Below are 62,982 nucleotides of genomic sequence, written 5' to 3' on the forward strand. Positions count from 1 at the left end.
GCGACAGAGCTCAAAACCAAAATGCTGCCCGAGTAGCATCTCTGGTCGATTAAGGGTACGCTGGTCCCCCACAGGACTGTTAGAGTAATATGGTCGTGTTTTTCAGAAACATGGACTTTTTTTCACAGTGTGAGTACTGTGGAAAGTGTAGTGTGAACACCATGTCTTTAAAAGTACAGGCAGATCAGAAGTAGGTTCTACAGCAGCACCATCAAGAGCATTCTGACGGGTTGCATCACTGCCTGGTATGGCAACTGCTCAGTCTCAGACCGCAAGGCACTACAGAGGGTAGTGTGTACAGTCATAGAGTGTCCTCTCTGCTACCGCACGGCAAGCGGTACTAAAGTGCCGAGTTGAGGTCCAAAAGGCTTCTTAACAGCTTCTACCCCCAAGCCATAAGACTGAACAGCTAATCAAAAGGCTACCCAGACCCCACTTTTACACTGCTGCTACTCTCTGTTTATAATCTATGCATTGTCACTTTAACTCGACCTACAGTTGAAGCTGGAAGTTTACATACACTTAGGTTGGAGTCATCAAAACTCATTTAACAAACCACTCCACAAACTTCTTGTTAACAAACTATAGTTTTGGCAAGTCGGTTAGGACATCTACTTTGTGCATGACACAAGTCATTTTTCCAACAATTGTTTACAGATTATTTCACATATAATTCACTGTATCACAATTCCAGTGGGTCAGAAGTATTTATTTATTTATTTATTTATTTTTATTTCACCTTTATTTAACCAGGCAGGCAAGTTGAGAACAAGTTCTCATTTACAATTGCGACCTGGCCAAGATAAAGCAAAGCAGTTCGACACATACAACAACACAGAGTTACACATGGAGTAAAACAAACATACAGTCAATAATACAGTAGAAAAATAAGTCTATATACAATGTGAGCAAATGAGGTGAGATAAGGGAGGTAAAGACAAAAAGGCCATGGTGGCAAAGTAAATACAATATAGCAAGTAACACACAGGAATGGTAGATTTGTAGTGGAAGAAAGTGCAAAGTAGAAATATAAATAATGGGGTGCAAAGGAGCAAAATAAATAAATACAGTAGGGGAAGAGGTAGTTGTTTGGGCTAGTTTATAGATGGGCTATGTACAGGTGCAGTGATCTGTGAGCTGCTCTGACAGCTGGTGCTTAAAGCTAGTGAGGGAGGTAAGTGTTTCCAGTTTCAGAGATTTTTGTAGTTCGTTCCAGTCATTGGCAGCAGAGAACTGGAAGGAGATATGGCCAAAGGAGGAATTGGCTTCGGGGGTGACCAGAGAGATATACCTGCTGGAGCGTGTGCTACAGGTGGGTGCTGCTATGGTGACCAGTGAGCTGAGATAAGGTGGGGACTTTACCTAGCAGGGTCTTGTAGATGACCTGGAGCCAGTAGGTTTGGCGACGAGTATGAAGCGAGGGCCAACCAACGAGAGCGTACAGGTCGCAGTGGTGGATAGTATATGGGGCTTTGGTGACAAAACGGATGGCACTGTGATAGACTGCATCCAGTTTATTGAGTAGGGTATTGGAGGCTATTATACAATCACTAAGTTGACTGTGCCTTTAAACAGGTTGGAAAATTCCAGAAAATTATGTCATGGCTTTAGAAGCTTCTGATAGGCAAATTGACATTATTTGAGTCAATTGGAGGTGTACCTGTGGGTGTATTTCAAGGCCTACCTTCAAACTCAGTGGCTCGTTGCTTGACATCATGGGAAAATCAAAATTAATCAGCCAAGGTGTATGTAAACTTCTGACTTCAACTGTACATGTACATATTACCTCAATTTCATGGACTAACAGGTGCCCCCGCACATTGACTCTATACCGGTATTATTTTACTGCTGCTGTTGAATTATTTGTTACTTTTATTTTCTATTTTCTACTTATCTATTTTTTACTGAACACTTATTTTTGTTTTTTTCTTAACTTCTTAAAGCATTGCTGGTTAAGGGCTTGTAAGCATTTCACTGTAAGGTCTACACCTGTTGTATTCAGCGCATGTGACAGATACTTATTACTTCAAATCAAATTGTAACAGCATAACCTGATGTCAACGTCATTTCCCCCTTGTGTGTGTGTGTGTGTGTGTGTGTGTGTGTGTGTGTGCGTGCATGCAAGTAGAAAAAACATGTTGACTCACCATGTTTGTAGAGAAATGTTAATGGCATTCTCCTCTTTCATGTTGTCTAAATGGTCTATGACTCTGGTATACAGTCCACGCTTGTAGTTTTTGTTGTCCTTGGCTACCTGGCTAAAATGCTTGCTAGGTAGCCAAACTTCCTTTCATGGGTAACGATGAGCCAGGCCAGCTAGTTAACATTAACATGCTACATCTAGCTACATGTTGAATTTCCATCCTCTCAGGCGAGGGGCACAATGTAGGAACTTATGGCTGGATCAGAATTGCTGTTATAATCATTGGCCAGTATGGAGAATTTTTTAAAACCACAAGTCCAAATCCCTCTCAATCCATGGCTAATTGAGGAAAGGGGTGATTTCAGCTAGCTAGCCACTAGAGGACAACAACATAACGAGATGCAACAATTTTCTGTCAATGACATTTAGATTCTGATGTGAAGTCATTGGTCTAAAGCCAAATCCAAACTGGCTTCCCTTGACAGTTTTTTGTTTTGGTGCCCCAGGACCATTCACAGCTGAGCTCACTCAGCTTAGCTCAATGCTGATTAGCTATTATTATTATTAAAAAAATATCAAGGGAGGCCAAATGCTCACTGGCTTCCCTTGCATTCAATGCTATACTATGGGCTGCAACAATGTCATACTATTTTTGACCAGACAGCATCAGAAAATATTTTTGCGAAGAGTATTATATTGTTGATTGATTGACTATGTATTTCCAAATCTCCCAATAGTGCTATTTGTAGGGTTAATTTTAAATTAATGTTGTGATTTTTCAACCATTCTCGTAACCAAAAACAAGCTACCTAGGGGGCAATACAGACCCGGTGCCAGGATAAAGTGACTAAGGAGGCAGTTGAAAATCGGCGAGGAGACAACATTTTGGGAAGGTTATTGCATTGGAATTATATTGAATTCTGCTTATACAGTGCATTCGGAAAGTATTCAGACCCCTTCCCTTTTACCACATTGCGTTACATTACAGCCATATTCTAAAATTGATTAAATAAATACAATTCTCAAATCTACACACATTACCCCATAATTCCAAAGCAAAAACAGTTGTTTTGATATTTTTGCAAATGTATAATTTTTTTTTTAAACATAAATATTTTATTTACATAAGTCAAGGGGACTGAATACTTTCCATCCCTACTGCCTCTGATCTGGCGGACTCACTAAACACAAATTATTTGTTTGTAAATTATGTTCAAGTGTTGGAGTGTGCCCCTGACTATCACTAAATTAAAAAAACAAGAAAATAGTGCCATCTGGTTTGCTTTATATAAGGAATGTGAAATTATTTATAGTTTTACTTTTCATAGTTATGATATTTTAGCAATTACATATTTAAAACCAAATACTTTTAGACTTTTACTCAAATAGTATTTTACTGGGTAACTTTTCTATTTATGTATCTTTACTTTTACTCAAGTATGACAATTGGGTACTTTTTCCACCACTGCACACATGCAGCTAACAAAACTATATGTAAATGTCTAAAACTGATTGCAGCATTACCGCAAAAACTGGAGGAGAAAAGTAGAAGTGGGAGAAGCTAAAAGGAACATGTCTGTCGGCCCTGCATTAAAGACTAAAATGTGTGTTTGTTTTTTTTAAATAGATAAATTAAAAAAAGTATACCAGTGCCATTTTATGACCAGCAAATTGACAGCTGAGCCTTACAGGTTGCAAAGTAATTGGGAGATTTTCGATGTGCCGATTCCATTGCACAACTGATATACAAAACAACGCCGGATTCAAAACGTTGACATTTTCTATTTAAATGAGTATACAAAATCCTTGCAACCAATAGAATGTTATGTATATGAGGGATACAACCATCCTATCTCTGCAGATTTTGCTGCGAAGAAACAGAATCATTAGATCACTTGTTTTGGTACTGCCCATACGTAGCTTGTTTTTGGTCGCAGGTTCAGGAATAGTTGAAAAATCACAACATTTACCTAACGCAAACTCTGCAAATAGCACTGCTGGGTGACTTGAAAAGCCAAAGTAATTTGATCAATAATATAATAATACTCTTAATCTACCATTTGTAGGAATTATGGGAATAGAAAAGTTCAGAACTTTTGTGAAACATCACAGCACAGTTAAAAAATATATGGAATTAGAAGTCAAAACGGGATGGTTTTCAGAGCTAGATGGGAGGGGTTGAGGGGAGCTGAAGGCTGGGACTGGATGGTTTTCAGAGCTAGATGGGAGGGGTTGAGGGGAGCTGAAGGCTGGGACTGGATGGTTTTCAGAGCTAGATGGGAGGGGTTGAGGGGAGCTGAAGGCTGGGACTGGATGGTTTTCAGAGCTAGATGGGAGGGGTTGAGGGGAGCTGAAGGCTGGGACTGGATGGTTTTCAGAGCTAGATGGGAGGGGTTGAGGGGAGCTGAAGATTGGGACAAAAAATATAAGATCATTTTCAGTAATGTAAAAGGTACCTTGTCCTTAAAATGTATTTAGTATGTATAATCTGTATTGTTGTCCATTAGTTTACTGCAATTAGGGGAGGGATGTTAGGGTTATGGGAAAATAATAAAGAAGGAAAATAAAATATATATTTACCAAAAAATATATGGGGGATTTGGCATGATAGGGACAATTACATTAATAGAAGCCACAATCTGTCTGCAAAATTACAGCTGATCTACCCCTAAAAAAGACAAAAAGAAACAGAATAAAGCTAAGCAGTCAAAATCCTAGAAGAAAACCTTCCAACAGAGCTGAATTCACCTTTCAGCAGGACAATAACCTAAAACACAAGGCCAAATATACACTGGAGTTGCTTACCAATATGACATTGAATGTTCCTGAGTGGCGTAGTTACAGTTTTGACTTAAATCTGCATGAAAATCTATGGCAGCACTTGAAAATGGCTGTCTGGCAATGATAAACAACCAACTCGATAGAGCTTGAAAAAATTTTTTTAAAGAATAATGTACAAACATTTTACAATCCAGGTGTGCAAAGCTCTTAGAGACTTACCCAGAAAGAGACTCACAGCTGTAATCTCAGCCTTTGAGGTGAATCTAACATGTATTGACTCAGGGGTGTGAGTACTTATCTAAATTAGCCATTTATGTATTTCATTTTCAATACATTTGCAAAAATACGATTATGGTCCATTGTGTGTAGATGGGTGAGAAAAAAAATATTTTTAATACATTTTGTATTCAGGCTGTAAGACAAAATGTTGAATAAGGGGTATGAATACTTTCTGAAGGTACTGTAGCTGACGTTAGCTAGCCCAAGTGGTTTTTGTTTATCTAGCAGCTGACCAGTAGGCTAAGTATTGTCAGGAAGAAGAGCAATGTTTTAAAGAGTTTGAGCTGCTCTTAAATCAACCTCTTGACAGACTAGAAACCGTACACATCTGCCACCTACTGGCATTAACAGAGAATGCAGCCTGTTTCCAAATGACGCTATTTATTTCCACGGATCCTCTTAACAAAACCTGTCAACATGACAGATGGTCTGTCTATATGTGAAGTATTTTAAGGGTCGAACCAACAAATAACATAACAGCGAGAACCTTTATAGGGTTTATGTATCGTAGAACAGGATGTGGTAATCACGGCTGATTTTCTATCAGCAAACAGTATTGCACAGCACGATCCGCACCCCACCAGATAAACATGAGTGTCTGGTAAATACACTATAACGGAGTTAAAGCACATGCCTTATACATGAAAGTCAACATATACGAGCCTTATTTGTATTGGGAATGTACTCTATTCATTGTTACGGGATTATTTCACGCAATATTATGCATATTAGGCAGGTACAATGACTGTGTAACATCTACATGCAGAGACATTAGATTCTACTTTTTTTTAATATCTTGACATTATGCATGACTCAATTACCACTCTCCAATGTTTAACCTCCCAGAGTTACTGTTGAAAGAGAGAAAAGTATGAAGATTCTATTTCTTATGTCCAATTCATTTCTACCTGCACATCTATAACTCCAGTGTTAAATTGCTAAATTGTAATTACTTCGCCAATACGGCCTATTTATTGCCTTACCTCCCTAATCTTACCTAATTTGCACACACTATATATATTTTTTTTCTATTGTGTTATTGACTGTATGTTTGTTTATCCCATGTGTAACTCTGTGTTGTTGTTTTTGTCGCACCGCTTTGCTTTATCTTGACCAGGTCGCAGTTGTAAATGAGAACTTGTTCTCAACTGGCCTACCTGGTTAAATAAAGGTGAAATTAAAAAACTAAAAATAATAAAATATCAGTAATGTCAAGGAGAAAATAAAGATATATTTTTCAGTCCAAAAGAAGAAAAACCACCAATCAATCAATCCAAAATGATAAAAAACGATTGATTCAACATGGAGAACAAATAAATGATAGTGTGTAAGCATAAAGCTTGATGGTTTAAAAACACTACAAAAATCTGGTCGAGTATCAGCCCAGTTACTAATCAGTGAAAATATGAATAAAGTCATGTTACTTCTGTTGGAATTTATTCTCCAGTTTGATTGTTAATTTGTCATTGTATGACGCAAATAAACAACACTGAAAGTCTCCCCTCCCCCCCAATTGTAACCTAATAGATCTTACTGTACATTGTTGATAGTGTATGTCATGTTATTATGTGGACACCCCTTCAAATTAGTGGATTCGGCCATTTTAGCCACACCCATTGCCGACAGGTGTTTCAAATCGAGCACACAGCCATGTAATTGGCAGTAGAATGGCCAGTACTGAAGAGCTCAGTGACTTTCATAGGACTCCACCTTTCCAACAAGTAAGTTTGTCAAATTTCCACCCTGCTAGAACTGTAAGTGCTGTTATTGTGAAGTGGAAACGTCTAGGGGCAACAACGGCTCAGCCGCGAAGTGGTAGGTCACACAAACTTACAGAAGGGGACCGCTGATTGCTGAAGTGCCTAGCGTGTAAAAATTGTCTGTCAATAACTGTCCTTCCAACGATTCTGTGCTTCCAACTTTGTGGCAACAGTTTGGGAAAGGCCCTTTCCTGTTTCAGCATGACAATACCCTGTGCAAAAAGCGAGATGCATACAGAAATGGTTTGTCGAGATCGGTGTGGAAGAACTTGACTGGCCTGCACAGAGCCCTGACCTCAACCCCATCAAACACCTTTGGGATGAATTGGAACGACGACTGTGAGCCAGACCTAATCGCCCAACACCAGCGCCCAACCTCACTAACGCTCTTGTGGCTGAATGGAAGCAAGTCCCCGCAGCAATGTTCCAACATCTAGTGGAAAGCCTTCCCAAAAGAGTGGAGGCTGTTACAGCAGCAAAGGGGGGACCAACTCCATATTAATGCCAAGGATTTTGGAATGAGGTGTTCGACGAGCAGGCGTCCACATACTTTGACAAACCAATAAAGCATTACAGTAAATGATGTGTACCATTAAAGTTGAAAGCATTACAGTAAATTGTGTGGACCATCAAAGTTTAGTTTAGATTCAAAGGAATGATCTTGAAGGCTACATATCCATTTTCAGAATGGGCACCACTATAAAGCCAAAACAGTATTTTATCATGGCATGACAGGAAAAAACATCCTGCAACATCACAAGAGAAACTACTAGGCAACAGTCCAGCCTTGCCTGATCTTCAATATTTATATTACGTGTTACACACATTAAGTCACAACACCTAAAAACGCAGTTATCATTGTTCATCCTCCTGTTCATTCGTTTGCTCTAAGGAACCATGCTTTCTGCCTATGTGATCATCCAGGTACTTGCGACGGGTGAAGCAGCTGCCGCACGCCTTGCACTCGTGTGGCTTCTCTCCAGTGTGTGTGCGTCGGTGCGCGTTGAGAATACTGATCTGGGTGAAGCTCTTGGCACAGTCCTCACACTTGTATGGCCTCTCCCCAGTGTGTATTCTCATGTGGACTTTGAGATAATTTGGGTTGACAAAGCTCTTCTTACACGCCGTGCACTTCGTCTTCTCTTGCTCCGCCGGATTTGGCCCCTCACTACCCGACACGTGTAGCTTCAGATGCATCCGCAGGGAGTCCGGCCGATTGAAGGCCATGGCGCAGTGTTCGCAGCTGAACGGTTTCTCTCCGGTGTGAATCATCTTGTGACGGTCCAAGTGAGACTTCTGGATGAAATGCTTCCCACACACATTGCACAGGTGTGGCCTCTTTTCCTTGTCCGTGTGGGAGTACAGGTGGCGTTTGAGGTAGGTGAAGTGGGTAAACTGTTGACCACAATCATTGCATATGAAGTCCTTTGTCCCCTTGTGGTGAACCTGCATGTTGTGAATCTTCAGGGTGTTCTTGCTGCCGTAGTCTTTGCCACACTCTTCACAGTGGTAAGGCTTCTCCCCTGTGTGACGCTGAAGGTGCCTACTCAGAGCATCCCTGTTTGGCAGGACCTTTTCACAGAAACTGCAAATATGAAGTATTTTTACCCTTTTCTTTTTCTCTATAGGTGGTCTAAATCTTAGTCTTGGTGCATTCAAACCCGTGGCACATTGCTTTTTGCCTTTGTTTTTAACAGTGACATTTTCAGAGTCAGAGTTGGAATCTGACTTCACGGTCTTCGTGCTCTTGGGTCCTCTTTCTCTCTTTGCAGGTAACACCTCCTGTTCTGTCTCGTCCTCTGCATGGTCAGAGCGGTGCCACTCCTCTTCACCTAAGCCTTTAGGCTCCGTCTGGAAGTCTCGGTCACTCTCCTCACTGACGTTCTTAGACTGAGTCTCAGCATCTTGGTCACTCTCTTCTTCATGTAAGTCCTTAGGCAGAGTCTTGGAAACATGTTTGCCTGATTCACCATCACTCTCTGCATCTCTGGCCTTCTTCGAAGGACTCTTGGATCTCTTCTTTCTAGATTTCATCGACCTCCTCTGGGTTTTTCTGAGGGTAGTGTCTTCAGCTGCAGCATGTCCTTCCGTCTCAAAGTGGTCGCTTTCATCTTCCCCCACGTCTTCAGAGGGAGTCCTCGTTCTTACCTTTTTAGACTTGCTTTGTTTTTTTCTAATGGGAGTCTCTTCAGCCTGTTCTACCAACTCATAATGTTCACTCTCAGCTTTGTCCTCGGCATGAGGCTTAGTTATTTTGGGGGGGTTGTACTGTTTCCACCTCTTCGAAGCAGACGCCACTTCAGTCTCCCCCTCCACAACTACCTCCACCTCAGGCTCAGACACAGTATTATATGGTTCGGCCTCTGCTTCAAATACATTGAAGTCACTACATTGCCTGCTCCTTTTTCTGGGGGAAGCCACCACAGTTGGTCTGTCTGACAAGTTGTCATTATCCTCCTCCTTACAGTGAGTATTAGTCTTATTCTTTTTTGAGTTGCTGTGCCCTTTTTTTCTTTGTGTGCTCTTCTCTGGCTGCTCGCCAGATTCTGTCCCAGAACAGTCATCATAATCATTTGTGTGAGACTTGGTTCTTGTCTTTTTGGAGCTGCTTATTGTGGTCCTCCTTTTTGGTGGGGAGGCCTCCTTGTCGCTCTCCTCCCCAGACCCAGACACAGGAGAAAAGCCCCTCTCTTCTTCTGTCAGGTGTTTAGAATGTGTCCTGGGACTTTGCCAGCTGGAGTTTCTTTGGGGAGTTCTCAGCTGCCTCTCAGACCTTTGAGTGGGTGTCACCCCTATCTGTTGTTCTTCATGATAGGCAGCCGGTTCTGCGGGAAAAAGAGGAGCGGGGTTTTATTACTTTTTGAAAGAGCACTTATTTTTTTTATAATTCCCATAAGGCCCAATTCATTTTTGTCACCTTTATTTAAGACAGTGACGCCTCTTGCACTGAGATGCAGTGTCTTAGACCGCTGCGACACTCGGGAGCCCAAATTTGTTAAAACATTATATGACTATTTCTGGAACATCTCCATCAAGAGGTTTTGTAATGTATTTGTTGTTTTACATTCTTATTGAAGATATTATTTAATGAGTTTCAGCTCCATGGTAGAGAGACAGCATAGTGTGTAGAGTAGAATAAAATACCAAAATATAGTTTCTACGGACTAAATATGTTTTATTATTTCTAAAAGTTTATTAGGTTTTCCAAGGACGATTGTCTGGAAACAGTCCGTAACAAGAATCCCTAATGAAGTGATGTATTAATTTAAGCTTTAGACCCACTAGGGCTGACCAGCGGCGTGTTCATTGCGCACTTTCTGCTGTGAAACATTTCTTAAACGGAAGCAAACGAAACGGGGATGGATCTACCTGAATTTGTCCAACATTGTAAAAATGTTTCTCAACAGAATCGGCGTAATGAATACGCCCCAGATGTGTGCGCTGGGAATCAAAATGATTATTTTTGAGAACCCTCCTGCTGCAGATTATGCGCAATTGCGCCGCGTGGTCTGTGTGGTCTACAAACCTCAAAGCGCATGCGTCTCAGATGGCATTTTTCCATCTGGAATGGTATGTGTGCTCGCAACCTGTTGACATTTGTTGGTTTCTTGTATCGCGTGAGTCTATAGCTTTGTTTCAGAGCGTCAGTGTGCTACGCACATACCAGTCGGCGCACTCGCTCTGGTCCAGGACGTTATGTTAACCACTGTTGCTTGTGCACCTAGCTAGTGCACTCTAGCTAGTACAAACGACCTACCTAGCAGACACTCTAGCTAGTACAATCTACCTACCTAGCACACACACTAGCTAGTACACACTACCTACCTAGCACACACTCTAGCTAGTACAAACTACCTACCTAGCAGACACTCTAGCTAGTACAAACTACCTACTTAGCAGACACTCTAGCTAGTACAAACTACCTACCTAGCAGACACTCTAGCTAGTACAAACTACCTACCTAGCAGACACTCTAGCTAGTACAAACTACCTACCTAGCAGACACTCTAGCTAGTACAAACTACCTACCTAGCTAGTTCAAATTACCTACCACAAACTACCTACCTAGCTAGTTCAAACTACCTACCTAGCACACACTCTAGCTAGTACAAACTACCTACCTAGCACACACTCTAGCTAGTACAAACTAGCACCATTCAACATCCTGTCTCATCCCATATGTCTCACTGCGTCTGTGGCGTGAGAAGGTATCTGCTGGAACCAGACCCTATAGAGCTCCCCAGCTTGTAGTCTTAAAAAACAGAAATGAGTTACCTCTGGTTCGTTCAGCCATTCCTATGGGGTAAATTAATGATAAAAAAAATAGGGTTTTGGGATAAATGCCAAAAATAAGGTCTGAAGTTAACACATGCTTGGAGATCTTATACGCTTTGTTCAATGAGATAATATTAATCAGTTAACATTACCTTCATGAATTATGAAGCCTTTGTGTGCTTTTTATTACATAAATGCGTCAAAATTCATTTAAAGTGACATTAGCTGATGAACATCATCTCATTGAACAAGACATATACGATCTCCTAAGCCTGTGTTTACTGCAGACAATGTTTTATTTATTTTTTTATTTAAAAGAAGGGCTGCGTTCCATGTAGGCTTACACTGGCGTGACGTTTTGATAACCGTATAAATCTTTCTAGGACAAGGTGACTTTTCAATATAGTTGCCTGTATTTACCCCCCAAAAAATAAATGCTAATTTGCTGCTAATGTGGCTATCATAAAGAACAACAAATGCCTTGATCTGGACGAGACTACCGAATCAGGCAAAATTAAGAATCTCAGATGAACTATCTAATGTTAGCTAAATGAAGTAATTAATCAATTTGCTACTTTTCTTTAACTTAAATTCTGTGACTGTTTTGTGCAGGTTTTAAATTGACACAATACCTGTTAGCAAAGGTGTAAGTTAGAGATGATGTGGAGGAGCTTGCAGGGATTTGTAGTCTTTGATGCTAAATAGCATTTTCGAATCTGAGAATAAATAGAGACAAATATAGTGATAAAAGTCACCTTGTCGAGAGAGATTTACAAGGTTATCAAAACGTCACGCTAGGGTAAGCCTACACTAAACACAGACCTTATTTTAGGAGTTTCTAAAATCCCCTATGTGAAAAATGATTGGGACCATTTTCGTGTTTGACCGCTAGGTTTTATGAGTATTATGACACATCCACTGTGGGGCTCTATTGTTATCTCTCATATGGAGCCTTTGCTGCTTCAGTGCTGTTCTGTCCCACTGGGTTGTCACTAGTTACTACAGCCACAAAGTCATATACCCCGACTATTTCTACGATTTTTATTCTTAGAAATGTGATTTTGAACCTAACTTTAACCACACTGACAACCATATGCCTAATCCTATCCTTAAATTAAGACCAAAAAGCTAATGTTTGTTTTTATGTATTTTTACGATACTCAATTTGGACTTTGTGGCTGTGGTAACTAGTGGAAACAATCCCACTGGGCACAGACGTCAATTAAACATATATTCCAAGTTGGTTCAACGTAATTTCATTGAAATGACGTGGAAACAACGTTGATTCAACCAGTGTGTGCCCAATGGCATCATGCATAGCTAATTAGGTCGCGATGCTTCAACCCTAGACGATGTACGTTTAAAACTCTACTTGCAGAACTCGTGAATGACTATACTAGTTATAGATAGATGCTAGCTACCGCTACCGCCTTGGCTGAAACATAAAGCAGCAAATAGCTAGCTGGTGACGTTAACATTTTGCTGTGTGTTGATACATTAGCATGCCACCTACTTCTTTTCGACATCCGTGTTCCAGATTTATCTGAAAGAGTGTTTCCAATATCGTTAAGGTATAATTTCATAAACGTCCACTCTACCTGCTCACTATCGCCCATTGTTGTCAACTAGCTAGCAGGCTAGCTACAAGAAAAAAAGAAAGCAGGAAAATACAGTACATAATACCGCGACGTCAATGAATAGCGACTGGGGACCACTTGGGCTTTCCACTAGCTACCACAGCTACAAAGTCAGAATTGGCTATATTGTACAAATTAATGAAAACAAAATTGATATTTTTGGTCTTAATTTAAAGTTGGGGCTAGGCTTAAGGTTAGGTTTAAAATAAATGTTTAAGAAGATAAACTGTGGAAATGGGCGGGGCTTGTGACTTCGTGGGTGGGGTAACAAGTAACGACCCTCCACTTGTGAACAGTTTACCGCCGCCTTGTGTTGAGGTGGGACGTGAACGGTCTCCAGGCTGGCAGTGGTGGGAAAAGTACTGTCGACATACTTGAGTAAAAGTAAAGATAGCTTAATAGAAAATGACTCAAGTAAAAGTGAAAGTCACCCAGTAAAATACTACTTCACTAAAAGTATTTGGTTTTAAATACACTAAAGTATCAAAAGGAAATGGAATTGGTCAAATGTACTTAAGTATCAAAAGTAAAAGTACAAATAATTTAAAAGGCATCATTTTCTCGTTTTTTTTAATTGACGGATAGCAGGGTCACACTCCAACACTCAGACATAATTTATAAACAACGCATTTGTGTTTAGTGAGTCCGCCAGATCAAAAACAGTAGGGATGACCAAGGATGTTCTCTTGATAATTGAGTGAATTGGACCGTTTTCCTGTCAAAATGTAACGAGTACTTTTGGGTGTCAGGGAAAATGTAGAGCAAAAAGTACATTATTTTCTTTAGGAATGTAGTGAAGTAAAAGTAAAATTTGGCAAAAATATAGTAAAGTACAGAAACCCCCCAAAACTACTTAAGTACTTTACACCACTGCAGCCTAGTTAGGTTGACGTAAATAACTTGAAGATAAACTTTAATTTATTTAATTGTAGTTTTGAAACTGTTGAAATAACAAATATTTTCAAGTCTCTCTCTGTTATTTTGAGTCACACTCAGACAGCTCCTACCCAGCTGTTTGTTCAGTCTAGTTCGGTGACTGTCGTCTATCTGCGTCATCAATGGTCCCCATCCCACGTCACAATGTAAAAATAAAGGAATGAACAAATAAGAAACAGCAATAGAGAAATGTAGGGAGGAGAATGAGATATAAATAATTGAGTCAGTGCTAATGAGCCTGACGTGATATTTTTCTGTCTTTTTTAATCAAGTCTCGGAGGCAGAAAGAGAAGGAGAGGGAAAGTTTTTTCATGACACACACATGCACACACACACAGACTCTGGCAGAGATTTATACAGCTCCCTCTGATTTATCACAGTTATGTAATTGTAAGTGGGATTCTCCTTTGTTTTCTTTCACACTATCAGTCAACACTCTTACTAGAATACCGGCTGCACGTCATTCAACACATCCACTAATGCACTCTCATGTTTTCTGTATTCTAAAAGGACAGGAAACCGAAAAGAGAAATAGTCATTCCTCCCTTTCATATCCCACCCAAGTAGTCCTATTTCTCTTCAACCACTCCATGTCTGTTTTAATCCTCGTCCCCTTGGTTTTCTTTCTTTCTCCCTCCTATTATCTCTCTGCCCTGCCCATCTCTCTTCATTTCATGTGTGTATAGTATGTTTGCATTTATAGTAGAAACGTGGGTTTGGCTCTGTACTGTATGTGTCCATGACTGATTTTGTGTAAGTGGTGGCTATGGGGGTCGGTGCATGTGTGTAGGGGTGCGTGAGTGTTTTCGAGGAGGGATGGGTCAGCATGTGACAGGAGGACAAATCTTTTCAATATGTTGTGTTTACACCAGATCACATGTTAGTGTACCAGAGCAGAGAGAGGGATTTGAGAGAGAGGAGGGATTTGAGAGAGAGGAGGGAGAGCAAAGAAAGAAAGAAAGAAAGAAAGAAAGAAAGAAAGAAAGAAAGAAAGAAAGAAAGAAAGAAAGAAAGAAAGAAAGAAAGAAAGAAAGAAAGAAAGAAAGAAAGAGGGAAAGAAAGAAAGAAAGAAAGTTGTAGTGAAGGCTTGTGATCTCTGACTACTTCAATAGATCATCGACAGAATACTAACACACACACATACACACACACATACTGCCTCATGACCAATGTATGGGTGCGTGATGAAGGGAGGGGGGCACACAGAGCCACCCTCAGTCAGCTGTGCAATCGGCTTCTCACTCACCCCATCCCTCCCCTCTCCACCCCTCTACAACCCCTCTCCACCCCTTACCAACTCTCCACGGCCACCCATGGTGACCACTGATGCCAGCTCACAGAGCTGACTACCACCCCCAAAGCCTAGAGGCTCAAGGAACATTGTGCACTAACACACACATAGCAGATTGCTAGCTGGTTATTTGATCACCAGATATTTTAAGTTGTGACCAAGGTTTTGGTAGAGTGATTGTTATGCAAAAGACCCTAGGTGCACACACACACACACACACACACACACACACACACACACACACACACACACACACACACAGACACAAAGATGTTCTCTGCGAATAAATGATGTCATATGCTATTACACAGCTTGTGGAGCTGACCTTCTCCTGAGTAGCAATTGTTATTGTTCTGTGCCATTACCTCTGTGTTGCCATCAGGAACAGACTGTGTGCATCATGCTGCTGGAAATGGAACAGCGTTGACCCAAGTCATGGCGGGAGAGGACTCAGTTCTGACTCACCCCACCCCCAAAACATGTCTTAACCATGCACACACATGCTGCATAAAATCCCTACCAAACCACCCCCCTCCTCCACCCACTGAAATGTACCTTAGAAAGCACACAGACTGCGCACACATGCACAAACAGACACACACACAGACACACACACACAAACACACACACATTGAGTAGTGTACTGTCCATTCACCAAGGAGATCCGGACTCAGGTTAGGCCCTACTTTTGGACACTTTCTTCTTTGGTTGTAATTTCACAAATCAATAACCTAATCCAAAACTAATATCAAGCAAATACCTGACTGATTCACCTGATTCTTCACTCAAAAAAAGGCTGGGTTAAAAACAACCCAATTTGAGTTCATTGGTTACACAGGCTGGGTAAATATTGGATAGAATACACGCTGGGTTATTTTGACCCAGCCTGTTGGGTTGCGTGAATAACCCAAACTGGTTGGTTGATGAGATTACCCAAATATGGGGTAATTTAACCATCAGTTGGTTATTTTTTACTTTCGTGCTGGGTTGACCTAGCAGCTGGGTCATTTTATTATTTGTAGGAGGTGTGGCTTATTAGGGGTGTGGCTTTCAGATATATCTTATTGGCCACCCGTGAGAGTAAATGTCATTCTTGTTGATCATGTTGAGTTTATATGCTGCAAATTATTTTTATTCTCTGGATTTTTTGGCATTTGACACATATTGCTAGAATATTATGATTTTTTTATTACATATTATAATAAGGTGGTATCTATCCCAACAATGTGATTAGCATAAGCTTTTAGGGAGGCTACAAAAAAACAACCCAACTAAGTGACCCAACGCCTGCAACCCAGCAGTTGGGGCAACCAAACAACCCAACATTTTTTAGAGTGTAGTCTGAGACAGAATGTCCTGCTAACGGTAGAAATATAAACCAGTCAGTCTTGCGTGTAACGACACGTGAATGAATGATTTGACAACATTGTCTTCAGAACATCCACACACTGAAAGGTCTAGCAACTTCAGTCTTTTGAAGTATGAATCCATCTAGCCCAGGGATGGGTAACTGGCGCCCGCTGCCCCCCTTTTGTAGGCCCAAGGATTAAACAAAATAAATACAGATCCAGTCAAAAGTTTGGACACAGCTAGTACTTCAAGGGTTTTTCTTTATTTGTAATATTTTCTGCATTGTAGAATAATAGTGAACACATCAAAACTAACCAAAAAAGTGTTAAACAAATCAAAATAGATTTTATATTTGAGATTCTTCAACGTAGCCACCCTTTGCCTTGATGACAGCTTTTCACACTCTTGGCATTCTCTCAACCAGCTTCATGAGGTAGTCACCTGGAATGCATTTCAATTAACAGGTGTGCCTTGTTTAAAGTTAATTTGGAATTTCTATCCTTCTTATTAATGCGTTTGAGCCAATCAGCTGTGTTGTGACAAGGTAGGGGTGGTATACAGAAGATAGCCCTATTTGGTAAAAGGCCAAGTCCATAAAATGGCAAGAACAGCTCAAATAAGCAAAGAGAAATGACAGTCCATCATTACTTAAGACATGAAGGTCAGGAAATATGAAACATTTCAAGAACTTTGAAAGTTTCTTCAAATGCAGTCTCAAAAACAATCAAGCGCTATGATGAAACTGGCTCTCATGACGACTGCCACAGGAAAGGAAGACCCAGTTACCTCTGCTGCAGAAGATACGTTCATTAAAGTTAACTGCACCTCAGATTGCAGCCCAAATAAATGTTTCGCAGAGTTCAAGTAACAGACACATCTCAACATCAACTGTTCAGAGGAGACCGTGTGAATCAGGCCTTCATGGTCGAATTGCATCAAATAAACCACTACTAAAGGACACCAATAATAAGAAGAGACTTGCTTGGGCCAAGAAACACGAGCAATGGACAATAGATCGTGGAAATCTGTCCTTTGGTCTGATGAGTCCAAATTTGAGGTTTTTGTTTCCAACCGCCGTGTCTTTGTGAGACGCAAAGTAGATGCACAGATGATCTCTGCATGTGTGGTTCCCACCATAAAGCATGGAGGAGGAGGTGTGATGGTGCCCTGTTGGTGATTTCTTATTTAGAATTCAAGGCACACTTAACCAGCATGGCTACCACAGCATTCTGCAACGATACTCCATCCCATCTGGTTTTTACGCTTAGTGGAACTATCATTTGTTTTTCAACAGGACAGTGACCCAAAACACACCTCCAGGCTGTGTAAGGGCTATTTCACCAAGAGGGCGAGTGATGGTGCTGCATCAGATGACCTGGCCTCCACAATGACCCGACCTCAACCCAGTTGAGATGGTTTTGGATGAGTTGGACCGCAGAGTGTTGAAAAAGCAGCCAACAAGTGTACAGCGTATGTGGGAACTCCTTCAAGACGGTTGGAAAAGCATTCCAAGTGAAGCTGGTTGAGAGAATGCCAAGAGTGTGCAAAGCTGTCATCAAAGCAAAGGGTGGCTACTTTGAAGAATCTAAAATCTAAAATATATTTTGATTTGTTTAACACTTTTTTGGTTAATACATGATTCCATGTGTGTTATTTAATAGTTTTGATGTCTTCACTACTGTTCTACAATGTACAAAATAGTACAAATAAAGACAAACCCTTGAATGAGTAGGTGTGTCCAAACTTATGAATGGTACTCTGTATATTTGTTTACAAAGTCAGTGGGGTCTCAATTGTTGAGAGTTAGAATAACAGAATACACAAGATGCAATTTGGAAATGTGGTTGAGCATCAGCAGTTAATTGTTATGTCAGTCATTGATTGTCACTCAATTAGCCCATGTCAGCTAACATTTTTAAGATTGGTAAGTTAGTCTAGCCAGCTATCTAAACTTGTAGTAATCAAACATTCTCTAAATCCTATAGAACAATGTGTAAAATTGCAGCAAACTTTCTTTAAAACAGTAATATTTTCTTTTTGCCCCATGGTATAATGTGTAGGCCTACAGTCGCAGGAAATTAACTCTGAAACAGACATTTTGTCTCTCCGCTGTCAAGAAAATGTTTTGCTTGCAAGGTGGGAGCCAAAGGCAAGGCCAGCTCTGACTGCGTGCGTGTGTATGAATATGAGTACGCAGACCCGCGAGCCACTGCAGCCCCTCATGATGAGTTCAGATTTGTTGTGGCCCCTACTCCCATCAAAGTTGCCCATCCCTGATCTAGTCTTTTACACAATAGCATACTTATTAAGGTCGATGAAAATGTGTGGTCAAATCCCAAGGAAAAACGGCCTGTGGGCTGCGGTGCCTTTAGGGCGCCTCACGGTAGAATACTTGAAACGGTATAGGCTATTGTGCCAAGGTTATGAATGTTTGATGTAGGCCTATAAACACACGCATGATCAAGACATACTATTATTGGCTGTAGAGCGACTATCTATACTGTACATTTGAGATGATGAGGTAGGCCTAACTAACTGCATCATTCATGCATAGTAGTTGACGTTCATTTGTTTATATTTGCTTTATTTACAAACGGTGGAGAAATAAAACAAGCTTATATTTTGGGTTCTGATGGATACAACAGTTGAACTAAGCTCATGAGACATTTATTTAAAAGTTATATTATTCAAGAATCAATGGGTACATATCAGAAATGTGTAAGTCCAAAAATGAATGTAGCAACTACAGATTGATGCTTTAAATGAGCAAAAGTTATTTGTTTTTAAGCCAAATGCTCTTTTCCCACCTGCTTATCCTCCTCCAACCCCCCTCTGTGATCCAAACTCACACCGCGCCGAGCTCCCTCAACGCACGCACGCATACACATACACACGCACTCCACTGTGAGCGTCCTCTCCTTTCCAGTCGCTTCCTCTGAGCAACTCTCTCATCCAACCCATCCCCTCCCATTCGCCCGCGCGAATCTGACCCATACAGGGTGACGTATGCGAGATTCCGCCGCAGCCGACAGCCGTGGGCGCGAGCTCATCAAGTATAAACCCAATGCCTGGAATTCTGCTCGTCACTCACTCAAGTCGCACCGACTCCGTTACCAGACCTCAACTTCAGCGGAGATAGCAGGCACTTTCTCAGCGCTCAGGCTAACTCGCTGTCGGCTTTGGTTCGAGATGGAAACTCTCTCGACTGCACGGAGATCTTGGAGCTCCAACATCCACAACTTCAAAAGTGAGTTGACTTCAGTTCATAGGCTATAGGCTTGGCTACATTATTTTGTTTTTTTTTGTTTTAGTCTTGATGTTGTTGGTGGTAATGGGGATGAGGATGGTGATGTTCTAAGATATGATTTACAGTGAATCACTGTTTTATGTATTTTTTGTATTTGTTAGGATCCCCGTAGCTTTGTTGAAGCAGCAGCTACTCGTCCTGGGGTCCACACAAAACATGAAACATGAGATCATACAGAACAGCAATAGACAAGAACGTCTCAATTACTGAACTATTCAGTTGATTTCGTTCACAGTTCGGTGCGTAAACAGCTAGACTACTTGTATGCCCGTGCTTGCATGCATACACATCTGCCTCTTGCAAATAAGATGACACTTAAAACCTATATCCTTCTCAGTCTCCATCCACCTCAACATTATAAAGCAAAAACACATTTGGAAATTGTTCATGTTGCGCACACGCGCGGAGATTGTTCGTGCTGCGCACACCTACTAAACAAGTCCTCTCCACGTCCCGTGCGCGCGCAGTTAACGAGCCATGTCGTTACCGGGTTCGGGTAATGAAGGTTGAGGTCGTTGGAACATTTGCTGGGGAAGCTGAATGGTCACGCGATACTTTTTTCATGCGATGTTTTCTTTGTGCCCCGTTATCCGAGCTTGCCAAACCGCCTCTGAATAATCCATGTGCAGAGAGAAACCGAGCCGGGTCCGGTTACCTTGTTTTACGCTTGTCCATACTCTGTAACCTCTTCGTGAGCCAACCTTTTTGTGAAGTTGGCTCGTGACTTTAGGCTACTAGGGTAAATCTTGTTTAGCCCTTGCGTGGCTCGTGTGATCGAACTTGATAGCACTTCGAACCAGAGGTGAAGAAGATTGGTTTTACACTCATTCAGCTATTTAGTCTGGGATAAATGTTGAATGAAGTTACCAGAATTATAAACCTGTACTCCCACTGGGCAAAATCAGGTTGAATCAACGTTGTTTCCACGTCATTTTAACAAAAATATATGTGATGACGTTGAATCAACGTGGAAAACTGGTTGGATTTGAAAAAAGTCATCAATGTAAGGGAATTTCTTATTTTTTCATCCAACTCTTATCCTAAATCCAATGACATGGTGATTGGTTGATTTCATTTTGAATTCACATCAGTTGACAACTCAACCAAATGTAAATCAAAACTAGAAGTTAAACTGGTCTATACCCAATAGGCTGACTAGCCTATGTAACATGATCAGGTAGCGATGAATAGGCAGGTGATTTGTATAATGTCATTTATTATGAATGAGTGCGACTGGCCTATTAGTCAGACTTGAGATCATGGCATCAGTCTTGGCTTTTGCGTCATATCCGAGATTCAGATCCTCAATCTTGGCTTTTGCGTCATATCCGTGTCCATCAACAACTTTCTGCACCACTCGACCTGGACAGCTCCAAGTGCTGAAAACAGCTCTGCATCCCTTGCCCTCTTTCTCCTTTTCACTCCCTCTTTTTCTGGTTGTCTTTACTGTACAATTAATCTGCTAGTTGTTATAAAGTTCCATTATTTTAATCTATGTCTCTTTCTCTGTGTGTGTGTGTGTGTGTGTGTGTGTATGTTTCAGGTGGGCTCACCCTATGGCTGGTGCTGTGGTTGGTGGCGGTGAAGCCGAGTGGGGCGGGGACGTGTCCAAGGCTGTGTGTATGTTACCCGTCGCCCATGACGGTAAGCTGCCAGTCCCAGAACTTCACCACCGTGCCCTCCGGTGTGCCCTACGACTCCCAGCGCGTCTTTCTGCAGAACAACCGCATCACCGAGCTCAGAGCAGATTCTTTTGGCTTCGAGACACAGGTTAGAATGTGTGTGTTTTTGTGTAGGTTATTCTTTAATGAACTGTAATTGTTTTTGTGGATTGATATTGCATAGTTTTGCATTTAAATGTAGTATTTTTTTTAGTATTTGAGCTCTGTGTGTTCGCATCGGAGCTGTGTCCTTTCTCAGATGTGTAACGATCCCTTTCTATATACCTCTTCCTTTTTCAACCCCTCCCCCTATAGGTTCTCTGGCTCTACTCCAATAACATCACATTGATTGAGGCTGGTGCCTTCAGCAACCTGAGGGTTCTAGAAGAGCTGGACCTTGGTGACAACCCATCGCTACGGCAACTGGAGGGTGGAGCGTTCCGGGGACTGGAGAAGCTGCAGAGCCTGCACATGCATCGCTGCAAGCTGGCCGCTCTCCCCCACGACCTCTTCCTCAAGCTCTACAGCCTGCAGTTCCTCTACCTGCAGGTATGGAAACACATACTCATATGAAACACATACTCATATAACACACACACACACACACACACACACACACACACACACACACACACACACACACACACACACTGACAATGTCCTTCCTCCTTACAGGAGAACCAGCTGCACTTCATCCAGGACGACCTCTTCTCCGACCTGGTCAACCTGAACCACCTCTTCCTGCACGGCAACCGCATTCGCACGCTGTCCGAGAACGCGTTCCGCGGCCTCGTTAACCTGGACCGCCTCCTGCTCCACGACAACCGAATCCGGCAAGTGAACCGCCGTGCTTTCCGCGACCTGGGCCGCCTGACCATCCTCTACCTGTTCAACAACTCCCTGGCAGAGCTTCCGGGCCAGGCCATGAAAGATGCTGTGGCAGTCCAGTTCCTCCGCCTCAATGGGAACCCCTGGTCCTGCGGCTGTGAGGCCCGCCCCCTGTGGGAGTGGTTCCGTACAGCTCGCATCTCCTCCTCCGAGCTGATGTGCACTTCCCCCTCCCCCCGCCGCGGACAGGACCTGCGCTTCCTCCGAGAGATGGACTTTGCCCTTTGCCCCCTCCCCGACCCTGGGTCACTGGCCGGCACCACCACGACCACCTTCAGCACCAAGACAAGATGGTGGTTCTCCAAGCACAAGCCTGTGGCTTCGTCCAAAGGAATCTTCCAGAAGAGCTCCGAAACAGTCAAGGCGCACCCCTTCTCCCCTGTCAAGCCCAACCAGCCCTCCAACCCTTCCTCCACCTCCTTCTTCTCTAAGTACGAGCTTGCGGAGGAGGAGGTGAACCTGCCCAAGGTGGACCAGGAGGAGTACTGGGCCAACTACGGGAACGAAGATGCCTCCGTGCGCTGCTTCGAGCTTGAGTGTCCGCCCGGCTACGACACCCCGGTCCTCCTGCCCTCCTCCTCCTCCTCCTTCTCCCCCACTCAGTCTTTCATCCCTCTCCTCTCCCTTTCTGTGCTAACTCTCTGCCTCCACCTTCTCTTTGGCTGAACATCCCCGTCAGCTTCTCTTTTTCTCCAACTCTATTTCTCCAACTCCTTTCTCTTTCTCCTCTGCACACCTGGATCTTGATTCCTTTCAGTTTCCCCCCTGGCCCCCAGGGGGCGGTACACTGATGCAGGAGCAGGCAGGCAGGCAGTAGGGAGCTGCTCTCAGGAGTACAGGTGAGATGCAGTGTAGGACACCATTTGGTTGGAGGGCGCCGCTGCTGCTGATAGGGCTGAGCTCATTTTTCACTGAGATGACGTCACAGCAGCAGGTTCTGTCGCCATGACAGCACAATAGTGTGGCCAGCTTACGAAAGTTCCAATCACTACTGCTACTACCGCACTAACACACCACACACCAAGACATCCGTACGTTTAGTACCACAACATAGCACTGCATTCAATTCATACCACTCAGTAAGCTGGTGGCATTTTCAGGAAGTTTATCACCATAACTACTAGTTTGTATTCGCAGCGTCACAACGCAGGCGTTGTGACGCTGGCTATTTTGTATGGCGTCAAACGCTCACCATTGTCAACCACTGCGCGCCAGTCCTGCTAAGAAAAGATTTTCAAAAGCAACACTTTCCTTTGGCTTCATCTTTGTCACTGACCTTTCAACCTTCACCTGAGAGACCAGAGACACCAGAGTGCTGCTCCTACAGGGCTACCGCAGCAGGAGTCAGAGAACACGGAGTTCATCTCATAGAGGGAATAGTAGGAAGACAAGAATACTTATGGAAAAATACTGTAGTGAGACATCTGTCACTGCAATGGTAAAGGAGAGGTGGATAGATGTGAAGTAAAGGATGGGAGCGTGTATGTAACAGGGATAGGACAGAAACGAAAAGACAAGACTTTCAAGGATGCTGGCAAGCAAGAGACAGGATAAAAGAGAGAGAGTGTGAGAGTGATAGGATTAAGAGTTGTTACGACATACAGAAGACACCCGGCCAGGTCAGAGTGCCAGTAAGGGAGTGAAAGCGAGGGTGTCTCTCTCCATCTCCCAACATTTGACATGTAATCTATTTTGCTTGTCAACACCATCAATAAAAACCACACTGTAAATATCTCACACTAACTCTGTAGGTAGTGATACACTTGTGACACTAGATAGCTACATACATGACACTGCTGTGTAGTTTATTGTATGAAGCCCATGCTTCAACATTCTCCAGGTTTTCTAGTTTCTCTTTATCTTTTTCCATTGGTGATTGTTGCCATGAGTAACACCATCATGTTTATTAGTGTACTGTATGTAAAGATAGAGGAGATTTGAAAAGATATATGGAAATCTTTCCCTTCAATAGTCCGTCTCTACCTCTTGTTTCTAAGTCTGTCATTCCCCTCGTTCCCACACAGTGTGTCTCTCTGTGTTAATGTGAGATGCACACAGAAGGACAGTATACTGGGAAGAACCTATAGCCCATTATGGTGACTGAAGCCCGGGTCCAGCTGGGTTGATCCAGTCCAAAGGAGTGACAGTGTCCTGCTGCGGGTCAGCACCAGATAAGGAGTGCCCCAGTCATCCCTTTAATGTGTGTGTGTTTGTCAGTAGCCTCTCGTGCTAAAAGTCATTTAACAATCCCTCTCGTTAGCAAGCTGTCCTATTTAAATAAGTCTGACTCTAAGATGATTCCACTGGGAGCAGAAGACACAGCTGTTTGATTCCAGATCTAAACACACACACACACACACACACACACACACACACACACACACACACACACACACACACACACACTCCCGGCAGCAGGTGCATTGCTGAATGTACATCTCTGTCAAATCAAATGCAAACCCAACCAGGTAATGATGAGAGTGTCGGGGCATTTCTGTTTGTCACTCCCCATGTGCCACTCCCTCTCCTCCCCTGACCGTGTGGTTGAATGGAATATGAAGGAAACTGTGATAATGTTGCACATATTCTTTTCAATGGAAGCTGTGAATAAACATTTTCTTGGTTTTACTAAAATGGAACTGTGTGGGAGTCTCTCTTTCTCTGGCTTTCCTCCAAAAGGCAATCGCTAAGGAGAAAACACAGTACAACACCACTGTATTATAAAACACCAGAAACACACACTTACAGCCTTAGCTACATTACAGGTCCCTATCAAGGTGTAGTGTCTAGAGCAGGGATTGGCAAATGACCAACTTCCTATAGAAAGTCAGTCGGGGTCTTTACTGTTGAGGGTTATAATAGCAGAATACACAAGGTGCTATTTGGAAATGTGGTTGTGCATGAGCAGTTTATTGTCAGTCACTGACTCACTCAATTAACCCATGTCAGCTAACATTGTTAAGATTGGTAAATTAGTCTAGTCAGCTATCTAAACTTGTAGTAATCATGGTGAAATTGATGTTGTTAGTCGCTCACACTCAGATATATTCAAAACTGCAAAGATTTCTCTCCACTCCATAGCAAAATTAGTAGAATTGCAGGAAATGAACCATAAAGCTGCAAATTTTTCTCACTGCCCCATGGAAAAATGAGTATAATTGCATGAATTTAGTTCTAAAATGGCAAATCTCTCCACCCCATGGCAAAATGTGTATATTTGCAGCAAACTTGCTTTAAAATTGGCATATTTTTTGTACACCCCATGGCAAAATGTGTAGAATTGCAAGAAATGAACTCTAAAAAATGTTCCTCCGCAGTCAAGAAAATGTTTTGCTTGGAAGGTGAGAGGGGGCAACAAAATGTCACTTAGGGCCCCCAAAAGGCTATGGCCAGCGCTGACTGCTTGTTTGGGTATGGATGTGGGTATGCAGACCCACTAGCCACTGCAGCCCCTCATGATGATTTCAGATTTTTTGTGGCCCCCACCCCTATCAAAGATGCCCGTCCCTGATCTAGAGGGGTAGAATCTAAAGTGGTCAAATAGGGAACAAAGAAGAAGAAACGAAAGACATCAATAAGTTTAAAGAAATGAAAATAGATGGGGATAATGTGAAATTGTTATAGAAGGATGAAGAGACATTTTAAATAGACACTGACACTTTTCTTTGGTCTTTGGATATTGTAACATATATTTCCAAAACGTCTCACAGAGATTTGCGTATTTGGTTGCTCACTCCGTGACAGATGGTTTTAGCTGAGACTGAGCAGGTCAAAAGTCTTAATTATGGCCTCATTTAAAGTCTTAATTATGGCCTCATTTAAAGTCTTAATCTGCTCCTTTTAAACCCCTCAAGCTCTTTTTATTGAGTTTGGAGTGTGTGTGTGTGTGTGTGTGTGTGTGTGTGTGTGTGTGTGTGTGTGTGTGTGTGAGATTTGAACTGCATTCTCACGTCTTGATCACCTCCTTTGCTCTGTTACTAGCTAAATGATGATACATTGGGAAATGTGGTTGTCTTGGGGCAGGGGGGGTCGTGAGTCAGGGCAGGCAGAGTCAGGGGTGATGGGATAGGGTGAAAGAGTGACATTTAGCACCAGAATGAATCCTCCCCTTCAACAGATTGACATTTGAATGATGCAGATACAGATGGACAAACAAACACGCACACAAACACGCATGTACACGCATGTATACACGCACACAGAACTTTTTGTCTAGCATTAGGAGTTCAAATAATTTAGATGTTAGTTTCCTAGCTATCTCACTCTCTTTTTCCGTCCAAGTCTCCCTCTCTACAGGATATATACAGGTACAGTTCATCACAACTCAGCTTCTTCTCACCCTTCCCTCCCTCTTTCTCTCTCAACTTCTCTCCTTCCTCTCTCGGATGACAACTCACTCCCTCAATTTGGTCTCACTATACATCAGTCACCATCACACGTGTGTTGTCTTCTCTGACCCCTCCCTCTCTCATTACTTTCCTCTTTCTTTCTTTCTTTCTTTCTTTCTTTCTTTCTTTCTTTCTTTCTTTCTTTCTTTCTTTCTTTCTTTCTTTCTTTCTTTCTTTCTTTCTTTCTTTCTTTCTTTCCATACCTGCACTCGTTCCACAAAGGGGAGCACAGTTCATAACATGTTTATTGATGTGTTATAACATGTCATGATCTCATCATCGGTATATTTTTATAATGTGTCCATGCATGTGTCTGTTTGGAGCTCATTAGCACTAACTCTGCTCTAGGAACAGAGAGACACCATTAGCAGGCAATAGACTTTGATGCGTATGTGCCGCAGAGTGCCTACTCATATTCAGTTGCTCTCTCTCTCTCTTTCTTATCTTTCTTCTTCTGCTCTTTTGTCTAGTTGTCAGTCTTTTTATGGTACTGCGAATCATTTTAAAACTATCAGTCAATCTGCCTTTATTTCATCCTTCATCCTTGTCACATTCTTCTCTCTCGCTCGCTCTCTCTTTCTTTTTGTATCTCCTCCTCCCTCCCTCTGTCTCTCGCTCGCTCCCTCTCTCTCCCAGATGGCAGTGTTTGTCTTGGCTGCCCAGCTAGGCCCTCTGAGTCTGTTGTTGTGAGTTGGCGTGTCGTTGGCGTTGTTTGGTGACGTGTGTCTTCACACGGGTGTCTTATTCAACGAGCCCAAACCCAGCCACCCAATGACGTCAATGGGACCAGAGAGAAATACAGAGAGCTTAGAGGACAGTTATGAGGTTCAGAGATGCTGAAATGTATTCATTAAATTCCAACTGGGTGGTATTGTTGGTAAGCTGTATGGTTCTCTGTGAGGCCCTGACCCCTCCATATATCTGCTGCAGTGTAACCACATTATCTGCATTTGTATCTCCTATTCTTTGAAATATGGAAGTATGAAGAACTAAGTGCAGTATCAGGACACCCGCTGCTAAAAAGAATGTGATCAACATCCATTATTGTAGCACAGGTGACCAGCCATTACATCTACTTATGACCACTTCCACCTATTTACTACATCAGAGTAGGGTAATATGAACTGTCAGGTCAGTGACCATCAGTTCCGGATAGATCACCAAGTGGAACCAAAGAAAGCGAGCGAGCGAGAGAGAGAGAGAGAGAGAAATTCTGAGGTTTTTCCACCCCACATGAGGCTGCCTGAACATGCTGTGAGTGGCTACCACATCTTTGGATAGAGAGGATGATGCTCTCTACATTCAAAATCATATGCGATAACAACACAGTCAGTCTCAGTTCAGATAGTGCAGGTCTATGATGACGAAAGGGAGGAAGAGAGAAAGAGGTGAGAGGGAAGTGTGAAGATCTTCAGTGTATTTCTGGATCATAATCACTGGCATTTCTTACGCACACATGTACTGTACGTAGGCATGCAAATGAGAATACAAACACATACCCACATGCATAGTATGGTGGTGTGTCCCCGTCCCTAGGTATTGAACAGCTTTTGGATCCTCTTTCTGTGCGTTTCTATTTGCAGCATGCTTTTGTGTTTTGTGTGTGTCCTAGGCCTATACTCAAAGGAGGATGGCGGTGGGAGGGGCTCGCTCCATCTGGTCCTGCGTCACATTGTGAGGTAAGAGGGTATCGAAGGATGGAGAAAGAGAAGAGGGTACATCTGTTTGAGGGTCTGTATGCCCCTCTCCGGCTCATCTCAGAGCTAAAAATACAGACCCCCAGACGGCTGAGACAGACTGGGATCTGAGGAGAACACACAGAGTGTGTGTGTGTGTGTGTGTGTGTGTGTGTGTGTGTGTGTGTGTGTGTGTGTGTGTGTGTGTGTGTGTTTGAGAGAGATAGAAAGAATGTGTGACTGTGACAGAATCTGGGTCTGTAACTGTAAATGAGTCATGCTCACCTCGCCTCGCTCTTTGTGAGCGTCCCTTCTTTTTTGGCACTCATGGAAGTGACGCTCTCGCTTTGTTTGAGTAAGAATGGAAACGTGTTTGGCTCTGGGATTTGGGCTGCTATTCCTGTGATATCATATTTACTCTCAATTTAGCAGAAAGAGGACACAAACACACACATATGGTTCACTCCATCTCTCTATCATGTTTCTGTAGGCCATCCTCTTGTTTTGGATGCTCTCCACTTGAGATTAATGTCTATCTTTTTTTTCCCAGACCTGATCCTCTCCCCTGTGTTGCCAATCTGTGCACTTATATTCCTTTATAGATATTTAAAATATTTGCCAAATCCAAGATAGTTTTGTTCCCCAGATGTGTCAGCCAACTTCTATTTTAGGTGACAGAAGCACCTCCATGAATCTTAGCCGAAGTTCACAACCCCACTTTCTGGAATGGTTTTGTCAGCCATCAAAATGAACAACCCCGCAATGGAACAGCCCATTCCCATGCCCACAAAAAGTACCTAAATTCGATCATTACGCAAGATCAACAGTAACGTCCCTTGCAAAAGCAGGTAACCCTACAACATCAAAAGATTTTAATTTTTTTTAAACATTTTACATTTTAAAATCTAGATCATTCATGAAATCGCACTGATGAAATTAGTTAAGTGTCTCTGAATTACAAGATAACTTGCTAGACACTAAAGTAGAGACACAAAACAACTCCGAAATACATTATGACACGTAAGGACAGGTTAGCTTGCTAACTTTTACAGTAGCTAGCTATAAAAAAAAATGTAAATGGATGTATTGTCCCACACACCAGATAGGTGCATTGAAATGTGTTGTTTTACAGGGTCAGCCATAGTATTTCGTCGCCCCTGTAGCAAATTAGGGGTACGTTGACAGATTCTTCACCTTGTCAGCTCTGGTATTCAAACCAGCTTCCTTTCGGTAACTGGCCCACCGCTCTAACTGCTACACTACCATCTAGCTAACCCCACTGCCTGTTGTTGGACAGGTTGGGGTTCAACGTGCAAGGCCAGCACCAAGGTGGAGACAGAGGAGGAGACCATGGCAGTGGAGGGGAAGAGGGGTAAAGAAAGAGGAAGACGACCCGGAGACTGTCACAGAGGGCCAGAGAGTGGTCATTCAACACTGCTGGGAACTGGAACTGAACCCACCGGTACAAGATCCAATGTATTTGGGTGACAAGATGACAAAAGATGAATTCATTGGACCCAGTCAGTCAAATTGCATAATGTGGCATATGCATATAGATTAATGTAATCTAACAACATTTACCCAGTTAACACAATTTAAAGTGCAAAGGGATAAGCTACATCTCTGCTGCAGAAAAGCATAAGCTGTAAAACCTCACTTTTCTATTGTCTTTCTGCAGTAAAAGCTGACGAGTTTACGGGCGTAATGCCGAGGGGGTCAGAGTTGCCCTCCTGGCTGCCTGCCCAGACCTCACTGTGGTTCTGAACCCCCAGAAGCCCCGGAGTAAAAGTTTTAAAGTGATGCTGGAGAGAAAGGGGAGTAGTGTCTTCCAGGGATACACCTCTATGGGAAGTGACTTTCTCTCCTTGGGTCTCATCTGTTGTCTAGTTATTCCCTTTCCTACAGAGGTATGTCAGTGGTCGGGAATAAAGAAAGGCCCATCTCGCAAGCTGAAGTTCCCTGAGCCTGAAGTGGTAGTTCCTGCCCTGGAGAAGGCACTGAAAACTGAATAAACATTTGATGGAAGTATGTATAGGCACAATCTTAATAGTTCCCACTGGACACAGACGTCTATTCAACATTGGTTCAACAAAATGTCATTGAAATGACATGGAAACAACGTTGATTCAGCCAGTGTAAGCTCAGTGGGTTGTCCTTCCATGTCCAATTCAAATGACTAAATTCAAATCAGATTGACCCAAACTGTAATAGAAAGGAAGCCATTGAAATAAACAAACTGGTTGAGAGAGTTTGGCTACTAGAGAGAGTAAACAGTGAGACCAAGAGAAAAACACTAAATTAAGGCAATCCACTTATTTGATTGGAAGAAATATCCCATTAAAATGATTTGCTAAAATAGTGAATTCTCCCTCTTGTTCTTTGCACCCAGTCATCCAGGGTTTGTAGCAGCTGGATGCAGAATGATTGGGGTGGCAGGGTAGCCTAGTGGTTAGAGGACTAGTAACTGAAAGGTTGCAAGTTCGAATCCCTGAGCTGGTACAAATCTGTTGTTCTGCCCCTGAACAAGGCAGTTAACCCACTGTTCCTAGGCTGTCATTGAAAATAAGAATTTGTTCTTAACTGACTTGCCTAGTTAAATAAAGGTCAAATAAAAGTGATGAGGACTGACTAACGTGGTTGCTCCTCTGGCCTGGTGACATCTACCGTAAATTCCGGACTATAAGCCGCAGCTTTTTTCCCACGTTTGAACCTTGCGGCTTAAACAATGACGCGGCTAATGTATGGATTTTTCCCTCTTTCAATTTCTTTTTCTCCAAAAAAACACATTCTGTGACGTGCTCAGTTTTTTAGCGGCATGAAGCTTTCATTAGACCAATGAAATTGCCGAACGGTTTAAGGTCAAACATCTTTTTTGTTTACTGTTTAGATTAAATCGAGCGCTCTCAAACTTCCCATCATTCTGATTACGGTAGTCATTTTGTCACCCTCATCATGGCAAAGACACGGAGAAATGCATATGATGCAGCTTTCAAGTTGAAGGCGATTGATCTGGCTGTTGGAAAAGGAAATAGAGCTGCTGCACGGGAGCTTGGTCTTAATGAGTCGATGATAAGACGTTGGAAACAGCAGCGTGAGGAATTGACTCAGTGCAAAAAGACAACTAAAGCTTACTGCAAATTTTTTACATTTTTGTTACAAGCCGTGTTTCATTGAAACCTATTTATTTTTGTTACAAGCCGTGTTTTGTTAAAGCCTATTTATTTTTGTTACAAGCCGTGTTTCGTTAAAGCCTCTGTAAAGTTCATTTGTTTCAATGTACCGGTAAGCACCTGCGGCTTATAGACATGTGCGGCTTATTTATGTTCAAAATAAATACAAAATTTAAATTCAGTGGGTGCGGCTTATATTCAGGTGCGCTTAATAGTCCGGAAATTACGCTAATGGTGTCTCTCACAGTCCCGTTTTTACAATATTGCTGCTATTCACTGGTTGTTTGTATTATTCAATAACGTTAACATTTTTCATCTGCTTTTATGTTTGTCAATGAAGAATTAAAATTATTTCTACACATTTTCTTCAGTGTGTCATGTTTTGGCTTGGCAAAGTATGGCATCTTTTGTATTATGTAACATATGCACTCAGTCTGACACATTCCAAGTGCCCGGCTGGCTGTGAATGGATTTTTTTTTAAATTGAACCTTTATTTAACTAGGCAACTAGTAATTTGGGATTAACAACTGCTATTCCTGGGATATATATATTTACTAAAGTTAACCCTAAATGTAGCAAAAAGAGGACACAAACGTTTCCATCACTTCTGTATTTAGGATGCTATCTTATGCCAATGTAAATCCTATGTCCCAGATGTACCCCTGCATTTGTATTATTTATTTGATGCATGTCCTGTCAGTCTCTCTAGCACTGCTATTTTAAGCCCTACATGTGTGATGGCACCTACAGTGCATTCAGAAAGTATTCAGACCCCTTTTTCCACATTACAGCTTTATTCTAAAATGTATTAAATCGTCCCACCCCTTAATCTACCCACAACAATGCAAAAAACAGGTTAAGAAATGTTTGCAAATTTATACAAATATATGGTATGATGCTACAAGCTTGGCACACCTGTATTTGGGGAGTTTCTCCCATTCTTCTCTGCAGATCCTCTCAAGCTCTGTTAGGTTGGATGGGGATTGTCACTGCACAACCATTTTAAGGTCTCCACAGATGTTCGATCAGGTTCAAGTCCGAGCTCTGGCTGGGCCACTCAAGGACATTCAGAGAATCCTGAAGCCACTCCTGCATTGTCTTGGCTGTGTGCTTAGGGTTGTTGTCCTGTTGGAAGGTGAACCTTCACCGCAGTCAGATCCTGAGAGCTCTGGAGCAGGTTTTCATCAAGGATTTCGCTGTACTTAACTCTGTTCATCTTTCCCTCGATCCTGGCTAGTCTCCCAGTCCCTGCCGCTGAAAAACATCCCCACAGCATGATGCAGCCACCACCATGCTTCACCGTAGGGATGGTGCCAGGTTTCGTCCAGACGTGACGCTTGGCATTCAGCCCATAGAGTTCAATCTTGGTTTCATAAGACCAGAGAGTCTTGTTTCTCATGGTCTGAGTCCTTCAGGCAAACTCCAAGCAGGCTGTCATGTGTCTTTTACTGAGGAGTGGCTTCCGTCTGGCCACTACTGTAAAGGCCTGACTGGTGGAGTGCTGCAGAGATGGTTGTCCTTCTGGAAGGTTCTCCAATCTCCACGGAGGAACTGGAGCTCTGTCAGAGTGATCAACAGGTTCTTGGTCACCTCCCTGACCAAGGCCCTTTTCCCCCGATTGCTCAGTTTTGCCAGGCAGCCAGCTCTAGGAAGAGTCTTGGTTGTTCCAAATTTATTACATTTAAGAACGATGGAGGACACTGTGTTCTTGGACCTTCAATGCTGCAGACATTTTTGGTACCCTTCCCCAGATCTGTGCCTCGACACAATCCTTCTACCTCATGGCTTGTTTTGTTTTTTATCTGACATGCACTGTCAACTGTGGGACCTTATCTAGACAGGTGTGTGCCTTTCCAAATCATGTCCAATCAAATGAATTTACCACAGGTGGACTCCAGTCAAGATGTAGAAACAGCTCAAGGATGATCAATGGAAACAGGATGCACCTGAGCTCAATTTCGAGTCTCATAGCAAAGGGTCTGAATACTCATGTAAATAAGATATTTCTGCTTTGTCATTATGGGGTATTATGTATAGATTGATAAGGGGGAAAAAAATATTGAATCAATTTTAGAATAAGGCTGTAACGTAGCACAATTTTGAAAAGTCAAGGGGTCTGAATACTTTCTGAATGCACTGTAAATAGTCATTTATTGGCTGAAAATCTGAAGTTGATCGCCCGTTTCAATGAATGGGAAATATAGGCCAAAATGTTAAACCCCTTCGATTGAATTTTGGAATAGTCCATTACAAAAGAAGCGCAACATGCGCGCCGAAGTTTGATGTTACGCAAGCTGAATCAATATCAACAATGGCGGCTCGTTTTAAAACAGGTCGGGCGACAGCTTTTCCATTTGAGTATTTCCCCTCAAAACCAGTAGTAAGGAAGTAGCCTAATGATAGATGTGCCGTGATTCTTTTACGAAAGTACTAACCTTATATTTGTTCTGGACAGGTCGAGGATCGAAGCGCAAGGCAAACAACAAGGCAGAGACTGAGGAGGAGACTTTGGTCATCGAGCGAAAGCGGGGGAAAAGAGAGGAGGGGGAAACGGAGACTGCTACAGAGGGCCAGAGGGTGGTCATTGAACACTGGTGAGTACTGGAATATCCACAGCCACCCCCTAAAGAATATTACCACTTTTAGGGCCACACACACATCAATTTAGGTAAATTCATTGAGTCAGAGTTCCATATTCACATAACCTTATTCCCATCACCAAACAATTGCCTATCTTCTATCGGTACCATCTGGAAAATCTCAATATACAGGAAAGGAACAGACCACTTAGAAGTCTTAGACAAATTGCCTCTGAAAATAAAAACTTGTAATAGTGAGTTGCGACTGTCATTCTGCAGTAAGAGCTGATACGTGTACAGACGGTGTGCTGAGGGGGTGCGAGATGCCCTCTTGGCTGCCCGCCCAGACCTCGTCGTGGTTCTGAACCCCCAGAAACCCCGCAAGAAAAGCCTGGAGGTCACACTTGTGGATGGAGGGAAAGGTGTGTTCCTCCAGGTCATGTTATGAACAATTCTACTCTCATGGGGCCTGTTTCCTGGACACAAAATAGTCATTTAAAGTACAGATTAGGTGTCTGGGAATACAGAGCATATTGTTTCTTTGGCATGACACAGAGGCAACTAGAAGTTGTCCTTTATTTTGTACTAAGCATTCTTCTTTCCTTCCTGTAGAGGTGTGCCTCTGGACGGGTAGAAAGCTAGGCCCACCTGCCAGACTGAAGTTCCCTGAGCCTGCCATTGTGGTTGCAGCCCTGGAGGAGGCACTGAAAAATTAATAGAGACCCAGTGAAGGTCTGTATTTTGGACTGCCCTGATTTTTATATTATTCAACCTTTATTTAACTAGGAAAGTCAGTTAAGAACAAATTCTTATTTACGATGATGGCCTACTGATAGTTAGATGGCTTTACATAACTCAACTATTATGAGTATGACCACCTTTCCCAAATATTTTTTGTAAACAATAATCTTAGTTTCTACAGTTTTTATTCTTGTGGTTTCCAGCTGTTCCTCTAGGTTTTGGAAACTGGACGCAGAATGATGAGGACTGACCAACGGGTTGCTCCCCAGTCTGTCCTCTGATGACCCTCAAGCGTCTCTGGCCTGGATACACGGTGACATCTAGTGGTATCTCTCTGAAGTGCAACACATTCCCTCTATTAGGTTACTGTACAGTGGTGGTTCACAAAATATTTTCAGTATACTATCAGTGTATTCCCTGAGTATCACCTTCAAAAATAATATCTGTCCATAATAATGACCACACTGTGACAGAAAGTGGCTTGATACACTCGCATTGAGCTGGCTTGTTTACCCTGGGGGTTTACTCTTTAACTGTTTGGGAAACACTGGATAACACTATCTGCTGCTGTTGCTGAGTATTCACTGGTCAATTTCCTATGTTAAGTCTCATGTGTTTTTAATATTTTTTTCTATGGAGAATAACACTTATTTGTTTCTATACTCTTCTTCTGTGTGTCATTCTTTGTTTAGAAAAGTGTGGAATATGTGCATAAAGTTTTGTGCCTGTCAAAAATAAATGCGCTACATTTTAAATCAAAATATTGGTTAACTTATTGGTTCTTTTAAAAAAAACATGACGTCATATTTGTGCGACTAGTGTCAATCGTCTGTCGTGGTGGAAAGTTTGAACGAACTATAACGACCCCATTTCTAAGTAAGTAACACGTGTAGTAAGGCGGTCACATAAACGAATATCAAAATAGGTATTAGTATTCAGCAGGTTATCGCCGGTACCATTCTAACCAGGCATTCAGTCAGATAGTAGCCTACACGCTAACATTAGCTAGCTAATTGAACTGCATCTGTCTAGCTCTGAGCACGCGAGTATTGTTTACTTTTCGCATGATATTGGTGTTTGTACCTAACGTTAGCCTTTTCAAGTTAATATAAAAAGGTAGAAGGAAACACCCCTCTTCATCAACGCATTTGTAGCTTCTCAACATGTATGGTAAGTGCTGAATAATGATTGTGCAGTGCCCTCCAGCCATGGCCTATACCAGAGCCTTCTACATTATATAACATCATAGGATGCCACCTTTCCAACAAGTCAGTAAGTCAAATTTCTGCCCTGTGAGAGCTGCCCCGGTGAACTGTAAGCGCTGTTAATTTGAAGTGGAAACATTTAAGAGCAATAACGGCTCAGCCGCGAAGTAGTAGGCCACACAAGCTCACAGAACGGACCGCCCAGTGCAGGCGCGTGTAGCACGTACAAATCCTCAGTTGTAACACTCACTACCAAGTTCCAAACTGCCTTTGGAAGCAACGTCAGCACAATAATTGTTCATCGGGAGCGTCATGAAATGGGTTTTTCATGGCCGAGCAGCCGCACACAAGCCTACGATCACAATGCATAGCTTCGGCTGCGGTGGTTAAAGCTCGCTGCCATTGGACTCTGGAGCAGTGGAAACGTGTTCTCCGGAGTGATTAATCACGCTTCACCATCTGGCAGTCAACGGAGGATTCTGGGTTTGGCTGGTGCCAGGTGAACGCTACCTGCCCGAATGCTTAGTGCCAACTGTAAAGTTTGAAGGAGGAATACTGGTCTGGGGCTGTTTTTCATGGTTTGGGCTATGCCCCTTAGTTCCAGTGAAGATAAATGTTAACGCTACAGCATACAATGACATTCTAGACGATTCTGTGCTTCCAACTTTGTGGAAACAGTTTGGGAAAGGCCCTTTCTTATTTTAGCATGACAATGCCCCCATGCACAAAGTGACGTCCATACAGAAATGGTTTGTAGAGGTTGTTGTGAAAGAACTTGACTGGCCTGCACAGAGTCCTGACCTCAACCCCATCAAACACCTTTGGGATGAATTGGAACGCCGACTGCGAGCCAGACCTAATCGCCCAACCTCAGTGCCTGACCTCACTAATGCTTTTGTGGCTGAATGGAAGCAAGTCCCCACAGCAATGTTCCAACATCTAATGGAGAGCCTTCCCAGAAGAGTGGAGGCTGTAATAGCAACAAAGGCAGGACTAACTCCATATTAATGCCCATGATTTTGGAATGAGATGTTTGACAAGCAGGTATCCACATACAACTGGTCATGTAGTGTATTTGTAAATAAAGCACTCTGCCCTATGCTTGTCCTATCAAAGGTCATTCCAGGGATGTTCATATCCTGTGTCATGACTTATGAGAGACCACCACTGAAATCTGACATTGCAGCATCTAATAATCAGTCACATAAATCCTGTCCAGGGTGAGCTTATCACATGGCAGAGATGAAACAGACATGTCGGTGAGGTATTAAATGTAGTTCAGGCTAAATCTGACCTTTGTCTCCGTACAGCCATGGTGACTGAGGGCCCAGAGAAGACTGGTGAGGAGGGAGTGGGGGCTGGCGGCGGGGGGACGAGGTTTGACCTGGAGAAGGAGACCGAGCTGCGGTTCGAGGTGGAGGCCGGGGAGAAGGTGCATCTGGAGCTGCTCACAGGATTGGCAGAGGTCTTCGGCTCTGAGCTCAACCGCAACAAGAAGTACACGTTTGGACCAGGTTCCAAGATTGCTGTGTTCACCTGGCAGGGCTGTAGTGTTTCTCTCTCGGGGAAGACAGAGGTGAGAGGCTGTAGAGGAGTAACAGATGGATGAGAGTAATGGAGAGGGATATGTGTTTGGCTGAAGCATCTGTTATTGTTATCTGTAACTGCTAGGAGTGACATATACAGAAATGTGTAAATCTCTCTCTCCCAGGTGGCATACATATCAAAGGACACACCTATGCTGCTCTACCTGAATGCACACACTGCACTGGAACAGATGAGACGACAGGCGGAGAGAGACAACGAGAGGGGACCACGGGTCAGTGTTCATCTGTGTGTGTGTGTGTCTATTTTGGTCCGAGTGAAGTGGACTTAGGTCAGTGTATGTGAGAAGTGGACCTTGGTCAGAGACACTGTAAGCTCTCTTGTGTAAAAGTTGCTTCAACGTTGTGCCCCAGGTAATGGTGGTGGGGCCTACAGATGTGGGGAAGTCGACGGTGTGCAGGCTGTTGCTGAGCTACGCTGTCAGGCTGGGCAGGAGGCCCACACTGGTGGAGCTGGATGTGGGCCAGAGTGGGGTGAGACCAACAAAGCAACTACATCAGCACCAACTACTATGCACAGAGAATAGTATATAGGCAGATTAATCTTTTGTGTCTGGATGGTGGTGTAGATATAGTATATCGCCTCTTTGCTACCGTTGCCTCTACTATCACTGCCATTATGCTAATAAGGATCATTACATATAGTGATTGCATTGACTGGCAGTGTCTAAGATTAGTAATGTTGATGACTGTGATGCATTCCTGTCAGGTGTCAGTCCCGGGCACAATGTCAGCGCTGTGTATTGAGCGTCCGGCTGACGTGGAGGAGGGGTACTCCGTACAGGCTCCGCTGGTCTACCACTTTGGTTCCACCACTCCAGGAACCAACATCAAACTCTACAACAAGGTGAAAGATGAGACAGATACCCTAACCATAGAAGTTATAAACTCAGCAAAAAAAGAAACAAACCTTTTTCAGGACCCTGTCTTTCAAAGATAATTTGTAAAAATCCAAATAACTTCACAGATCTTCATTGTAAATGGTTTAAACACTGTTTCCCATGCTTGTTCAATGAACCATAAACAATTAATGAACATGCACCTGTGGAACGGTCGTTAAGACACTAACTGCTTACAGACGGTAGGCAATTAAGGTCATAGTTATGAAAACTTAGGACACTAAAGAGCCTTTCTACTGACTCTGAAAAACAAAAGAAAGATGCCCAGGGTCCCTGCTCATCTGCATGAATGTGCCTTAGGCATGCTGCAAGGAGGCATTAGGACTGCAGATGTGGCCAGGGCAATAAATTGCAATGTCCGTACTGTGAGATGCATAAGACAACACTACAGGGAGACAGGATGGACAGCTGATTGTCCTCGCGGTGGCTGACCACGTGTAACAACACCTGCACAGGATCGGTACATCCGAACATCACACCTGCAGAACAGGTACAGGATGGCAACAACAACTGCCCGAGTTCCACCAGGAACACACAATCCCTCCATCAGTGCTCAGACTGTCCGCAATAGGCTGAGAGAGGCTGGACTGAGGGCTTGTAGGCCTGTTGTAAGGCAGGTCCTCACCAGACATCACCGGCAACATCGTCGCCTATGGGCACAAACCCACCGTCGCTGGACCAGACAGGACTGGCAAAAAGTGTTCTTCACTGACGGGTTGTGGTTTTGTCTCACCAGGGGTGATGGTCGGATTCAAGTTTATCATAGAAGGAATGAGTGTTACACCGAGACCTGTACTCTGGAGCGAGATCGATTTGGAGGTGGAGGGTCCGTCATGGTCTGGGGCGGTGTGCCCAGCATCATCGGACTGAGCTTGTTGTCATTGCAGGCAATCTCAATGCTGTGCGTTACAGGGAAGACATCCTCCCCCCTCATGTGGTACCCTTCGAGGTGGCAGGTAGCCTAGTGGTTAGAGTGTTGGACTTGTAACCAAAAGGTTGCAAGATCGAATCCCCGAGCTGACAAGGTAAAAATCTGTCATTCTACCCCTGAACAAGGCAGTTAACCCACTGTTCCTAGGCCGTCATTGAAAATAGGAATTTATTCTTAACGGACTTTTCTAGTAAAATAAATAAAGGCTGATCCTGACATGACCCTCCAGCATGACAATGCCACCAGCCATACTGCTCGTTCTGTGTGTGATTTCCTGCAAGAAAGGAATGTCAGTGTTCTGCGATGGCCAACCAAGAGCCCAGATCTCAATCCCATTGAGCACATCTGGGACCTGTTAGATCGGAGGGTGAGGGCTAGGGCCATTCCCCACCAGAAATGTCTGGGAACTTGCAGGTGTCTTGGTGGAAGAGTGGGGTAACAGCTCACAGCAAGAACTGGCAAATCTGGTTCAGTCCATGAGGAGGAGATGCACTGCAGTACTTAATGCAGCTGGTGGCCACACCAGATACTGACTTACTTTTTATTTTGACCCCCCCCCCTTTGTTCAGGGACACATTTTTCAATTTCTGTTAGTCACATGTCTGTGGAACTTGTTCAGTTCATGTCTGTTGTTGAATCTGGTTATGTTCATACAAATATTTACACGTTAAGTTTTCTGAAAATAAACGCAGGTGACAGTGAGAAGACGTTTCTTTTTATGATGAGTTTATTAATCCATAACTTTGTGGTTGACATTTTTACTGGCGTATAATCTCTCTCGCCCCTCCCCATTTCTACCTTTCTCTCATTCCCCCTCACTTTCTCTCCATCTTTCTCTCCCTCTCTCCCTCCTAGTTGACGTCGTGTCTAGCCGAAGTGTTCTCCCTGCGCTGTGAGGAAAACAGGAAGGCCAGTGTGGGCGGCTGCATCATCAACACCTGTGGCTGGGTGAAGGGTTCTGGCTACCAGGCCCTGGTCCACTGTGCCTCAGCCTTCCAGGTGGATGTGGTTCTGGTGCTGGACCAGGAGAGGCTTTACAACGAGTTGAAGCGGGACCTACCGCACTTCGTCCGAGTCGTGCTGCTACCCAAATCCGGAGGGGTCGTGGAGCGCTCCAAAGACTGCAGGCGTGTATCTCGGGACGAGAAGATCCGGGAGTACTTCTACGGTTTTCGCAGTGTCTCGTTCTTCCCTCACGCTTTCGACGTGCGCTTTTCTGATGTGCGCATCTACAAGATCGGAGCGCCTTCCATCCCGGACTCATGCCTGCCTCTTGGCATGTCGCAGGATGACACCCAGCTGAAGCTAGTTCCTGTGACGCCCGGTCGTGACCTCACACACCACGTGCTGAGCGTAAGCTGTGCCGATGAGGGGGAGGAGAGGGCTGGAGGGTTGCGCAGGGGTGTGCTGGAGAGCCCGGTGTGTGGGTTCATTGTGGTGACTAATGTGGACACACAGGCACAGGTGATGACCGTGCTCTCGCCCGCCCCCAGACCCCTCCCCAGACACACACTGCTCATCATGGACATTCGCTTCATCGACCTCAAATAGAGGAGGAGAGAGGGAAAACGCAATGGGAAGACAGAGAAATGCTGAATGGCTGAAATCCCTGATGGCTTCGTCAAGAGGAGTTTAATTTCATTGGCACCGAGTTTGGGGCAGCAGAGCAGTATATGTTCTGACAATATTTGGTTTCACGCTCAACTGATGAGAGAGAGAAGACGGCACAAGTGTTGGGCAGAGAGCGAGGATAATGGAGGCGAGAGGGGGTTAGAGTCTGTGGAGCGGAATGGCGCAGCGGGAGGAGGAAAATGTCTGTAAATATTTTTCAATTCAACTTTTATCAATTGCAATGTACAGAAACTGGTGAGTGTTTTTCTAAATGTTCTCTCGAGTTGTTTTCCACACGAGACTTGTTTGGTTATGAATGTTTTTTATTGTGATTTTAATAAAATGTGCCTCTGTTGCATCTTATTTTGCCTCTGTGGTGTGTAGCTACGTACATTTCACTCCAGCAATGTTTTAGATTGAACCTGGGTACCAGTCTTCTTAGCGAACATTCCACTCCTTGTACTCTGTGCCATATTCCAAAGACTGGTCTTTCTTCAATCAAATATATTCTATCATTAATTAAATTATCCAGGTCCTCAATGAGGCCCGTAAAGGATGAAGTTTGAGAAAGCATCAGAGTACATTGATACTTTTATCTCTAATCCCTTACATTTTTAGGCCCTTAATCATTAGATTTTGAAGGTAACAATTCAATGACCATAATAAATAGGTGTGGTGTCAGAGGGCAATCTTGTTTTACGCCTCTTGACAATTCAAAGTTCTCAGCGAAGTAACCGTTATTTATTGTTTTACATTAAGGATTGTTGTACATGACTTTTACCCATTTTATGAGAGATTCTCCAAAGTTGGAAAAAAATCCAGCCACTTATTAACAGATTCTAGACGTACATCACTATATCAAATGCTTTCTCAAAATCTGCTATAAAGATTATACCTGGTTTTCATTCATTCTCATAGTTTTCCATTATTTATAGTAGTTGTCTCGATTATATTTTATATTAAATAATTCAGTTTTATAGTGATGAATAATGTCGGGGAAGACGTTTTTTAATCTATGAACAATACATTTTGCATCACAACATTGAAGGGTGACGGGCAATGTTCCCTCAAATTTATTTTGGCACTGACCAAATTTCAGGTCTGCTGACTGCAAAATTGAACATTGGGGAAATTACGTGCAACTTCCAGTGCACGTTTACTGTGAACACAGGCTGTACCCGCATTAAGTTACAGTTTCAGACAGTGGTCAAGTAGACTACTGTGGCTATTTGATCATAATGTAGGCCTACCAGAGTGACCAACCATCAAACACAATAGAGAAAATGTGTTCATAACATTTTGACATGGAAATAGCTGTTCTATCATTCAGCCTACAGTAGCAGCCAATGTGTGGTATTCAATGTAGGCCTACATTCCATGACACAACATGCAGGGCTTGACATTAACCTGTTTATCCACTTGTCCTTCAGAAAAGGAGGTGACTGAAAATGTTGTGTTTGATGCAACAACAAACAAAAAAACTTTATATGCATTATTCCCAGACCATTATTACAGAGAATCAGACAACTGCTCTTTATTCAACCCGCTTTTCAAAGATGTCTAGAAATATACACGTTTTGTGCTCTTGTAGGAAGCAATCACTCCCCCATTGTTGACTACAAATGATCTATAACTGGATTAATAACTCACTAACTAGCTAAATATATGAACAAACATGCACAGATGGCTACATGCAGCTCTTGCTATGATATCAAAACAAGCGCATCTATTCAGGAAACCGCTCATGCTGTAAACACAGTCCAGTTCAAAGTGAATGGCACAGATCCATATATGGCAATGGTCTATTTGCAAATAGGCCTACTGCAGCTCTAATTGGTTATGCTGCACTTGTCTGTGTAGACTTGCATCTCAATAGAATCTTACGCCGATGCGTTCTGCCTACAAAATCTCTTGCATAGTTTGTTTTGTTACATTGCATTGAAAGTGGCTAATAATGCGTTGATTCAATCACAACTCCCACAGTGAAGGGAAATGTTGATAGTGTTAAGTAAGAGGGGAAACATCACAGAAAGTTGAGTGAGGTTCTCTGTGGGAATTTATATTTATTCTGCTTGGCAGTCTGGGGGGAGCTGCGTACCCTTGCACACTCGCAGCTTAGAGGGAACATTGGTGAGAGACTGGGTCTTTGTATCACCCACCCTAGCTACTGCTTCAGTAGGAAAGAGATCAGTCCCTCTTTTTGCGTGTGTGACAGTTTGCCATTTAAATACCAGTAATTAAAACATGGTAGTAATGGATCTTTCAGTAGTTCATAAAAAGTTTGATACAGTGCCTACAGAAAGTATTCACACCCCACTTGATTTTTCCCCACATTTTATTGTGTACAACCTGAATTTAAAATGGATTAAATTGAGATTTTGTGTCACTGGCCTAGACACAATGCCCCATAATGTCAAAGTGGAATTATGTTTTTAGAAATGTTTACAAATTAATTACAAATGAAAATATGAAATGTCTTGAGTCAATAATCAACCTCTTTGTTATGGCAAGCCTAAATAAGTTCAGGAGTAAAATGTGCTTAACAAGTAATACATTGTATGGACTCACTCCGTGTGCAATAATAGTGTTTAACATTTTAAAAATGTATGACTACTTCATATCTGTACCCCACACATACAATTATCTGTAAAGTCCCTCAGTCCAGAAGTGCATTTCAAACACAGATTCAACCACAAAGACCATGGAGGTTTTCCAATGCCTCGCAAAGAAGTACCCCTGCACATTGACTCGGTACCGGTACCCTTTGTATATAGCTTCGTTATTGTTATGCAAGTGTTTTTGGTTTGATCCCATTTTTTTCTCACTTAAGTAAATATTTTATTGAACTGCATTCTTGGTTAAGGGCTTGTAAGTAAGCATTTCACGGTAAGGTCTACACCTGTTGTATTCGGCGCATGTGACAAATACAATTTGATTTGATATGCACATATTGGTAGATGGGTAAAAATAAAAAAAGCACACATTGAATATCCGTTGGAGCATGGTGAAGTTATTCATTTCACTTTGGACAGTCCCTACAAAGATACGTGTCCTTCGAAACTCAGGGATTTCACCATGAGGCCAATTGTGACTTTAAAACAGTTACTGAGTTTGAATGGCTGTGATAAGAGAAGACTGAGGATGGATCAAGAACATTGTAGTTACTCCACAATACTAACCTAATTGACAGGGTGAAAAGAAGGAAGCCTGTACAGAATAAAAATATTCCAAAACATGCATCCTGTTAACAAATAGGCACTAAAGTAATACTGCAAAAGAATGTGGCAAAGCAATTCACTTTTTGTCCTGAATACAAAGTGTTGTATTGTATTTGCCCTAAACATATTACTGAGTACCACTCTCCATATTTTCAAGCATAGTCGTGGCTGCATAATGTTATGGGTATGCTTTTAATCGTTAAGGACTGGGGAGTTTTTCACAATAAAAATTAAACGGAATGGAGCTAAGCACAGTCAACATCCTAGAGGAAAATCTGGTTCAGTTTGCTTTTCACCTGACACTGGGAGATGAATTCACCTTTCAGCAGGACAAATAACCTAAAACACAAGGCCAAATAAACACTGGAGATTCTAACCAAGACGACATTGAATGTTCCTGAGTGGTCTAATTACAGTTTTGAGTTAAGTTGGCTTGAAAACTATGGCAATAGTTGAAAATGGCTGTCTAGCAATGATCAACAACCAACCTGACCAAGCTTGAAGAATTTAAAAAATAATAATGTGCAAATATTGTACAATCGAGGGGTGCAAAGCTTTTAGAGACTCATAGCTGTAATCGTTGTCAAAGGTGATTGTAACATGTATTTTTTTATTTCACCTTTATTTAAATAGGCAAGTCAAATTCGTATTTACAATGACGGCCTACCCCGGCCAAACCCTCCCCTAACCCGGACGACGCAGCGTCAATTGTGCGCCATCCTATGGGACATACTGCAATTCCAATCACAAAACGTATTCACTTTGATTTTAAGCCTCGAAATACAACAATTTGTGTGGTTAACGGCTACATTTTTTTTTTGGGGGGGGGGCTTTATAATTCTAATTCTATTTTCTAGGCTCCACATGTTGCCATGTAAAATATTAATGTTATTTCCAACAACCAATGAGCAAATCCGTCGGAAATCAGGATGCATAGCTATATATTAAACGTTGAAAGGCCAGTCTCTTTCGCAAATGACAGGAGTGGAATGATAGCTATACAGCCTGGCACTCAGACAGACTATTGTAAGATGTGCCTCTGTTGCAAAGCTGTAACCTGCTTTAGATAACGGGACCACTATCCCGAGCGACCTCTGGCATGTTGAAAGCTTTCAAAATATGTCTGTAATCCCCGCCCAAGGCCACACCGACTCAACAGATAGAACAAGGAGCGCAGACTCACCGGGAATGACGCTAATCTCAATCACTGATTGGACAAATGTCCCAAATTAATGGAGCGAGGGCAGTTCCGGGATTCCAACATTGGCCTAGAATACTAGCAATTAGCCTCGGGACCGAAACGAACCCTTAAGTACTTGAAAACATCAGCCCTGGAGGTCAGGTATGGCTTGTTTGGTGAACTGCTTTTCCCAATAATATCTAAGTAGCTCATTTAACTGACAGTTTATAGTTGTACTGTCTCAAGCGGTGATCAAACAAACTTACCCTGCCTTGGCTAACGTTAGCTAGCTAACGTTAGTGCATTGGATTTTTTGCAGTTTCACAACGGCTCTCAATACGTTATTAGCCTCTTGTCACATTTGCAGGTTTGGACACAAGTACAATATCTTGATAGCCTAGGTAGCTAGTTACCTAGCATACCCGGCTGAGTCCAACGTCAGCTAGCTGTGTTTAACATTGATGGAACATGTAATCGAACAGACTTGATAGAGAGGTGCTGTCTGTCAGACTCGACGTCACTCACAGTCCGTATGTTTGGAAATGTGATTATGGTCAGGTGTACGGCAATGCTGAAAAATACGGCTTGCTAGCTAACGTGACAATGGCATGACACTGACTGGAGTAGAGACAGGGTACTCTGAACGGGGAGATTTCAGGATTAACTGCCATTGAAGTAGGGGAGATTTACTGTGTGTGCTACATAAAAAGTATTAGTCGTCTGCTAATTGAGTGGGGCACATACCCTCGTTCATCAACCTCCAGCAGCCTTTCTTTCACAGATACAGACAGTCTGTGTAGAGAAGGCTAGGGCTGTTCTGGTGCTAATATGGGCGGTGTTCACTTTGAATAGATTATAGAAATACAAAATCCGTATGTGTCAGGTGTTGTTGATTGTATCGGTATGTACCTTTGCACCTCTGTCATAGGGGTGTAGAGTTTTTCGCTAACTAGCTGGGTTGTTGAACATTGTGGTGCTCAGGTTCCATTATATAGTCCAGCGCATAAGAACAAAATATACTCAATCGTGAATTTTATGATACAATTAGCGAACTTGGTACACAAATACTAAATACCTTAAGGAACATTTTAAAGATTGGAGGCAGTCTGGGAAGCCTATCATTCAACTACGTGTGGGGTGGGGGGGGAGAATGGTTGACTTTGATTTCAAACTGCTAGGGCATGTCAAAATAAGTACTTTTGGCTATAGTGCCATAACATATTGTCCATTACCTCCCTGATAGCCATTTCTATTATGGCTGCCAACCAGCTGAATGTGGCCATATTGGAGTAGATTCACTTGGCCATATCTCCATAATTAATTGGTGCATACAGCCTAGCCTCGTTGCAAACCAGCTTCCCCAGGCTTCCTGGTGAAGTTTCATGGCAGAATTGAGCTAAAGAGGGGTCAGAACCCTATGTAAATCAGTGATGCCTCGCAACACGTCAAGCCAATCAAATGCATTTAATTTGTCACCTGCTTCGTAAACAACAGGTGTAGACTAACAGTGAAATGCTTACTTACAGGTCCTTTTCCAACAATGCAGAGTTAGAGATGTAATAGAAATAGTGACACGAGGAATAAATCACCTTTGGCAGCGATTACAGCCTTGAGTGTACTTGGGTATGATGTTACAGGCTTGGCACACCTGTATTTGGGGAGTTTCTCCCATTCTTCTCTGCAGGCCCTCTCAAGCTCTCAGGTTGGACGGGGAGCGTCGCTGCACAGCTATTTTCAGGTCTCTCCAGGATTTTCGATTGGGTTCAAGTCTGAGCTCTGGCTGGGCCACTCAAGGACATTGAAACTTGTCCCGAAGCAACTCCTGCATTGTCTTGGCTGGGTGCATAGGGTTGTAGTCCTGTTGGAAGGTGAACATTTGCCTCCAGTCTGAGGTCCTGAGCACTCTGGAGCAGGTTTTCATCAAGGATCTCTCTGTACTTTGCTCCGTTCAGCTTTCCCTCGATCCTGACTAATCTCCCAGTCCCTGCCGCTGAAAAACATCCCCACAGCATGATGCTGCCACCACCATGCTTCACCGTATGGATGGTGCCAGGCTTTCTCCAGACGTGACACTTGACATTCAGGGCAAAGAGTTCAATCTTGGTTTCATCAGACCAAAGAATCTTTTTTCTCATGGTCTGAGAGTCTTTTAGGTGCCTTTTGGCAAACTCCAAGCAGGCTGTCGTGTCTTTTACTGAGGAGTGGCTTCCGTCTGGCCACTACCGTAAAGGCCTGACTGGTGGAGTGCTGCAGAGATGGTTGCCCTTCTCGAAGGTTCTCCCATCTCCACAGAGGAGCTCTGTCAGAGTGACCATCAGGTTCTTCGCCACCTCCCTGACCAAGGCCCTTCTCCCCCGATTTCTCAGTTTGGCCGGGCGGCCAGCTCTAGGAAGAGTCTTGATGGTTCAAAACTTCTTCCATTAAAGAATTACGGCAGCCACTTTGTTCTTGGGGACCTTTAATGCTGCAGACATTTTTTTTGTACCCTTCCCCAGATCTGCGCAGCCTCACAATCTTGTCCCGGAGCTCTATGGACAATTTCTTCAACCTTATGGCTTGGTTTGCTCTGACATGCACTGTCAACTGTGGGACCTTATCCAGACAGGTGTGTGCCTTTCCAAATCAGGTCCAATCAATTGAATTTACCACAGGTGGACTCCAATCAAGTTGTATAAACATCTCAAGGATGACCAATGGAAACAGGATGCACCTGAGCTCAATTTCGAGTCTCATAGCAAAGGGTCTGAATACTTATGTTAACGTATTTCTGTTTTTTATTTTTAATAATTTTGCAAAAAAAATCTAACTTCTTTCGCTTCGTTATTATGGGGTGTGCAGATTAAGGATTTTTTTATTTAATCCATTTTAGAATAAGGCTGTAATGTAACAAAGTGGAGGTGCACTGTGTATCTAACTGCACTGTCCAATTTACAGTGAAGAAATACCATGCTATTGTTTGTGGAGAGTGCACAACAACTAAACTTATCACGGCAACTGGTTTGATACATTCACCTCTGAAGGTAAATAATGTACTTACATTCAGTAACTTTGCTCTGATTTGTCATCCTGAGGGTCCCAGAGATAAAATGTAGCATAGTTTTGTTTGATCAAATCTATTTTTATATTCAAATGTAGGAACTGGGTTCTACAGTTTGAACCCCTGCTGTCTCTTGCTCCACACCCACCCCGCCCGGCCATCTAGATGTGTGAAAGTTAGTGTATAAGCTAATGATCCATCGTGTATGACATTCCTGGGAGTGTTTAAACTTACATTTTGTATTACCATGTCATTTTTGTGTGTCCTCTATAGTTATTTACTTAAATGTATCAATTTACCAATTCGGCACATTTGGGTGGACTTGATACAAAATACTGCAGTATTGCAATGCTTCACTGGATCAATTTGAAACTTTGCACATACACAGCTGCCGTCTAGTGGCCAAAATCTAAATTGTGCCTAAACTGCAATATTATATTTTGGCCTTTCTCTTGCATTTGAAAGATGAAACATCTACCAGATCTAATGTGTTATATTATCCTACATTAATTTCACATTTCCACAAACTTCAGTGTTCCCTTTCAAATGGTATCAAGAATTTGCATATCCTTGCTTCAGGTCCTGAGCTACAGGCAGTTCGATTTGGGTATTTCATTTTTGCCGAAAATTTGAAAAAAAAGGTCTGATCCTTAAGTGACACATGTATGCATTGCATGCACGTGACCAATAGTGACTGACCTATAACATATCATAATCACATCAATAAATTGGTTATAACAAACTCTGAAAACGTGACAGTAAAATGGATGCAGAGGACGTGACCAATAAACCCGAAAAGGGGGAATGTTTACTGTTTTACTAGCTCAAGAGCTAAAGGGGAAGTCGGATGTTTGGAATAAATTTGACTAGTTATGGAAAATATTGGAGATAAAGGAGCAAGTGCTGTGTGCCATGATTACAAAGTCATTTTTCTGACTGTTTGGAATAATGTAAACAACACTAAATAAATTATAAGCCTACCAGAGAGTCTTATGCACTTTTGTAAAGCCTTTATTACAGTAAAGACTAAACAGTCACATTCATTTGTGAATGCAATTTCCGAAATGGAACAGTTTACTTATTGTTTACGCTAATTATTCAAGGGTCGCTTTATTTCATAACAAATGCTTGATTGCATTTCAAATCATGAATGACTCATATGCTGTGTGATGACATGTACGGATTAGAGGTCGACCGATTTTATGATTTTTCAACGCCGATGCCGATTTATTGGAGGACCAAAATAGCCGATGCCGATTAATCGGCCGACGTGTGTATATATATTTTAATTATTTTTTTTGTTTGTTTTTATTATTTTTTGGGGTAATAATGACAATTACAACAATACTGAATGAACACTTATTTTAACTTAATACATCAATAAGATCAATTTAACCTCAAATAAATAATGAAACATGTTCAATTTGGTTTAAATAATGCAAAAACAAAGTGTTGGAGAAGAAAGTAAATGTGCAATATGTGCCATGTAAGAAAGCTAACGTTTAGGTTCCTTGCTCAGAACATGAGAGCATATGAAAGCTAGTGGTTCCTTTTAACATGAGTCTTCAATATTCCCAGGTAAGAAGTTTTAGGTTGTAGTTATTATAGGACTATTTCTCTCTATACGATTTGTATTTCATATACCTTTGACTATTGGATGTTCTTATAGGCACTTTATTATTGCCAGTGTAACAGTATAGCTTCCGTCCCTCTCCTCGCTCCAACCTGGGCTCGAACCAGAAACACATCGACAACAGCCACCCTCGAAGCAGCATTACCCATGCAGAGCAAGGGGAACAACTACTCCAAGTCTCAGAGCGACTGACATTTGAAACGCTATTAGTGTGCACCCACTAACTAGCTAGGCATTTCACAACGGTTACACCAGCCTAATCTTGGGAGTTGACAGGCTTGAAGTCATAAACAGCGCAATGAGCTGCTGGCAAAACGCACAAAAGTGCTGTTTGAATGAATGCTTACGAGCCTGCTGCTGCCTACCACTGCTCAGTCAGACTGCTCTATCAAATCATAGACTTAATTATAACATAATAACACACAGAAATACGAGCCTTAGGTCATTAATATGGTCGAATCCGGAAACTATCATCTCGAAAACAAAACGTTTATTTTTTCAGCGAAATACGGAACCGTTGTGTATTTTATCTAACGGGTGGCATCCCTAAGTCTAAATATTCCTGTTACATTGCACAACCTTCAATGTTATGTCATAATTACGTAAAAGTCTGGCAAATTAGTTCGCAACGAGCCAGGCGGCCCAAACTGCTGCATATACCCTGACTCTGCGTGCAATGAACGCAAAATGACACAATTTCACCTGGTTAATATTGCCTGCTAACCTGGATTTCTTTTAGCTAAATATGCAGGTGTAAAAATATATACTTCTGTGTATTGATGTTAAGAAAGGCATTGATGTTTATGGTTAGGTAGTCGTGCAACGATTGTGCTTTTTTCGCAAATGCGCTTTTGTTAACTCATCCCCAGTTTGGCGAAGTCAGCTGTCTTTGTTAGGAAGAAATAGTCTTCACAGTTCGCAACGAGCCAGGCGGCCCAAACTGCTGCATATACCCTGACTCTGTTTGCAAGAGAAGTGACACATTTTCCCTAGTTAAAAGAAATTCATGTTAGCAGGCAATATTAACTAAATATGCAGGTTTAAAAATATATACTTGTGTATTGATTTTAAGAAAGGCATTGATGTTTATGGTTGGAGCAACGTGTACCTATTATATGCAACGCAGGACAGGCTAGATAAACTAGTAATATCATCAACCATGTGTAGTTAACTAGTGATTATGATTGATTGTTTTTTATAAGATAAGTTTAATGCTAGCTAGCAACTTACCTTGGCTTCTTACTGCATTCGCGTAACAGGCAGGCTCCTTGTGGAGTGCAATGTAAAGCAGGTGGTTAGAGCGTTGGACTAGTTAACCGTAAGGTTGCAAGATTGAATCTCCGAGCTGACAAGGTAAAAATCTGTCGTTCTGCCCCTGAACAAGGCAGTTAACCCACTGTTCCTAGGCCGTCATTGGAAATAAGAATGTGTTCTTAACTGACTTACCTAGTTAAATAAAGATAAAAAAATACAAAAATCGGCGTCCAAAAATACCAATTTCCGATTGTTATGAAAACTTGAAATCGGCCCTAATTAATCAGCCATTCTGATTAATCGGTCGACCTCTAGTACGGGTGAAGGATTGATTGATACAGTAGCCTATATAAGTATTGAAGTAAAGAGTGTAAACACTAAATCAATTATAAGTAATAACAACACATGGTGGTTAATTTCTGTATTATCAAATGAGGAGAGACAAACTTATCACAGAAGTCAGATTTATACTTAAACTGAATCTTTATTAGTGAGAGCTTTGCAATAGCGATGGCTGGTCGACCAATCACGCTTAGATGATTCGTTGAGAGCCCCGAGACAAAAGTACAAGGGTCTTTTATAGCCAAAATACACCCCTTTCAACCTACATGAACAACAGATATATAGAATGGGTCACAAGGTTAAGATTTGTATGAAAGATACCTGTAATACATAGCAGACTATCTGCTGTGTCAACAGTTTTCATTGTATAGAGACCAGTGTCTGTCCCTCCAACTCCAAACTGGAACCGTCTCTCCCTGGTACGGTATAGAACAGAAACATTAACTCGTGCTCTGGAATGCTCTTTAGGTTTTATCACCCAAAGGACATCGTAATACTGACAGAGGAGATTTATCTCCTGGGGTCTGAATGGTAGCCATTTTATTAAAATGGCCACCCTGGTTGACTGACAGGCTCCCCAGACTGCCTCCAATTTTCAATGTTCCTTAAGATATCTACTATAGTATTAGTTTACCAAGTTTGATCATTGTATCATAATGCGCCTATAAGCTAGCCAGTTTTGTAGTCCTAAATAATATCAGTTAACATGACATGTATGAATTATGAAGCCTTTGTGCTTTATGCATCAAAATTCGTTAAAAAGTGATGTTAGCTGATGAAGATTCTCATAGAACAAAACGTATAAGATCTCCTAAGCCTGTGTTTACCAGGCTTTGTAGGCTTTGGCCTCCGTTAGGGCCAACAAAAACACGCCATTACTATTGCTGTCTATTACCTAAGATCTGTTTTCAGTGTTATAATGGAACAGGACTTTTCCCTCAGGTGTTACATGAGATCTGTATGGATAGGAGGGCTCTGTTATGAATACCTGTGTGTGTGTGTGTGTGAGAGAGAGAGAGAGAGAGAAAGAGAGTGTGAGAGAAAGTTTGTGTTTGTGTGTAAGGAAGAAAGACGCTTTTAGACACACCCTTTTCCTGGTTAGTCAGTGTTGTAAAATGGAGTAGAGTTGACGAAATGGTCAGGTTTCAACACAAAACCTGGCACTCCCTAGACATGCACAATTCTGCTCTGGCTTGCAACAACTAGCTACAGTATGTAAAGAACATGTTATTGTCATACCTTGCACCACTACTATGTTTTTCATGGCTGCATCATTTGTGTTAGGGATGGTGTGAGGTTTGTGTGTGTGTAATTACTAATGGTGTTGGTTAATGTTATGGATGTAATCTAGTAGTTGTGTAACATGCTCTTCATTTCTTTCTGTTTCAGGGGGTGCCCTCCGATTGCCCTCTTAGACAGCGACAGTGTGTGACAGAAGACTTGAGTGTGTGTGCAAAGAAATAAAGAGGGAGAGAAAGAAGAGGACCTGCAGTTGTTTGTGGCTTTTTCTTCTTTCTGCGTGGCTCCATTTCAAAGGGATCATGGGAAAAGATGCATGTTTACGGCGAAACCATGGCGACACCGATTTTAGGCTCTGTTTGGGATGAATTGATTTTACCTGCGCTGTCACAAAGACTGAGAAAAACGGCTAGATAAACAGCTAATTGGTCCAGTTGACCCGACAAGACTGATCTCAGCGTTCTTTCATATTGACGCAGTACTGAAATACAACATTTTAAATAGCTTTTGTGTACATGTTTTAATGTTTGAAAAAGCTGCAAGTCGACTTGCATTTTTGCTGGGCAGCTTTAAGACTGGCTTAAAGTTGAGATTCCTGTTTGTCTCAACCGCTGCTGCCTCCGCAGGATATAGAGCCTTGAACTCTCCCCTTTGCAAGCGTTCTGTCGCACTTTTCTCTGTCGCACTTTTCTCTGTCTCACAAACACGCATTTCAGGGCCTAGATACACCTTTTCTAAGACCAGCGTTCAGTCGATGGTCACTGCTCTGCTAGAGAACCCTGTTCTGCTGTTTCATAGGATGTCCTGTTACTACCTCCTAATTTCTGCCCCACATTTCCCTTACAAGAATTTGTAAATGGACAACTGTTAACACTCAAGCGCCGGGGAGTAATAGCCGGGGAGTAATAGCCGGGGAGTAATAGCAAGTTAGTGTTCGATGCCTGTGGAGGGTTGGTTTGTTGTCTCACAAGGTCAGAAAGTGGTTGTTCAAGCAGTTTGTTGTGTGTGTCCTTGTGGGTCTTTGTTGCACTACACAGGAGAGATTCTGTTGAGATTTATTTATATTGTTGAACCAAATAAGGTTACATGAAGCCATATGGAAATATTTCAAAAAGTCGCAATTGTTTTTGTATCCTAATGTAAAGTTTTTAAGCTGTGTAAAAGTTATATAGTCTAATATATACCTGCAAAGTTCTACACACATGTAAACAAAGGTGTAGACTTTACTATAAAATCATTATTTTAGTTTTTAAGTGGTTTTATTGGCTGAAGTGCAAATATCTGGCTAGCTTTCTCTAAGATGTTTCTCCCAAACGACTGCTTTGTGTAATATTACAAGTGCTGGTCCCTAAGATCCTTCCCTTCTACCATCATGCTCCCTTATCCCATACGGACACTGAGGTGTTCCCTCTGACCCTTCCACCACCCTTCTCTTTAGATATACCCCTTCTACCCCTCTCTCTCCCTCTGATGCCGGGGTTTAGTAGTGGGGGGCTAGGGGGAGAAGTGGGTGGCCCCGCCTCTTCTTCTCCCCGCCGGTTCCACCCCAGTCGCTATGTACCCGTCTCCGCGGCAACCACCTTCCTGGTCGCCTCCACCACACTCTTCTTCTGCTTCACGTGAGTAAGACACACACACACACACACACACACACATTAGATTCCATGTTATATCTCTGTATCTCTCTTCCCTCTCTCCCTCCAGGTGTCCTTGGTTGTCAGAGCATGTCTCCTCCGTCGTTCCCATCTATAACGCTGTGGTCTTCCTCTTCACCCTCGCCAACTTCTGCATGGCCACCTTTATGGACCCAGGGGTCTTTCCCAGAGGTAAGGAGAGTGTTAAAGATAAATGACTTAGGTGTGAAGAAAGTGTGTAAGGTGTGTGTGTGTGTTCGTTCACAGCGGAAGAGGATGAGGATAAAGAGGATGATTTCCGCGCTCCGCTCTATAAGACAGTGGATATCAAGGGCATTCAGGTCCGGATGAAGTGGTGTTCCAGCTGCCGCTTCTACAGACCGCCCCGCTGTTCACACTGCTCTGTGTGTGACAACTGTGTGGAGGTAAACACACACACACACACACAGACCTGTACTTCTACAGACCGCCACGCTGTTCACACTGCTCTGTGTGTGACAACTGTGTGGAGGTAAACACACACACACAGACCTGTACTTCTACAGACCGCCCCGCTGTTCACACTGCTCTGTGTGTGACAACTGTGTGGAGGTAAACACACACACACAGACCTGTACTTCTACAGACCGCCCCGCTGTTCACACTGCTCTGTGTGTGACAACTGTGTGGAGGTAAACACACACACACACACAGACCTGTACTTCTACAGACCGCCACCTAGCTCACACTACAGGTGGTATAACGAGTGACAACTGTGTTATAACACGTTGTCCGTGGCAACAATAGAAATATCAGAGAAACATAAGTTATTTGATTATTATTTTATTTTTTTTCTCTCTATTGACCCTTTTTTGACCTGTGTGTGACCTGGCAGGACTTTGACCACCACTGCCCGTGGGTCAACAACTGTATTGGGCGCAGGAACTACCGTCACTTCTTCCTGTTCCTTTTGTCCTTGACGATCCACATCATGGGTGTATTCGGCTTTGGCCTGCTCTACGTCCTCCACCACCAGCACCAGCTGGACAGGGTTCACTCTGCTGTCACGTATCCTTATAGACACACACACACACACACACACACACGCTAGTTGTTGCGCTGGTGTTGGTGTCCTTGACTGTGTGTTCCCAGTATGGCTACAATGTGTGTTGCTGGCCTCTTCTTCATCCCAGTAGCAGGTCTTACTGGTTTCCACATGGTACTGGTAGCTCGGGGTAGGACCACTAACGAGCAGGTACGTCTGTCTATCTGGGTGTGGGTCTTGGTGTGTTTTCCTCTGAGAGGGCTGACATGATCTAAAAATAGACCATCTCTCTCTCTCTCTCTCTCTCTCTTCTCTATAGGTCACAGGGAAGTTTAGGGGCGGCGTTAACCCTTTCACCAATGGCTGTCTGAGGAACATCTCACACGTGCTCTGTAGCGCTCAGGCTCCCAGGTTAGCGACCGTCTCTCCTTCATGCCTCCTCTTTTCCTCTGCTGTTGCAGCTTATGGTTGAACAAGACCCTCAGGGGTAAGGAACTCAGTATAGCCTAAGTGTTATGGTGGTTAACTAAATATCTATATCATAATATTTCTGCGTATTGTAGTATAAAGTTGGTGTATGTTTCAGGGAAGTCATTCGTGTGTGTTTTGCTGTCTCTGTCAGGTATGTGGGGCGGTGGCGGGGCAAACAGACAGCGGAGGTGCAGCCTCCCTTCCTCCGCCCACCTCTCTCCTCCGCCCAGCTAGAAGCCAAAGTCCTGGACAACGGAATCCAGAACGACTGCCACAGCACCAGGGTACACACACACACACACACACACACACATAAAATAAACTCTTAGCCGTCTCTCGTGTGTATGAACAGTCCCTTCCTGTCCCTGTCAGTCTAAGAGCAGTTTAGAGCAGATGGAGAGCCAGTCAGCTGATGCAGAGCCTCCACCTCCTCCCAAACCGGAGCTCCGCTACCCTGGTCTGCCCCGCGCTGACACCGAGGGTGAGCAGTGAACACACACACAGGCACTCCGTATCCCACTCAGGCGGCGCCGTGTCGTTTTTAAACGCTGTTGTTTTTTTTCCCCCTCCAATCAGAGAGCAGCTTGCTGTCTGACGGTCCGCCCACTCCATCTATGTACAAGTACCGGCCGGCCTATAGCAGCCCACAGATGAACCACACAGCTCTGACCCACCCAAACAAGGTACGCACGCATGCACACACAGACATACACATGCATACATTCCCCTCCATATTAGGGCTGTGACGATACCAGTATCGCAATGTTTTTTTCCATAGCAAAAATGTTAACACGAAGCCGACAACTTTTTGGTCCTTTAAAAACCTGCTGGATGTAAAATATTGTGTGCTATAGTTTGGAAAATAAATACATGCGACTCTGGATTACAACATAATGTTGTTTGTTTCCAATATTAGGGCTGTTTTCCTAAAGAAGTTAAATCCGCTTTGTGTTTTGTTTCCTTGCCACGATACTATCGAGTATCGCGATCCTGGCCCTACTCTGTATGCATTTGGACGCTGAAGCTAAAACGTTTAGTTTGGCTCTGTACTCCAGCATTTTGGGATTTGCGATAAATATGTTTAATATGAAGCGACAGTACAAAATGTCACCTTTTTATTTGAGGGTATTTTCATACATAACTGTTTTACCGTTTAGAAATGAAAGCACTTTATTGCCTATTCACTTGCTATTATGCAAAACCTAATCTGAAACACAACCAAAACAAGCTGTAAATGCATCCAACAAGTTTGTAGCGTCACTAGCTTGATGAGGTCTGTGTGTAAGGAATGTGGGACCAAATATACTTAAGACTACTTTAATACACTATAAGTGAGTTTTGTCCAGCTACTTATGACATCTTAAAATGATATGAAGTACATTAATTTCTAAATGGACAAAAAGATATGTATGAAAATACCCTCAAATTAAAGTTCTGTACTGTCGCCTCTTATGAACCATTTGTTCTCAAATCCAAAATGCTGGGAGTACAGAGCCAAATGTACCAATTTAGCTACCCTGTCCAAATGCATATGGAGAGGAGTGTATACATACTCGCACGTTTCATACGCAGTCCAGGCCTTTAACATTTGAGATGACAGACATCGTGAGATCCATTCCCTGAGATGACATGGCTCTACTCCTTTAGTTTATAATCTTCTCCTAAACACAGGGTCAAATCAGTTGATAGATCAGCTAGAAGGCTGGGTGGGACTAAGCCTAGGGCATCCAGGTGGGATTAAGCCTAGGGCATCCAGGTGGGACTAAGCCTAGGGCATCCAGGTGGGATTAAGCCTAGGGCATCCAGGTGGGACTAAGGCTAGGGCATCCAGGTGGGACTAAGGCTAGGGCATCCAGGTGGGACTAAGGCTAGGGCATCCAGGTGGGACTAAGGCTAGGGAATCCAGGTGGGATTAAGGCTAGGGAATCCAGGTGGGATTAAGGCTAGGGAATCCAGGTGGGATTAAGGCTAGGGAATCCAGGTGGGACTAAGCCTAGGGAATCCAGGTGGGACTAAGCCTAGGGAATCCAGGTGGGACTAAGGCTAGGGAATCCAGGTGGGACTAAGGCTAGGGAATCCAGGTGGGACTAAGGCTAGGGAATCCAGGTGGGACTAAGGCTAGGGAATCCAGGTGGGACTAAGGCTAGGGAATCCAGGTGGGACTAAGGCTAGGGAATCCAGGTGGGACTAAGGCTAGGGAATCCAGGTGGGACTAAGGCTAGGGAATCCAGGTGGGACTAAGGCTAGGGAATCCAGGTGGGATTAAGCCTAGGGAATCCAGGTGGGATTAAGCCTAGGGAATCCAGGTGGGACTAAGGCTAGGGAATCCAGGTGGGACTAAGGCTAGGGAATCCAGGTGGGACTAAGGCTAGGGAATCCAGGTGGGATTAAGCCTAGGGAATCCAGGTGGGACTAAGGCTAGGGAATCCAGGTGGGACTAAGGCTAGGGAATCCAGGTGGGACTAAGGCTAGGGAATCCAGGTGGGACTAAGGCTAGGGAATCCAGGTGGGACTAAGGCTAGGGAATCCAGGTGGGACTAAGGCTAGGGAATCCAGGTGGGATTAAGCCTAGGGAATCCAGGTGGGACTAGCAGACCCCTCTCTGAGCTCCTAGCCTTTCTTCTTTCCTTTGTGTTTAACTCCATCCCTCTCTTTTTTTGTTTTTACTCTGAATTGATCACTCAGTGGCCATCAGTTGATCAGTAAGTCTCAGTTAGTGTCGTGTGTGTGTGTGTCCGTTTATGTCTGTAAAAAGGTGTATGCTTGTGACCCCCCCCGACTCTGCATTTACTAGAATGCCTGTATTTTTTTTCTGTTCTTGTGGCTCTAATGTTATTTTGCAAGGTGAGTGGTCTTGGTAATGTGATGCCCCAGGAGACCTTCATCCTCCCCTGCTGGCTCTCTGTAGAAACTGTGATCTGTAGAAATGTCTATGTTGTCTTCTGTTGAGGAATGTCTCCTCAATGTAATCCCTTTGTAACATATGTTCCCATCCTCCTTCACGCTCTTCATTCTTCTCTCCTATCATTACCTCCACCTCTCCCTCTCTCTCTTTCTCCAGATGATTCGTGGGGACAGTCAGGACTCTCCCTCCACCCTCCAGTGGAGTTGCCAGCCCAGCTATCGGTCTGAGCCCAGCACCCTTGATGGGGGGTCGATAATAAGTGTGGGGGTGCGTAGGGGGGGAGGGGAAAGGGGCGAGGGCCCCGGGGGAACCAGTGGGACGGGTGGTGGCGTCTCGGGGGGCATCTCCGGGTACTCCCTAGGGGGGCGGTCATACACTTCCTACCCCTCATCTCTTGTCTTGTCCACCGGTGGCTCCCTCTCCTCCAGCATGCGCTCTGCCCACACGCACCACAATACTCTGGGCACGCTCCAATCAGAGGGCACCACCGACACCAGCTACAAGAGCCTGGCCAATCAGACACCTCGGAATGGCAGCCTGTCCTACGACAGCCTGCTGACGCCGTCCGAGAGCCCAGAGTTTGAATCGGCTGCTCATGAGCTGTCCCCCCAGAAGCCCCACACCCCCGCAGCGTTTCCCCCGGCGACGACCTTCTCCTTGCCGGCCCCCGGGGTCGGGGATGCGCCCCTGCAGGGGTACACCTCGCCCTTCCTCTCTGCACAGATGGCCCAGCAGAGAGAGGGCCAGCTGCTCCAGGGCTCTGCCTCTTTCTCCTCCCCCCACAGGGCGTACCTTCGCGCCATCAGTCCAGCCCTGCCGACTCCTCCCCCACACGCTGCCCACTCTGAGACACCGCACCTCCTTCACCAGGACACCAGACACCCACACCTCCGTGCCTCCTCCTCTCGCCCCCTTCCTCCCGTCTCTGAACAGCCCTCCCCGTCCTCCCCCCGTGCCTGTTCCCCTGACCCCCCTGTGTCCCCCCCGCCCCGAGGCCCCTCCCTGGGGCAGTCTCTCTCCTACACCCGAGAGGCGGGGCTCCAGCACAAGGCTCGGCCAATGGGAGGAGGTGGTTTGTCGGGAGGGGGCGGAATCAGAGGGATCCAGGCTCCACAGTGAGTAGAGATCTGAGCCGCAAGCCTGGTACTCTTCGTACTCCTCTTCCTCCCTGATTGATCTATGTGAACCCTCCTCTTCCTCCCTGATCTGTGTGAGTCTTTTCCTCCTCTTGATATCAGTAAGTGTTTCTGCTGGAGTGTGTTTTTAATGTGTATAAGATCTATGCTCGGGTATAACTGTAGTGGGATGTATATCTGTGTTTTAGAATTTTGTCTACTTCATATAGAGGCAAGTATGTGTGAAACCGAAGTGATTGTGTTTGTTAGCATGACCAGTTTAGCATGCTACTGTTTTCTCACTCCTGTCTGTTCTGTGCCCTTTTCCTCCACCCCAATGAGCCTTCTACTCTTGTAACCTTAACATAAGTGTGGTATTACAGTCTATTTTTGAATCAGATCTACTCACCTCTTCTCTCTCACTCCCTCTGTCACCCCATCTGCATCCTTACCCCCCCCCCTTCCCGCCGACTATCCAATCAGATCCACCTCTCGCCCAGGCTTGGCCAATCACAGTACATCTAAACCAGGGGGTGGGGTGAAAAAGGTGACTGGCGTCGGAGGGACAACCTATGAGATATCGGTTTGAGTGACAGACGTCCGCCCCGGCCAATGATAGAAAGAAGATTGTTCCACTGGACAGATTCCAATTTTCTTACTCTGAGGGCATGATGGATGTTCACTAAAATGCACCCACACAATGAATGGACTGTCCTCTCCTCTTGGTCAATATGGAGTCGGATAGTGGAATAGAAGTGTGTTGGCTCACTGGTATTTCAATGACCTTCCTATCCTTATAGTGCCACTGGCCATCTTTATCTGCCAATCTTTCATATTGGATAGAATGGCAACTGAAGTGGAACTCAATGTTGATCAGTGTTGGAATGGGACAACCTTACCTCGGCCTCTCTGTGAGCCATAGACTGTATAACATGAATGCTATTATGACTGCTGGGTACTAAACTCTCTCTATAACACTTATATAAAAATATGATTTGTTTTGGTACATTAACACATGGAGAATTTATGCAATAAAATATAATCCTGGAAGGATGTAAGGCTTTTTAACCAATCAGTATGGAGCCTGAGAGGGAGCATACGGACTGGTGACCAATCGTGGCACTCTGTGGTTCAAGACTTCCTGGTCCATCATATGGATGGATCAATCACAATGGATCCCCACTCCACAGTAGTCATTAATTAATTAGTCTGCAGTGATTATTCAAAGACTGTGCAGAGATGATGCCTCAACCACTACAATTTCATTTAAGTTTTCTAAATAAAGCTTTGGTTTTTTTAATTGTTTTATATAAATGTCTAAAAAAATATTTTAAGAGTTATTGGGTCAGATGATGAAGATTATAGTTTATTTTGCTTTGTGACAAACTATTAATGTGAGTGAGTTCGACTGGTCGCTTGTTTTGATTGATGGCTGCTTCAGCCTGTCATAGATCTCGATGGAATATTCATCCAAAGTGATGATCCTCTCTGACGGACAGCTGAAGTGACATCACTGAGGATGTTGAAAGCCACAAAGAAAATTGAAATTCTGAATCATAAATACAGCACAAGCCTCTTTGTGGAATGTACACTCAATGTTTTTTTATTGCTACTTTATTCAAATTCTCTGTAGCTTTAAATGATTGTCCTTTTGATGTTCGCAATGTTTTCTGTCAATCGAATGCTAGAAAAACCTTATAAAGATGTCTAGCCAAATGGGTTTAGGGTGGGAGGGGCTTATTTATTTGACCACACAGGGAAACCTTTTGCGCTCTTAACACAATTCCAAACCGATCTCTACGTTCTGGAGTTGGATGACGTTGCCCCTACACAATGGGGCTTTTTGACCCTAATGGTTAAGTTTAGGACTAGGGGATGTTAAGATGATCCTAGATCTGTTCTCAGAAGGGTCATTTATAACCCAGAGCCCACATCCCTGTCATAGTGCCTTGTCCTTAGATTCTAATGTACTTGTACACTTCCAAGAAATCAAATTCTGGGGGGGTGGTTTTATTTTCCAAGATAATATGGTATAAATATAGATATTCTGTAGTAATGTCTGATTGTTAATAGAAATATGTATGATGTGTCTGGGGGGGGGTTGAAATTGAGGACTGTTTTGATTGTTTTTTTGCCTTGAGACCATTTGTAGTAAAACTAAGCATTTTGTTTTTTACAGTATTGCTTATGATTACAGCCAGTTAAGAATGTTATATTTTAGTTTGTTTTATAGATATATACTGGCCTCTTGATTTCTTTATTTTGAATCTCTTTATGGTACAATTAACATATTGGCCACAAATAGGTTTAGGAAGGCATGGTCAGAAACACAGAGGTGTGGCAGGAGTGTGTGGGTGAGAGGTGGTGTTGTGTTTAATCCAAAGTTAGAGTTGGAATGTCAAAGCTAGCTGAATGTAGCACATGTTGTGTTCTGAAGCACACAAAGTAGACTATCCCACCAACCAACCAATCAAACAGCAGCATGGGCAGTCAGTGTGTGTGTGTGTGTGTGTGTGTGTGTGTGTGTGAGAATATCCTTGCCAAATGCACACCTGGTTGATATGTATGATGACAATAGTTAAGCATCATAATGGCACAAAAAGTCAGACATACAGGACTGGAGAAAGTCTGACTGTTACTTTGGTGGTGAATAAGTGAATATACATGAGTAAATTAGAATACTATTGTTGTAAGCTGTGCTGAATGGAAAGAGAGTCCCAAATTACTTCAATGATGAATATGAAAAAGACAGTTCCAAAATGGCCTTACGAGGAGGTTTTTAAAGATGTCTTCTCAGATTAAAAGGTTGCCCTGATG

The 62,982-nt window shown here is 43.2% G+C and overlaps 4 protein-coding genes across 10 annotated transcripts in view; 3 read left to right on the forward strand and 1 right to left on the reverse strand.

Moving 5' to 3' along the window:
* Positions 1 to 5,567: 5,567 nt before the first annotated feature.
* On the reverse strand, positions 5,568 to 13,103 carry LOC106604659 (zinc finger protein 37). Of its 2 annotated transcripts, XR_006769858.1 has the most exons (3): positions 12,752 to 13,103; positions 11,871 to 11,954; positions 9,541 to 9,788 (listed from the first exon to the last, which is right to left on the reverse strand). XR_006769858.1 is itself a non-coding variant. In XM_014199533.2 (2 exons), the coding sequence occupies exons 1-2, from the start codon at positions 12,852 to 12,854 to the stop codon at positions 7,819 to 7,821; spliced, it is 2,073 nt and encodes a 690-aa protein (XP_014055008.2). In that variant the 5' UTR covers positions 12,855 to 13,085; the 3' UTR covers positions 5,568 to 7,818. The 2 variants fall into 2 exon arrangements, 1 of the variants encoding a protein (XP_014055008.2); XM_014199533.2 differs by lacking the exon at positions 11,871 to 11,954 and having other exon boundaries at positions 5,568 to 9,788; positions 12,752 to 13,085.
* Positions 13,104 to 19,378: 6,275 nt separating this feature from the next.
* Positions 19,379 to 25,034, forward strand: LOC106604660 (reticulon-4 receptor-like 2). Its single transcript, XM_014199534.2, has 4 exons — positions 19,379 to 19,699; positions 21,303 to 21,529; positions 21,736 to 21,969; positions 22,096 to 25,034. Exons 1-4 carry the CDS (start codon positions 19,459 to 19,461, stop codon positions 22,972 to 22,974), a joined length of 1,581 nt encoding a protein of 526 aa, XP_014055009.1. The 5' UTR covers positions 19,379 to 19,458; the 3' UTR covers positions 22,975 to 25,034.
* Positions 25,035 to 35,644: 10,610 nt separating this feature from the next.
* LOC106604661 (polyribonucleotide 5'-hydroxyl-kinase Clp1) lies at positions 35,645 to 41,476 on the forward strand. 2 transcript variants are annotated; one of them, XM_014199537.2, is made up of 6 exons: positions 35,645 to 35,739; positions 37,379 to 37,644; positions 37,780 to 37,887; positions 38,027 to 38,146; positions 38,382 to 38,519; positions 40,358 to 41,476. In XM_014199537.2, the coding sequence occupies exons 2-6, from the start codon at positions 37,381 to 37,383 to the stop codon at positions 41,051 to 41,053; spliced, it is 1,326 nt and encodes a 441-aa protein (XP_014055012.1). In that variant the 5' UTR covers positions 35,645 to 35,739; positions 37,379 to 37,380; the 3' UTR covers positions 41,054 to 41,476. The 2 variants fall into 2 exon arrangements, with proteins under 2 accessions (XP_014055012.1, XP_014055011.1); XM_014199536.2 differs by having other exon boundaries at positions 35,689 to 36,033.
* Positions 41,477 to 45,316: 3,840 nt separating this feature from the next.
* Positions 45,317 to 62,982, forward strand: part of LOC106604662 (palmitoyltransferase ZDHHC5-B) — a 17,672-nt gene continuing 6 nt past the window's right edge. Inside the window, exons 1-12 of one of the 5 annotated variants that reach the window (XR_001328713.2) lie at positions 45,317 to 45,673; positions 53,167 to 54,635; positions 54,721 to 54,842; positions 54,918 to 55,075; positions 55,525 to 55,697; positions 55,782 to 55,884; positions 55,994 to 56,085; positions 56,297 to 56,429; positions 56,518 to 56,626; positions 56,722 to 56,828; positions 59,207 to 60,287; positions 60,649 to 62,982. The exon at positions 60,649 to 62,982 is cut by the window's right edge and continues 6 nt beyond it. Coding sequence is in view for 3 of the 5 variants with exons in the window: in XM_014199538.2 (XP_014055013.1) it covers positions 54,487 to 54,635; positions 54,721 to 54,842; positions 54,918 to 55,075; positions 55,525 to 55,697; positions 55,782 to 55,884; positions 55,994 to 56,085; positions 56,297 to 56,429; positions 56,518 to 56,626; positions 56,722 to 56,828; positions 59,207 to 60,165; positions 60,649 to 60,754 (2,211 nt within the window). In the remaining 2 variants the exon portion in view is untranslated. Of the gene's footprint in view, positions 45,674 to 52,829; positions 52,989 to 53,166; positions 54,636 to 54,720; positions 54,843 to 54,917; positions 55,076 to 55,524; positions 55,698 to 55,781; positions 55,885 to 55,993; positions 56,086 to 56,296; positions 56,430 to 56,517; positions 56,627 to 56,721; positions 56,829 to 59,206; positions 60,288 to 60,648 lie in introns of those variants that run through there. The other 4 variants (XR_001328714.2, XM_014199538.2, XM_014199540.2 and 1 more) reach the window with 4 other exon arrangements.

Source organism: Salmo salar, chromosome ssa05 (genome assembly GCF_905237065.1).
Source record: "Salmo salar chromosome ssa05, Ssal_v3.1, whole genome shotgun sequence".
NCBI lineage: Eukaryota > Metazoa > Chordata > Actinopteri > Salmoniformes > Salmonidae > Salmo > Salmo salar.

Excerpts from the sequence above, each read along its gene's own strand:
- LOC106604659 (XM_014199533.2), bottom strand. The coding sequence starts at position 12,854 with ATGGGCGATAGTGAGCAGGTAGAGTGGACGTTTATGAAATTATACCTT. Across the intron at positions 9,789-12,751 it reads AACACGGATGTCGAAAAGAA|AACCGGCTGCCTATCATGAA; the intron begins GTAGGTGGCATG and ends TTTTTCCCGCAG.
- LOC106604660 (XM_014199534.2), top strand. The coding sequence starts at position 19,459 with ATGCGAGATTCCGCCGCAGCCGACAGCCGTGGGCGCGAGCTCATCAAG. Across the intron at positions 19,700-21,302 it reads CAACATCCACAACTTCAAAA|GTGGGCTCACCCTATGGCTG; the intron begins GTGAGTTGACTT and ends TGTATGTTTCAG. Across the intron at positions 21,530-21,735 it reads CTTTTGGCTTCGAGACACAG|GTTCTCTGGCTCTACTCCAA; the intron begins GTTAGAATGTGT and ends CTCCCCCTATAG.
- LOC106604661 (XM_014199536.2), top strand. Across the intron at positions 38,147-38,381 it reads TGGATGTGGGCCAGAGTGGG|GTGTCAGTCCCGGGCACAAT; the intron begins GTGAGACCAACA and ends CATTCCTGTCAG. Across the intron at positions 38,520-40,357 it reads ACATCAAACTCTACAACAAG|TTGACGTCGTGTCTAGCCGA; the intron begins GTGAAAGATGAG and ends TCTCCCTCCTAG.